At 41.4% G+C, this 72,089-nt stretch overlaps 4 protein-coding genes across 4 annotated transcripts; all 4 read left to right on the top strand.

The window, feature by feature from the left end:
• Positions 1-16,059: 16,059 nt before the first annotated feature.
• LOC137040005 (CD48 antigen-like) lies at positions 16,060-18,032 on the top strand. The gene is made up of 4 exons (XM_067415409.1): positions 16,060-16,155; positions 16,499-16,831; positions 16,938-17,216; positions 17,310-18,032. Exons 1-4 carry the CDS (start codon positions 16,107-16,109, stop codon positions 17,459-17,461), a joined length of 813 nt encoding a protein of 270 aa, XP_067271510.1. The 5' UTR covers positions 16,060-16,106; the 3' UTR covers positions 17,462-18,032.
• Positions 18,033-25,571: 7,539 nt separating this feature from the next.
• On the top strand, positions 25,572-29,446 carry LOC137040006 (CD48 antigen-like). Its single transcript, XM_067415410.1, has 4 exons — positions 25,572-25,680; positions 25,849-26,181; positions 26,268-26,546; positions 28,913-29,446. The coding sequence occupies exons 1-4, from the start codon at positions 25,632-25,634 to the stop codon at positions 29,056-29,058; spliced, it is 807 nt and encodes a 268-aa protein (XP_067271511.1). The 5' UTR covers positions 25,572-25,631; the 3' UTR covers positions 29,059-29,446.
• Positions 29,447-30,766: 1,320 nt separating this feature from the next.
• On the top strand, positions 30,767-51,750 carry LOC137040000 (uncharacterized). Its single transcript, XM_067415399.1, has 6 exons — positions 30,767-30,866; positions 36,621-36,923; positions 37,007-37,348; positions 42,820-43,131; positions 43,677-43,775; positions 49,232-51,750. The coding sequence occupies exons 1-6, from the start codon at positions 30,779-30,781 to the stop codon at positions 49,246-49,248; spliced, it is 1,161 nt and encodes a 386-aa protein (XP_067271500.1). The 5' UTR covers positions 30,767-30,778; the 3' UTR covers positions 49,249-51,750.
• LOC137039999 (uncharacterized) lies at positions 49,244-66,132 on the top strand. The gene is made up of 7 exons (XM_067415398.1): positions 49,244-49,320; positions 50,245-50,299; positions 61,620-61,937; positions 62,021-62,356; positions 63,749-64,060; positions 65,368-65,487; positions 65,826-66,132. The coding sequence occupies exons 1-7, from the start codon at positions 49,315-49,317 to the stop codon at positions 65,840-65,842; spliced, it is 1,164 nt and encodes a 387-aa protein (XP_067271499.1). The 5' UTR covers positions 49,244-49,314; the 3' UTR covers positions 65,843-66,132.
• The last annotated feature ends 5,957 nt before the right edge of the window (positions 66,133-72,089 follow it).

The raw sequence follows: 72,089 nt of genomic DNA, 5'->3' as shown, positions 1-72,089 counted from the left end.
GTAGGCCAAAACGCGGACGTGAGTTAGCATTTTAGCACTTCCGGTTCCCTCGCTCTAAAGTCTAAGGGTTTTTTGAATGGGTTTTTGCTAAATCGCCTGAAATAAGGTCTGTGGTAAACAAAGCCTCTAAATATTTTCACGTTTTGATCCATGACATAAAACACACTAGTTATAACCTGCTTGTGATTTTTTTAAACTTTATTGTGTCTTAAAAGCGGCGGTTACTAACAAGTTGCCAAAAGGGACTACATCCTTTGGCCGGGACTTTAGACGTCATCGTGAGAAACGGGAAATCTCACCAGCCCGCGTTTCATTCACTTTTGAGTTCTGTAAGTAAATGTTTAATAAAAATATAAAAAACTAGCCCGCGTTTCAGCCTCACGTTCTTAGAAGTTTACCTTTCAGTTAATATACATAAAGTTATATATTTAGTCCTTTCAAATAGTAGTGTTTCCAAATATTGTTGTACACAGAAATCTGTTATAACAAGGTAACCGATTACCAGTTCTTCATTTCTGTGGAGTGACTGTAGTGTTTTGTTTTGTCCCGAGATGGAACCACAAGTCGTCGAATGAAAGCTGTGCTGTTCTACATGTCCAGATTTATAGTGGTTCTCTCCTCGATTATGATCAATCGTCGAAGGATAAGGACATACGACTGTAAATTGATACGGCTATAGCTTACGTAGGTGGTAAAAGCATGTTTTTTTTCTGGCGAATTAGCAAATGGTATGCAAACATACAATCAAACACAATACAGTGAAATATAATCTTTAAAGTATATTTGGGGCACGATGATCAGGCATAATAGCCTAATCTTAATCACAAAGAAAATAATATTAAGGTTTATATAAACTAACAAAATAATAAAAGAATAAATAAAACATTAAGGAACAAGAAAACAAATCTCAGAGAGGCACGCATAAACCCAATTAGTTTCTAACATTTTTGGAAAAAACGAATGGGCAATATTTCTCATGAAAAAGTGATACGTGTTCATACACAGCGCAGATCATAATGAGCGAACGTGTTTTTTAAATAAAGTTTGATGAAGCTTGATGATGACGTAGATCCGCGACTGTGCTGTAGTCCGTTTATAGCCTACCGTTAGCATTTTATATCTGACGGCTTTATTTAGGCTTCAAACGGTAAACATTTTGGATTCACTTGTAAAGATTATCTTGATAGACAAAACATGTAAGGGTCATAACTCTTTGTTGAACACAGATCTTATTTTTTGTGATTGTCCAAAAGTCTTTGGGGAAAATGCATAGACTTTTGATCGAGGGAACCCATGCGCCGCTAACTTCCGGGTTGGCCTACAAAGTGACGTCATGACTTCGGCACTCTATTGTGACAAGATTAGAGTCATAGCGATCACAAAAACACACACAAACCATTCTCATCAGAGGTGTCAAGTAACGAAGTACAAATACTTTGTTACCTTACTTAAGTAGAAATTTTGGGTATCTATACTTTACTGGAGTAATTTTTTTTCTGCCTACTTTTTACTTCTACTCCTTACATTTTCACACAATTATATGTACTCCTTACTTTTTGAAAATAGCCTCGTTACTCCTCTTTCATTTCATCTTGTTTAAAAAAAAACTATGCCGATAAATCGCGTCATCCGGATAGTGTGAATTTGATTGTGGTTGGATGAGAAGTGTAAACATATACCATTCCAACACCCTATTGGTTACTACGCGATCCATCGCGCCTGCACATGACTCAAAGCTCAAATTAGACACACGATGTTCCCAGATTGGGCGGGTTCCAGCGGACGAGCACACACTTTCAGTCAATGAGCGATCAGCAGCAGACGCGCTCATTCATGACAGCCAGGTTTTTAGCGCGATAACTCATCGTAGATGTATATCCAAGTGATCACTATGCTAAAGTGGCATACATACAGTATATACAAGCCGTTTCTACAGTAAGAAGTGGGAGAGAGAACCAACTCTCAAACGTGAATTACACCTGTGACTCGAAGACTCTTTATAAATATAATCATGATTCCTGTCCATCATAATTTACACACTCAGGACATCTGCAACTAGCAACCCCAACAGCTGCTGAAAGAGGTTTGAATCAATGATGAATCAGTTTTGACTGGACTAAGTGCATGTTCTATGAACTTCACAAGGGTAGGGTACTGTAGTTTTGTCAAAGCTAAGCGCATTGTTGTTATTTTTTTGTCTGCGGATTATTGTACAGTATCAATGAATTGCGCATTTTGGCAGTGGTGTGCTATTAAGGTGTAAAATGCCTGTTAATTATGTGCTTTTTCTGATCTCTTATATTGGGCACTGTATGCACTTAAAGTGGCTTATTCAATAAAATATCATCCTATTATTTTGGCAGTTAAAGTTTTGGTTGGCGAGCTTTGAGCCCTGCATAGGCCTCAATTCTAGGCTCGCCTGGCCCGAGCCACTTGAGTAATGAATGCGAGTACTTTTGACACCTCTGGTTCTCATGAACAACTCGATAGTACACGAGCACACAGTTCAGCTAACGACATATTACAATTATGACCAGATTAGAGTCATAGTGATCACAAACTCAAACTGTTCTCATGAAACACTCAATAGTACACAAGCCGACAGTCCTGCAAACGACATATTACAATTATGACCAGATTAGAGTCATAGCGATCACAAAATCACAAACTGTTCTCATGAACAACTCTATAGCATGAGCCAACAGTCCAGCTAACGACATATTACAATTATGACTGGATAAGGGTTATATAGATCATGAAAAGAGTAAGCAAACATATATTAGGAGTATAGTATCTTACTTGTCGGAGACATTGTGTGAGCTGTGAGGAGATTTAGATGCTCCATATGGTGTGGAAATGACCGGGTCTTTATCATCGCTGAAGTGAGACACAATACGATCGCAAATGGACTAACAAGCGAACATGACCCACGAGCATAGTCAAGCAGCATATATTAGGCTAGTTCTCGACTAATGTCTGTCATGTGCGACTCGTTTTTTTTGAATAATGACGTGCACAGAGCGAGAGCGAGCACTCTTCTCATCATCAATAGTTTGATAGCCATTTGCAATGGTCATGCCAGCCGCTGGGGCCCTTTCCAGGGTCTTTTCCAGTGTGTGGCATATCAATTGCCTCGAGTTGCTGGCCGTACGTCTTGCCCTGCACAGCTTCTGAGCTCAAGGACAGGCACATACTGGTCCGGTCAGACAATATTGTGACAGTAGCGTACATCAACAGCCAAGGTGGTCTACGCTCCCGCTGGATGTTGCAACTCGCCTGCCACCTCTTGTTATGGTGTCAGAAGTATCTGAGGTTGCTTCGTGTCATTTCTGTCCCCAGGGAGCTGAACCGTACAGCCGACGAGCTGTCGCGGTTTCGGCCTTTGCCGGGGGGAATGGTGGCTCCATCCCCAAGCGGTTCAGCTCATATGGGACCAGTTCGGTGACGCACAGCTAGATCTGTTTGCCTCCCACGACTCTTCCCATTGCCGCTGGTACTATTGCCTGACTGAGGAGACCCTCAGCACGATCAGGGAGGACATGGAGCAGGTCCTCATGGTCGCCCCATACTGGCCCATGCCAGACTTGGTTATCCGAACTCATACTCCTTGCGACAGCACCTCCCTGGCCTTTTCCTCTGAGGAAGGACCTTCTTTCTCAGAGAGTGGGCACTGTATGGCACCCACATCCCGACCTGTGGAACCTCCACGTGTGGCTCCTGGACGGGACGCGGCAGGTTTGAGTAGCCTACCACCACCGGTGGTCGCTACCATCACTTTAGCGAGAGCCTCGTCCACGAGACAGGCCTACGCTTTGAAGTGGAACCTCTTCGTCACCTGGCGTGCTTCTTGAGGAGAAGATCCCACCAAATGCCTAATCGGGTCCGTGCTCTCCTTCCTCCAGGAAGGGTTGGAGAGAAGGTTGTCTCCCTCCACCCTCAAGGTCTACGTGGTGGCAATAGATTTATTTTAATTTATTTTAAAGGAAAATACAACGCACTTGCAGTTTTAAACAAACTAAAATGATAACAGTAGTTATTTTATGCATTCAGCATACATTTTTGTTTTACACTGTGAAAGACTTGGATTCCAATGCTAAACATGGACAAATTTTCTAAAAATTTGTTGGACGTTTGATGGAGGATTTCTGGTTTGTCACGAGTTTCGGAAAGTTTTTTTGAGTATGGGTCTGTGTTACGTCAACAAGGGTGGAATTTCCTTGTGCGGGCACTTCTCCAGTAAGGGTACGAGTGCATGCACACACACACACGTCGACCAGAGCAAAAGCAGCACATCCATAAACACGCTTTGCTCAGCTTTAGGAAGTTGTTGGCTGCTCTGCACAAGTCACAGGATTTCACAAAATCAACAATGTCACCAAATAAGTGTGTTTAGACAACCCTGTTCAGTTTGTTCCCTACATTTCAGCGATGAAATGTAGTCAGAAATGATTTTGACCACTTAATTAAAATCTGTTTAGTTTAACCTGCAATTTTAGAATTCCTGAGTATTTAAGGGTGCTTTCACACTTGCCTCATTTAGTTCTGTTGAATCATGCTAGAGTTCGTTTTCCTCTTTGGTGCGGTTCGTTTGGTCAGGTCTGAAAGTAGCAATCGCACTCGGGTGCGCACCAAAAGCGGACCAAACAAGCGTACCAAGACCTCCTTGAAGAGGTGGTCTCGGTACGCTTTCAAACGAACTCTGGAGCAGTTCGTTTGTGGTAAGAACGTGATCCGACCTCGAACAGAACCAACTGCAAAAGTACTGATCATTTTTGGACTAAACCAGCTGCTGTAGTTAGCTGCACTGACATTGTGTGCATGACATTATTACCTGATAGATCTTTGGAAATATTTTTCGGAAGATCACGATTTTCCGCACTTCATTATAGAAATGTTTTGTTTGCATACTGTGGTAAATAAACACAGTGCAGTAGATTATGGCCAGGGACAAAACTGGCCCGCGCAGTCGTCTCTCTCTCTCTATAGTGTTATTATAGTTTGCTGGCTTTGCCTCTTCTGTTGGAATTTTCCCACACGTAAATTCTGACCAATCGAAAAGCAGTTTAGGAAATACACCACCGAGTGATGTGGATGTTGTCACGTGCCTGCGTTTTGTTTCGTTTCAACTAGTTCGGACCAAAGTCAAATGATTCTGACAGTTTTTGCCATTGAAACGACAGGAAAAATGTGCCTCAATCAACCTGAATTCACCCTATTCTCTTTGAAATCATATTACATTGCACTATGTTGCTTTAAAACCCCAAATGATTAATTATTTAGTTATTTGTAGAAAAAAATAAAAAATAAATAAAAAAAATAGCTAGCTACTACCTGAGAGCTTATTTCCACTGAGTTCTTGGCTAATTCTCAATGGTGACAGGTGTAAGAGGCAGAGGCTTGCCACCATTGCAAAGATTGTCCTAGTGCTAGCCATTCAAATGCTTATGCGGAGAGTGTTTTCTGTGGTGAACCACTGAAGTGTGTGTGTGTGTGTGTGTGTGTGTATGTGTGTGTGTGTGTGTGTGTGTGTGTGTGTGTGTGTGTGTGTGGTAATTATGCTGAATGAGCCAAAAATACATTTGCTTTCAAGGTTTTTTGAAATGTTGGCAGCCCTGTGACTGACAGCAAAGCCGCACATACTCCTCAAAACATTAGATTCATCTGAGCTGATGCACAACCCACAAAAAGATGATAATTCTGCAAATAACTGCTTTTGCTAGTTTCAAACAGAGATGGTGACAAAAAGGCAAAATTTACAGACTTTTAAGAAATGAAAAAAAAAAAAAAAAAAAAAATTCCTGCACTGTTCCTGTCTGGATCTAGCCTAGAAATCTAGACACACCCTAGCGGCAGCAAATCTAATCTGACGTCTAGCAACTCTCAATACATTTCTGAGATGTAAACGGCAAACTCTGGTCGGGCCAATCACATCGTGCATAGAGTTGGTGGGCGGGGCCATAATGACGACGGCCGAGTTGCGTTTGCGTGCTTCTAGTAAACACAGAAACTGGCGAACGGCGGTCTTTCGAATCAGCTTTGACCGCGACTCTGGAAGACTTTGAGTTAAGCTTTTCTCTGAGAAAAGAACAAAGAACGGCACTGAAGTCATTCTTAAGAAGGGGAGATGTGTTCAGAGTTTTGCCGACCGGATACGGTGAATGTTTAATCTTTCAACTAGCTCTGGTTGGTTGTAGCGCTATCCAATTGTGTGCACGCCGTGCAGAGGGAGTTTGAAAGACAACCGTTTATCCCGCCCCTCGGATTGAGCTGTCAATGGTGAGTTTCCAGACCAAACATCTTGATGTGGGTCTGTCTTGTCAGGCTAGGCTGGATCCTTTAAAAGCTTTAATAATCCATCCACCGTTACATTCTGGTAATCCTCAAGCACTGCTAATGTCATGTAGTTTCTCATTAGCGACACCCATTTTAGGAGGTTCCGTCAGATTACTGGGCGAAAACAAATACATACTTTAACATATTTATAAAGATACTTTTTGCACAATAAATCTCATATTTACATTTTCTATAATCTGCAGCATGTACTTTTTACCTTTTTAACCTGCTTCCCTTTTCCTGGATGTACAGTGGCGACTGTAAATCAGAGCAGCAGAAATGAGCAGCAGAACAACAGCAGAACAACAGCATCAGCCCTTACTCCTGCTGCAGCAGCTGAAGCATGTGGAACAGATGAAGACAGACAGTCATTATTATACTAGAGACCAATTGATCATTGACTTTACCAGTACTGTTGACTGATACATCTTTCTGTTTTCAGGAGAAAGCTGCATGCTATTGATTTGACTTGTAAATTGTGCCTTCAGGTGTGTTTTTGAGTAACAGCATCAATCACTGTGAGATCAACAGAAAACTACCGATATTGTGCACTTTTCTTGTTATTAATAAAGGAGGGAGACCGTTTTCACATTTGGCTCCTAGACTCTGGAATAGCCTTCCGGATAATGTTCAGTAGCACATCGTTTTAGCCAAGCAATCTCATAATAATACATCTCATAACCTTGTATATCATCTCAAATGTACGATTGTCTTCGCTTAATTTTATGAACAGAAGCTACGCTAATTATTTCCTTTTTGCTTTTCTATTTTATCTCGGGATGCCCATCCATTCCCGAGGGAGTGGTCTGGATCCAGCCTCTTATGAAGACTTCAGACGCCTCGACACACGTGAAGAGTTGACTTCAACTCCTGCAAGGACTTCAGATGACAGCTCTGGAACAACATGCACCAATTATATCCTATATATCCTAATGGTTTGTTAGTATGTTATTATTACTTCAATGAGCTCATTGTTTCTAGCTAAATGTAATACGTTGATTAAATAATACTTTGTTAGCTGACTGCATACATTTCTGAAGACATCATTTGCACAGTCCCCTCTGATAACAGATCTCTCTAAATTGTAATGTGGGTCACATACATGTCCTGTGAAGCTGCTTTGAAAGGTTATGTTTTGGGGAAAGGGCTAAACAAATAAATGTGAATTAAACTGAATTGAATTTAAATGTACAAGACTTTCTTTTAAACAGGGTGCGAACTAGGGAGCTAGGGGGAGCTCGGCTCTTCTTACTTGGGCTCACCTGAAAACGTGTGAGATTTTGAGAGGTCTCAAAAAATATTGACGATGTGTTACTTTGACGTACAATTTCAGTTTTGTGATCATCGTGGATTATTATGTGTAATATTGTAAAAATATTTATTCATGCATGACGGCGATTTAAACCTAATTCACTTCAATAAAGATAACTATACATGCTATTCTTTTCATGAGCGTCAAGTTGTGGTGGTGCTGCGGTGTAAATTCCACTCATGTTAAGTCAAAGATTCATAGTCTTAATTGAACGGAGGAATTATGGTATTCTTCTGTAACCTTAAAAGTACCTTTTACCGTTGTTCATGTTAACGCAAAGACAGCCGGAAGCTTTGTTTATAGACTATTTGTGGGTGTCTGTTTGCTATTATAGTATAATACTGGTAGTATAGTGTATAGTGATTTATCCTATATGTATATTGCTTGCATAAAGCAAGTAGTGCACACACTTGTAGCTGAAAAAAGGGCTCCCCAAAGGCCACGGTATAGTTTGGATGCTTTTAAACATAATGACTCACCATGAACGGAAACAATGAAGATCTTTTCAATGCTACTTCTGGTGATGATCTTTAGCTTATATTCTCCAGAGTCTGTGGTGTTTGTGATGGTCAGAGATCCAGTCTGAGGATCCAGCTTCAGTCTGTCTCTGAATCTCTCAGTACCTTCATTACACTGAACATCTGTGCAGACTTTACTCTGATCTCTGTTGATTTGAGCTATTCGAATGTCCTTATAATACCATTTAATTCTGTCTTGTTGGTTTGTTTCAACACCAGTGTGTAGAGTGACTGAATCTCCCTTCGTCACTGAGACTGACACTCTATCTTCACCAACACCAGAACCTGGTGAAAAATAAAGAGTTCATTATAACCTAAACAACTTCATACAGCAGGAAATTGATGTGAAAATGATCTACAGATCATAAAGATTGTGTATAGAAACAGCACACAGAGTTCAGCTCCAACCCTGCTCAAACACACATGCCTGTAAGATCGTAATGAGCTGCTTCAGTTTGGTTTGATCAGAGGTGGAGCAGAACTTACAACAGGCTCTACATCACAAGATCCAGCAGTGTTGTGACAATCTGAAGGGTTTCAAAAGCACATTTGGCGAATTTGAACAAAGCCTTGAATATAGTTGGTGCTGCAGACAGTAATGCCATAGCAAAAGCAGCAAAGTGGCAACGGTATGCGTCTGTTCACTTCATCTTGTCAAAGTTACCTGGTGTTACCGCGTCCGCTAACAAACCAATCAATGTTAAGATGCAGCCAACATGACTGATAACGACTGGACACACACAAGTACATCATGTAAGGTTCTTTAGCTCGCATAATGGTAGTGTGAAACTAAACCAAAACGAACCGAATGTATAAAATGTATCAAAACATGAAGTTTGGTTCGGACCTTGGTTCGGACTTTCAGGTGTGAAAACGCCCTTAGACACACAGAGACATCCCAAATCAATGATCAACGTATGATTTCAACAATGACAGTCAACACAATATTCACAAAACAAGCTACTAAAGTCACAAGAAAACAACAGCACAAAAAATAAAAAATAAAATAGTAAGACAAATCAGATAAATGTTTACACTTTTGCAACTTATTTCAATATCGTGATAATACGGTGTAGCCTACTGTGATAAAAGTTTCAACAATTAATGGCAACATGAAAATATGATACCGGCATGTGCCTAATTACTTAATTTGGAAGAAAAAAATCCCAAAATCTGATTAAAACATAGCAACATAGCTCATATGTTGGACCTTTTATTGTCTGTTGTCTTTTAGGCCCAATCCTAATTCTATTTTATACCCCTTTGCCTACCCCTACCATCGATCAGCTCGTGGCTCGACTCGTCGAGACTGTTTTCCAAGATGGCTGCTGTCTGTAAGCGCGTAATGTACTGTCTTTATAAAGTATCTTCTTATTAATCTGTTTGTACACTTATAAAAAGTTTGCAATGCTTCGGTTTGCATGTAGGGACCCTCATTATGCTACCGTGTTTGTGTGAGGCTATTTTGATTCTTGTAAGTGGTATTAACTAGCGATTTAATTTTACTAACCATAGGCGCCGATTTATGTTTTCCTCCGTGGGTGCTCATTGGCGCACACGGCCTTTAAAGAAAGACCTAAAAAAATTGGTCAAACATTTTTTGCATTTCAGAACCTTAGGAAATGGACAGCGGCCGACACGAACACACACACCTATTTAATTGATAATAAAGCCGTAAAGTAGCATCTCTTTCAAATCAGGACAGCGCCAATTCTCACAAATACAGACAAATATATCATGTAATCATGCACAAAACTTGACCATCTCTGAGGAAAGCTAGGTGAGATTTTGATACAGCTAGAGAGAAGACATTGATGACATGCCTTTATTTGTCAAAAAAAGAGAATATGTATCTCTACAGGAACTTATTGCCCTTTTTAGCACACAAACATTGAACTGAAGAATTAACTTGCATCAGTGTAGGTTTGCCTTGTTATACTCGCGTCCTGTTATACGCGTCCGCACGAGCGCGAGGGTGCGCGCTGCAAAAACCTGGAGTGCGCGAGACCCCGTTTCGCTTGGCGGTGTGCCCGTCAAATCTTTTAACTTTGCCTGCGGCTCCGCAACCGAAGAAGCACGAGATCCAGACGAATCTGGCCGAGCCTGACGTCTCATCACGGCGCGTCGAGTTTAAAGTTCTCCCCAAACGGACGAGGCGCGCGCTCCGTCAGCGAGAGAAACATCGAAAACAAACAAGCATGCAAATGGAAATTATCGCGGCCGGAAAAATGATCGAGCTCATTATTTTATTATCATTGAGTATCGCGACAGTTATTATACTTTTTGGGTTTTTTTGGCCGATGGCCCTCGGTTGGACGGCCGTTCTGGACTTTTCCAGAACGCACAGATTGCCAATCCGTCCCTGACTGGCAGTCTGGCACACGTGGGTGCTCGATATTTTCCGTGGGTGCTCGAGCCCCGGAGCACCCACAGTATCGGCGCCTATGTTACTAACCCTGTGCCCCATAGACAAGTGTTATAAGCTAATCTGTTTAGAGATGAGACTCTTTACATTCGATTGTTTTCAACCCTCATCTCTTATCAGCAGGGCCATTTGGAATTCATAAAGACAAAGAGATGCTGAAGGCCTGTAGGCCAAATGTGTGCCACACCTGTAGTACAGTGGGGGAGTTTTTGAAGAGTCTCTCTCTCTCTCTCTCTCTCTCTCTGGTAACATTCTATACATGCTGGGTACGATTAATGGTATGTGCCACACCTGTAGTACAGTGGGGGAGTTTTTGAAGAGTCTCTCTCTCTCTCTCTCTCTCTCTCTGGTAACATTCTATACATGCTGGGTACGATTAATGGTATAAGTTATCATCATCTCATACATCTATTTTGTAACTACTTTAAGTGTAACCATAATCGTTAAATGTTGTTAAATTATTTCTTTTATAAATTATTTGCTAACTTGTTTTGATTTGGTATTGATTTTGAAGTGCTACCTTGCAATACAATATAGTCACATTAAAGCAACATATTTTGCTATTGTAACTGCGCTCATTTTCGTCATTGGTATAAGTAGCAGTGGGGGATAAAGACGAGAAATGTACAATTTTCTACAATCTTGTTTCTTTATTCGTTCGGCAACGCTGCAGCCTGAACCACAGTAGGCGACCCACCCTTACACTCATTTATTATTGCATCCTGTTATAGTATGCATCTGTCAAAATAAAGTATAAATTGCATGTAATTACTAGCTATTTACACATATTGCAAAGAAACGCTACTTTTATATGATGTAATTAGAATATATCACCATTTTCACTTAGTAAATATCATCTATCTCTAAGAAAATATGTTATTTTCACTTAGTGTAAATAGAATATAGTTGCTATTAACACATATTATATGTTATTATATTATTATTAACACAAATAACAATGCAAATAGAACAGAAGTGAAGTGCGTAGGCTATATCTAACAGAAATCAGGCAAGAGCAATATTTTTTATTAATATTAGAATAGTTCTATTGCATGACAAAATAAATCACATTTAAAATAATTATTAAAGAATTGTTAAACATTAGAAAATTGCATTATTTCAAATAAATAATGTATTTCCCTGGATCTGACAGGATGGGCAAGCTGTCAAGGCCCATCTGTAGGGACATAAGGGCGGATCCCATTTAGATGCTTGAGTGATAAATCATTTTCCAATATACAAATAAGTTCTGGGAATCCCGTCTTCATTTTTTTTCTTTCATCCGTCTCTCGTATCATACGAGGAAAGGAAGCTGCTGTTATCTAGCAAACACTGCAGCATGAAGCTTTTAATTTAATCATCGCTGAGATTCATGCCCTGATTATTGATGTCTGTGTGTCTGAATGATGCTACACCCTTGAAATGAGTTACAATGTCTCCAAGCCTAAATGTCTGACAATAGTCCAGTAAAAACACACACTGCATGTGAAAACGATAAAAAATGATTTCGAATGTAGACTAAAGGGATTTGATAAGAGACAATAAGCCCGTCTTACCGTGATTGACTGACAGCAACAACAACAATGACAAACTGAACAGCTTCATTTCCCTAACTTTTCCTTAAAAAAACATTGCAGCCAAATTAGCGTGGTCCTCCTCCAACACCCAAAGATAAGTAAAAAACAATGCTTGTCCAAATGATTTCATCACAAACACATTCCACGTCCATTCATCAGCAATAATAGCAATCCTAAATGAAGTCGTTGATCGAAAGAGAGTAAACAGGTCTGAAGTTGTGTAAAACTACATCACTAGCTGCAGAGAAGCTTTAAAAAAGAACGACACGTTTATGCATCTTCTGCTTCACTGGAGACGCAGTTCGTTCACTAGTCGAAGAAATAAACTGGTCTCCCGGGACCTTCCAGGATGGACGGTCGTAGTGGGCAGACGGTGAAGAGCATTATCCTTGATTCTGATTAGTCAATAGCTGTGTTTTATTGATGATAAATACATACATCACAATCCAATAAAAAAAATTCACGGACTCAAACATGAATTCACATTTATTAGTATATTATGACAGTAACGCCATATGTGAAAGACTATTATTTACATTGATTAAATGTTAGTTTTCCCTTACGAAACAAAAATATATTGCAGTTTATTGGAAAATATCATGCAATACATTAGGCAATATATTCACATATATGGGATTTAATATTTATATTTTCCAATATATTACAATATATTGAAAGCGGCAATCATTTGTATATTTTGTAATATATTACGTGACTACATGAATATAATTTATAATACCATCAATATATTATTCCATATATTTACAATATATTAAAATATATTTCAAGTAATATATTGGTAAATATATTTTCCTTTCGTAAGGGTTGCCTTTGCTAAATTATGTTTTCGTATTACAAACATTATTATTTGGAAAAAAATAATCGAAACTGGGTGTGTCATCTGGGAAGTAAAATGCAGATTTTCCACCTTTTGTCCACAAGATGTCGTTATGTGTCCACAGTGTTGAAAAGCTTCTGAGCAATAAACCAATTTCCAATACAGTTGAGGGAGAAAGCCTCAGTGCTTGTAACCCTGTTAAAAAAACAGCAAATGCTGGTTAGGTATGTTCTGAAGCACAGCAGCTGGCCATGAGCTGGTTTAAGCTGGTCAAGTGCTGGTCCATAAGAAACTAGATCCAGATCAGACTTGACCTTATGGCAGCTTAAAATGTTATCTGATAGGCTATAATAAAACATTAAAAAAAACACGACGAACTAAAATCGTCAATAAAAAACATAATTAACTTAAAAATAAAAATGCCATAAAAATAATGCCATTTTTTAATCATTAAAAATAAACCAATGTTTGAGTTTGACAACAAACGCACCTCAAAACGCAGCTATCTGAAAACACCTCTGGAAACATTAACGTAATTACGTTGCTAGGTTGCTGCTCCTCCATCTGGTGTCTTCAGCGTAGGATTTCAGTGTGCAATTAATGTAATAAAGATGGACAAAAGCCAGCTAATACAGTTATGTTTTAGCACTGTGATGGTACTCGAAGACCTTGATGAACTCACCCACCAAAGCACAGGCACCCTGTGAAGGAGGAGAAGTTTCAGAAAGGAAGCTACTTCAATAGAAACACAGAAATATGTCTTCATTGCCGGTAATAATAATAAAATCTGAAATATTACAATGATGAAATATAAAAAATAGCCAAATAGCTACTCATTGTTGTATGTTCATTCATTTCAACATCTTGGCTATTAGAGAAATGACACGGTAACCAGTTTAAAAAAAAAAAAAAATTCTAAAATTTTAAAATATTTTATTTATACATAATATTGGTAACAAAGGAGGAGTTTTAATGGACACTTAAAGGGTAAGTTCACCCCAAAATGAAATTTAAGTCATTAATGAATCACCCTAATGTCGTTCCACACCCGTAAGACCTCCGCTCATCTTCTTCAGAACACAGTTTTAGATATTTTAGATTTTAGTCCCAGAGCATATGCAGTCTATGCACACTATACTGTCCATGTCCAGAAAGGGAATAAAAACATCATCAGAGTAGTCCATATGAGACATCAGTGGGTTAATTAGAGTCTCTTGACGCATCGAAAATACATTTTGGTCTAAAAATCACAAAAACTACGACTTTATTCAGCATTGTCTTCTCTTCCGGTTTTGTTTTCAATCTTAAAATAAAGATTCAAACGGTTATGAATCAGTGGATTAATTCATGATTCGGATCGCCAATGTCACGTGAATTCAGCAGTTTGACACGCGATCTGAATTATAAATCAATACACTGACTCATGACCGTTCAAATCTTTATTTGAGGACATCTGAAGATGAACGGAGGTCTTACGGATGTGGAACGACATTAGGGTGAGGAGTTGACATAAATTTCATTTTTGGGTCAATTAACCCTTTCATCACTATTAGCAGCAGAGCTCTTTCCAGTTTATTCCGTCTGCAACCTAACATTCCCACTCCTGCACAAACATTTTTAAAAGGGGGTGACACGCGGCCTGATTTCTTCCGGAGTCGTGCGTCCATTACAGCCATTCTCCAGCTCCTGGACCAGACTGGCCAGTGGAAGCTCCTACCGTTTGACATGCCCAAATCAACAGTTCACCGTCTCACCCATCGAGTGGCTATGAGCTTTCTTGTTCCAAACATCATTCAATGCACTGTTAACACACATCAATGTAGAATAAAGCTTATAGTTTGAATAAAGTTACAGGTGCTGGTCATATAATTAGAATATCATCATCATCATCATCATCATCATCATCATCATCATCATCATCATCATCATCATCAAAAAAAATTGTTTTTCACTAATTCCATGCAAAAACTGAAACTTGTATGATATACTCATTCATTACACACAGACTGATATATTTCAAATGTTTATTTCTTTCAATGTTGATGATTATAGCTGACAACTAAGGAAATCCCAAATCAGAATATTGTGAAAAGGTTCAATATTGAAGACACCTGGTGCCACACTCTAATCAGCTAATTAACTCAAAACACCTGCAAAGGCCTTTAAATGTTCTCTCAGTGTAGTTCTGTGGGATACACAATCATGGGGAAGACTGCTGACTTGACAGTAGTCCAAAAGACGACCATAGACACCTTGCACAAGGAGGGCAAGACACAAAAGGTCATTGCAAAAGAGGATGACTGTTCACAAATGACAATCAAACCTAAGATCAACCTGTCTGTCTCATAGCAACCACCCTGAGTACCCTAGCAACAACCGATTACCCTAGCAACCGAGTAACCGCATAGCAACACCCTAGCAACCACCCTGTGTAACTATCTACCTGTCTATCTATGTACTTTCAACTGAAAACCTTCAAACTTCAGGCTTTTATTTCTTCAAACTTTCTGGTCCAGCTTTCTCAAGTCTCGACAAACGTTTCTATCTAGTTGAGTTCTGAGTCCAAAGCAGGTTATACAGAAGCAAGACAGGAAGACACTCTTCATCTACAAACTAACATACACACACATTCAATGTATAGCCACCCTCACATATGACATGTCTGTCTAAAAAAAACTGCAGGTTTCAGTTTGCCTCAGAAGATGGACTTCTGTAAAACTGGTACTGGGAGTTCAGACATGATTTTAACTTTAACTTACATGTAACTTTAATTTTTAACATTAACTTACTCCCATACATTATAATTGAGAGCTGAATAAAAATACAAACAGTTTTAAATCACAAAAGTTTCTCTATATTTTACCATGTAATGTAGTTTTATATTACATATCTATAACGTGTGTGTGTGTGTGTGTGTGTGTGTGTGTGTGTGTGTGTGTGTGTGTGTGTGTGTGTGTGTGTGTGTGTGCGTGTGTGCGTGTGTGTGTGTGTGTGTGTGCATTAGGGGGCTCAGACTCTGTCGGGGAGGATTCAGATGCCACAGCACTTCCGTTGTGTTTGTAGATCAGTTGTGCTTTCATTGACAGCCATATTAGATCAGAAAATGGTCTGTGTGTTTGTTTTGTTCTGTTTGAGCTTCTGGTGTCTGATCGGTAAGTTATAAACATTTTTGTGTCGATTAAATCCATCTTGTTTTAGAAAACTTAATTGCAAATGCATATTCTCCTTTACTTCTGCAGTAATCACAATAGTCTACATACATAATGGGAATTCAATAATAATGTAATACTTACGTTCAAGCTGTATTTTTTATTCTGCTTTACAGAGAATCATTTAAAAACACATTAAAGATCACATTATTGATTCACTCACACCTGCCTGTTCATGTGTGACTTTTCATTTAGTTCGCTATCTCTGCTGCTCTTAAAGTTTACAAACTGATCTCTTCTTAAACCATCATGAGCATTAATCTGAAAACCTCTTCATGTTCTCCAGATGTGTCTGGTGCCGAAACAAATAATTCAGTATCAGTGATGGAGGGAGATTCTGTCACTTTACACACTAATGTGAGTAAAATACAGGAAGACGACGACATACTGTGGAAATACGGAGCTGAAAACTCTCTGATAGCTAAAATCAGCATTGAGAACCGAATCTTCTCCTCATTTGATGATGTTCCTGACGGGAGATTCAGAGACAGACTGAAGCTGGACGATCAAACTGGATCTCTGACCATCACAAACATCTCAACTGAACATGCTGGAGTTTATCAACTTGAGTTAAATGGGGCGAGACTGACATCAAACACATTCAGAGTTTCTGTCTATGGTGAGATCATTTGTCCTGTCCTTCGTTGAGTCTTATTGAATTAAATTCTACAGTACCAAATGTTTAAACATGTCCATATTTCACTTTGTTCTATGATGTTTTTCAGCTCCTCTGCCTGTTCCTGTCATCAGCAGTAACTCTTCAAACTGTTCATCCTCATGTTCACTGGTGTGTTCGGTGTTGACTGTGAGTCATGTGACTCTCTCCTGGTTCAAAGGAAACAGTTTATTGTCCAGCATCAGTGTGTCTGATCTCAGCATCAGTCTCTCTCTACCTCTGGAGGTGGAATATCAGGATAAAAACACCTACAGCTGTGTGCTGAACAATCCCATCAGCAACCAGACCAGACATCCCAACATCACTCAACTCTGCCACACATGTGCAGGTACGGCAGCACGGCTGATATTAGTTGATGTCAAGGCTGATATTAGCGTTTATTGACTGACCTGATCTCAGTTTTAACATTTTTATCCCTCAGACTCTGTCCACTGTTGTGGTCCCACTGAAGCTCTGTTCCGATTGGTCGTCTCTGCTCTGGTGGGCGTGGCTACTGTTTTTGTTCTGATCCATGACATCAGATCCAGAAGAGCTGAACAAGATCAAGCACATATTAACACATTGGGACTGTAGCACTCCCGCTGCTCGCGAGGCGTGTGTTTGTGTAACAATCGCTCCAGCGGCCGCGCTCAGCTCCTCAACACTCGGTCCCACTCTGCTTCACACTAAAGTATCGTTAATAATCGCATCCATGAACATGATTTCTGACCGAGTCCTATCCCAATTCTTTTCCACCGTCTGTGAGGTGACAACTACATGTCCCAAGATTCTGAGCTCAAACTTGGCGTCATCAAACTGCGCCTTTGTTTTAAATAGGTGACCGCTAGCAGACGGAAACATTACATACTGTAGCTTTAATCTCCTAGTATCAATGTTTGTTTATTGGCATCTTTATCAATACATTTTTCCCACTCTGAAGTTCAAGAGTCTCAACTTCTTTTCGTCACATTTCACAAGTTCATCTAGTCTTGATTAATAATTGTCAACATATATGGACCGTTGGTGTTTGAAGGAGAGCTACAATCCCGAGTCTGGGCTAACAAGCTCAAACTCATTAATCAAAAGTAACAAGACTCAAAAGAGAAGAAGTCGCACTGCTGCGACAGAAAGAAGATGAGAGAAGAGAAGGAAGAGAAAGTATGAAGGTATTAATGGAGCAAAACAACTGAGAAACAGTTTGATAGAAAATCGATCTTTACAGCCGGAAGATTCTCAGACCGCATTTCAAAGAGAATCAATGAGTAGTGTTGATAGGATTAATACATGATTAATTACATAAATTCTCTCCAATATGATTGGTTCTTAACATGTATAATCATCTGTCATTAGGTAAACTTCATACTTCTGCTTGTTGTCGGGTCAAGAAGTTAGATATAACAAAACTAGACAGGTGTCTAGTTCTGTTTCCACTTCTCTTTGCTCATCGAGCACTCTTTGGCCCAAGTGTTGAGGACTTAGCATTCAAAAGCATGTTAATCATGCAAGAAAGATAAATGTTAGTTATGATGATTAACTAAAAAAAAGTCCTTAATAACTACAACAGGAAACAGGAACCCATCTGTGATGGCGGTGACATAAGCACCTTCACTCACAAACCCATGTGTTTCATGTCTAACTTTAATGCACACCATACAACCCACATCCTTTTTTATATATAGTCTGCTCACCATATGCTCATTGCTTATATGACCAAGCAATGAGCATAGTCTTCTGGATCCCTGATCACTATAACTATTTTCCATCATAGAGGAACAAACAAAAGAAATTCATGTTTTATTAAAATTATTGCTTTTGCTGTCAAAAATAAAGTGTGACTCCCAAGGTTATGTGAACGATATCAATGTTTTTGGCTTTGCATGCATTTAACTGATACACTCATGTTAATAATATGATTATACAATATTTTGCATGGATCATGTCATTTAGCAGCAGACAAACCCACAATGTACAGAGGCACACCAGAAAAACAACACCAGAAATGAAATTATGAAATAATTTGACCACTAGAGAGAGACAGAGTCATGTGGCATTTGCTTAGTCAAGCTCAAGTTACATTCATATATTTTTACTGCTCATAATTATTGCATTCATCTCCCAAAGAAAGATTTAAATTTTTTTCCACTAAAACATTATTTCTTTAAAAAGGGTACTGTAGTAGTTTGTGTAAAGGAAGGAAGAGGACACAGGGGTCGGCTGGACTGCTGACGGATTTATTTATACTCAAAACTCAAAACTGTCCACACAGCAACGTGGGACTCTTATTATGAACAACTCATCGTAAACACTTCCGGGTTACGGGCTTCCGGTTTCCTCACGCGCTTCTCTCTTGTCAGCCGTCCGTTTCTCTCGTCAGCAGTCCGTCTCTCTCTCACTCGCTTCCGTCTCTCCTGGCGTTTTATACTCTCTCCGTGCCAATTTTCTGAAACGAGAAACAGGTGTTGGTAGTTTGTGTCCAACCCACTCACTTACCGTTCGTCTCCCGACTCTCTCTCCCGCTGCAGACCTCGCTAAACCACGCCCCCCCTGCCACATACCCCCACCGCCCATCTCAGGCCCCACCATTTTTCTGGAGAGGAAGTTGGCCACAGCCATCTGAACACCCAGCGTGTGGATCACCCCAACTTAAAAGGCTGAAGAGCTAGATACCAAGGAATGAGCCGCCCGTTGGTATCCTTCATGCGGTGGAGCCACTGCAGTGGAGCGTGGTCCAAAGAGAGGGTGAACTCCCGCCCCAGGAGATAATAGCGGAGGGTGAGGACGGCCCATCTGATGGCAAGGCACTCCTTCTCAATGGTGCTGTACTTAGCCTCTCTCTTCGAGAGCTTTCGGCTAATGTACAGCACCGGCCATTTCCCCCCTCCATCTCCTGGGACAGGACTGCTCCCAGCCCTCTGTCCGACGCGTCTGTCTGCAACAGAAAAGGGAGAGAAAAGTCAGGGGAGTGTGACAACGGCCCGCCACACAGAGCAGCCTTAACCTGGGTAAAGGCCAGCTGACACGGCTCTGTCGACTGGACCGTATCTGGCACCTCCTTTTTAGTAAGGTCAGTCAAAGGGCATGTGAGGTCCAAATAATTAGGAATAAACCGTCTTTAATATTCTGCCAGCCCCAAGAACTGTCTTACCTTCTTTTTGGTCTTGGGACGCGAGCAGGTCGCAATAGCGGCGGCCTTATAAATTTGGGGACGCACCTGTCCATGCCCCAAGTGGAAGTCCAGATACCTTACTTCCACACGCCCAATCGCACACTTCTTTGGGTTGGCCATCAGTCCCGGTCCCCACAATGACCTCAGGACGGCCCTCAGATGCTGCATATGCCGCTGCCAATCATTATCATTATCCTGGGCTTGTAACAAACTCTCCCTTGATAGCCGCCCCAACGTGTGGAGTTTTGTTCTCAAGTCCAGCACATATTGAATTTCGTTTTTGCGCTGAGATGGTCCCTCCTCCCAAGTTTCTTGCAGGACATCCAGCACCCCTCGGGCTGGTGTCCGTAGAGAAGCTCGAAGGGGGAAAACCCCATGGAGGCTTGCGGAACCTCTCGCACCGCCAATTACAAGGGCTCTAGTCACCTATCCCAATTTTTGCCGTCTTCCTGAACAAACTTACGGATCATGGATTTAAGGGTTCGATTAAACCGTTCGACTGGGCCGTCCATTTGTGGGTGATAGACGGTAGTTCAAATCGATTTAATGACCAATAACCCGTATAGTTCGTGTAGCGTACGTGACATAAACGGCGTGCCCTGATCAGTGAGGATTTCTTTTGGAACCCCCACCCGGGAGATAAGACGAAACAAGGCATCCACACTTTTCGCGGAAATGTTGCAGAGGGCCACTGCTTCAGGATATTGTGTTGTGTAATCAACTATAACTAACGCAAAGCATTGCCCTCGGGCCGATCGCTCTAATGGCCCGATGAGGTCCATGCCAATTCTTTCGAAGGGGACCTGCATTAATGGAAGAGGGCGCAACGGCGCTTTTAGGGCGGCCGGTGGGTTCACCAACTGACATTCCGGACACACCGCGCACCACCTGTGCACGTTGTCATGAATGCCCGGCCAAAACAAACGGGTCATGATACGATTCAGTGTGGCCGCCTGTCCCAAATGGCTCGCCATAGGATTGGAATGAGCCGCATGGAAAAGCAGTTCCCTGCGGCTCTTTGGAATTAACAGTTGGGTTGTATTCACTTTTGTCCGAGCGTCTTGGGTCACTCGATACAACCGATCTTTTAAAATGGCAAAATACGGATAGGTGAGTGGGAGGGCAGGTTGGAGAGACTGGCCATCGATGGAGCGGACCTGTCGAAACGCATGTTTTAATGTCTCATCCTGGGACTGCTCCAGAGGAAAGTCATCATGCTCCGAGAGAATTAGTCTCCCGATCACGTTCGGTTCCTCTGAAGCCGAACCCCGCGGTCCGGGTTCAGGTTCTCCCACCTGTACCCGTGCTGTCTCCTTCCGGGCCCTATTTTCCCAAGAGGCATCCACACATAACGACCCCAATAAAACTGCAAACGTGGGCCAATTCGTTCCTAAAATTACCGGATGCCGGAGGTGGGGACTGACTGCCACCTCTACACTATGCTTTTTCACCCCGAAATTGAATAATAATTGGGACAACCGGATATTCCACCACATCCTCGTGCACGCACCGCACCTTAACCACGCGGCTTGTATCCAATGCCCCCGACTGAATCAGGGCCACCAAGGCCGGATACGTACCCCCCTTGATACTCACAGGTATTTGGTACTCGCCAGCCTGACCGGGGGTGACCTGGGGGACGTCCGGGACCCGGATCATCGTCCCTACCTCCATCACGGGACACCTGTCCACTAAATGCTCCAGGTCCTCGCAACGCCAACAGGCCAGCCCAGACCTACCCGCCGCTCCAGTGGCAGGGAGTGGGTTGGAGAATTGGCGCGGAGAGAGTGGAGAAACGGAAGCACTATCTCCCCCAGCAGCCACAAGTCCCGCCCCCCTGGGCGGAGCCCTCGGATTCCCGAAATGTCCTGGGCTCATCACGAGGAGGGCCCGGTGGACGTGGCTAGGAAGAGGGAGAGGGCGAGAGAGAGAAGGGGGAGAGAGAGTTAGAAGGCAGGGGTTTGCCGACCCCTGGGCACTCCACCATGTGGTCCTCCGCCAGATCGATGACGGAGTCCAGCGACGTGGGGAGGTGGCACTGGACCCACTCGGCCGGTGGCACCCCCCACCCCATCCCACCCCACCCCCCGCCACAGGTACTTTTTTGAATAATCACATCTCTCCATTGGCATCAATTGTAGCTATTCTGATAAAAAGATTTTTTGCTAAACAACATATAAATCACAAAAAAGCATTATATTACAGTAAATGTTTCACCAGTGACACATATATAATATTTATTATTTAAACACATCAATGTTCAGTGTTCTCTAAAACACATGAGAACTAAACAGTGAGTTCTGCATGATACTGTAAGGGTGGATCGCCTACAGTGGTTCTGACTGCAGGGTTGCCGAACGACTAAAGAAACGTTATCAGCGTGATGGTAAAAAACTGTACATTTCTTATCTATAACCACCCACTGCAACTTATACCAACGACGGAAATAAGCGCAGTTACAATAGCAAAATATGTGGGAGAGCGTTGCTTTAATGTGACTATATTGTATTGCAATAGGGAGCACTTCAAAGTCAATACCAAACCAAAACTAGTTAGCAAATCATTTATAATTGAAAGAATTTAATGACAAAATCCGGTTATGGTTACACTTAAAATAGTTACAAAATAGATGAATGAGATGATAAAACGTATACCATTAATCTTACCCAGCATGTGTAGAATGTTACCTGAGAGATAGGGAGAGATAGAGAGAGATAGAAAGACAGAAAGAGAGAGAAAAAGAGAGAGCAAAGAGAAGAGCCAAAGAAGGCCCCTAGAAGCGACAGCCAGAGCAAAAGACAGCGTCAGAGGAAAGAGACCTCCAGAGAAAAAGACCTCGAGCAACAGTTGCAATCTTCTTTTATCCATCCCGAGACCATGTGACTGAAACCCTGAGACATTCAAACTGACCAATCAGACCAGACTTCCCCCACTGTACTACAGGTGTGGCACCATTTGGCCTACAGGCCCTCAACATCTCTTTGTCTTTAGGAATCCCAAACAGCCCCACTGATAAGAGAGAGGGGGGTGAAAAACAGTAAAACAAATGTCTTTGTTCAAAGAAAAATATCAAATATCTTTGATTATTTTGGATTCTTTCAATACCATCAATTTTGCTAATTGCGTCGACTGTTTTCTGTCCAGGCACTCACACGCAGAAAAACAAAATGTCATGCACCATAAGATCCTCTTCAGGATGTGGGATCTAGGTGTGATAGCAACGCTTATTTTCTGAGAAACTTGTAGTTCTACTGAAATATCACACTGCAAGATAAAGGTCATGGACAACCAGGTCAATCTTAACCCAAAGTATATGGCATTTTAATCTGTCACAAACAGTAAGGAGAATGCTTTGTATGGTAAACGTCAGCATTCATTGGATTCATAGTATTATATTTAATAGCAAAACTGTTTTGTGAGCTTCGTATCAACAGGAATGGGAAACAAAAGGGCCAGAGAAACACAATCTTCACACCTACACTCAAAAACACACACAGGCTGTCCAATAATGTTCAAACCACATTTTCTTTTCAGATCAGAAATCGGCAGGTTTCATTTTGACTCCCAGACTGAGTTAGATTGTTGAACGCATTTAGACAATCATAGTCATGCCAATGCCAAAACACATTTGGACATTTGAAAAAATTCAGAGCCCGGAGCTCCGGAGCTCTCCCCTGAACAGCACGCCAAATACACATAATCTTTACTCTATTTAATTTGATGTAAGTGTGAACTCGTAAAAAAGGGCCGTTAACACAACACCATTTTCACCCCCCCCCCCCCCACCCCCCCAAAAAAAAGCAGAATACAGTGTTTTTAATTATTTCCGGAGATCCGTGAGAACGGAATCGTTTTGACAATGCTATCATCTATACACGAAAAACAAAGGAAAAACTTTCCATTTTTAGTACATCGTTGTCGTGTAAATGTACTCTAAAAGTTATCAACCCATAAATGCATACCTCGGGTCTTTATTGACCCAGGACATCATTCATTACCCTCCTTCTCATTCAGTTATAAAGTTAGACATCAACCTGTTAAAGGTGCACTATGTAGTATTTTTGCAGTAAAATATCCAAAAAACCACTAGGCCGGTGTTATATATTTTGTTCAGTTGAATACCTACAAATTCCAAATGTTTCCAACTATTTCTAAATTGTGAGAAAATTGCTATTTTAACTAAGGACCGGGAAGTTTCAGCATAGCGTTTGAGGAAGTCGCCTGGCAATGGCGTTATTTGGCAGGAGCGCTTTACTCTAAGCAGTGTGAACAAGTGAACGCACAGAGTAACGTCATAACATCATTTTCAACACTTAAATGTATCTAATATGATAAACAGAGCTGCTTTACCTAATAATAATAACCGGAAGAGCAGAAATACTGCAGGCCCCGGCGACTGTGTCCCGTCCCGTCATAATAAAAGTCCCGGTGCTCGCAATCTCCGGCGGCCGTGCTCAGCTCCACAACACTCGGTCCTGCTCTGCTTCACACTACAGTAACGTTAATAACCGCATCCATGAACGTGATTTCTGCCCGAGTCCTATTTTCCACCGGCTGTGAGTTGAAGACCACATGTCCAAAGATGCTGCGTTCAAACTTTGCGTCATTAAACTGCGCATTTGTTTTGAATAGGCGCCCTCCAGTAGACGGAAAGTTACATAGAGCACCTTTAACACGGCACCATTTTCAAATAAATACGTAAAACTTTGAATGCGTTTTGGCCCTTCATTTACACTACAATTATGATTTGGGTGACTCAAAACGCCAACTTTTAAAAACTTGTTCCAGAGTTTTAAAAGTAAATGCAAGTGATCGCGCCGGCGCCTGTGCCTTTAAGCGGGGCGTCAGAGTCAACGCATCTCATTGACTTTCAATGGGTGACATCATGCTTTGCCGAACTGAATTGTGGGTTCCACTGCGTTTCCAAAGGTTTCAAATTTCCAAGAGAGCCAATCATCTCATGCTCTCCACACAAACACAGATATACGGCTATATAATGCTGCACATTCATCAAGGTTAGAGTGAGCTACTTGCATGTTTCAAGTGATAAGACAAATAACGTGCGAATGTTTGGATTTCCTGCTGTTAATGATCTGTCCGTCACAGGCTGCGTGACTTTGCCACTTCCTGTGGAGTTTTTTTTTTTCTGCAACTAAACGACTAATAACATTTTGGTCAACCAAGCCTCTTTCTATTTAGGGGTTTAAACATTTGTATTAGTTTTCCTACATTTAGCTTTAATAAACTGCAGCTTTTATTGTAAAAGCAACAAGAATGAATCTTTAGTTCAGTGTAAATATTATCATGTTATCACGACAATCAGCAGCCGTCCTGTGTTCTGTAGGATCACATGTCCACTTGTGGGTTTGGATGTAATTTGCTTCATTGCATTCACAGTGATTTGTAATTGAGATCATTTCAGCCTAGGTGTTTTTGACAGGAAACTCTCTCACGTCAGTCACTGTCGTATCTGTGGAGGGAGGCGAGAGAAGGCGTGAAGCGGAGGAGATCATATTCGTTATTATTGAGTGCAGACCACAGCACTTTCAGCTGGAGCACTATTTCAGATCCCCGAACAGCTCGACATTGTTGAAGAAAATGTTCGTCAGATTGGTTTTGTTTGGTTTGTGCTGTTGCCGTCTGGTTGGTGAGTAACAAACATATGAAGCGGTGTCTCTGAGATCTATAGTGCTGCTAAAAATGGACTTTCCAGAGTTTGTAATTATTTCCAAACTACTGCAAATTGCAATTGAAGCTTAACTTAGATACCCTCAAGAACCTTAATCTGACTCGTTTTTTTCCCTCTGTTCTTCAGGTGTGTTTGGTGACTCAAGTGCTGTGAAGTCCGTGCCAGTGACGGAGGGAGATTCAGTCACTCTACGAGCTGATACTGAACTACTGGCAGATGATCTGATCATGTGGAACTTTAAAACGAACGGGCCTCTTTTAGCCAAATTCAACCGCGCGACCAACAACATCTCAATATATAATGATGTTCTTAATGGGAGATTCAGAAACAGACTGAAGGTGGACGTTCAGACGGGATCTCTGACCATCACAAACACCAGAAACACAGACTCTGAAGTTTATCAAATCACCATCAGCAGCAAAACAAGATCCACACATATATTCAATGTCTCTGTCTATGGTGAGTGGAGATTTACAGGTTGCCCCGATTTATGCATGTTATGCTACATACAAAGCTACATTTCTCTTTCTTCTCGTGTTTTCCAGCTCGTTTGCCCGTTCCTGTCATTATCAGCGAATCCCCACAAAATTCATCAGTGTCCAAATGTTCACTGGTGTGTTCATCAGTGGTGAATGTGAGTCCTGTGACTCTCTCCTGGTTCAAAGGAAACAGTTTATTGTCCAGCATCAGTGTGTCTGATCTCAACAGAAACCTCTCTTTAAATCTGGAGTGTCTGGATGATTCGTACAGCTGTGTGCTGAACAATTCCATCAGCAACCAGACTCAATATGTGAACAACACTGAGCTCTGTCAGCCATGTTCAGGTAGGTTAGTTATTACAAGAGCATGATGCATGATATTGTTTGGTACTGTATGCAGTGTTTGAACTATACCGTGGCCTTTGGGGAGCCCCCTTTGGTGGGATTTTTTGTTTTTAGTGGGTGCAAAAGATGAAGTGTATAGCAGGGCCGTAACCATCATAGACACTGATAAGAAATGGCCAAATTCCCCCCCCCCCCCCCCCCAATATTTGATATTCTACTCTGCTGCACTTCATTACTCAGCGCTCTGCATGTTACTCTGTAAAAAAAAAAAAGGCTTCAATTGAATTTTTTCTAGTGACTGACCACATCTAAATTTTTCAGTTGGCCGAACTGAAATTCTGTGAATTGATGCAATTTAATTCACAGAAATTAAATTCAGCCAGCTGAAATTTTTTTATGTGATCAGTCACTTGACATTTTTCGATTGGAGACCTGATTTTTTTTTTTTTACATTGTAGGATGCCTAAAAGATTTAAAAGTTACATTTTCGTCTGGTTTGCCTCAGTTCTGGTGACGCTTGTCAATGTCAAAATGATTGAGATGGCCAATCAAATCGAAGTAGGCGGGGTTTACTCTTTTGGCTCGTGCACACAGCCTTCACAAACAGACAAACGCCATTGCGGAGAGAGACTATTATTTCCGGTAAAATCACAAAACAAAATGCACACATGCACACACGTGTCCCTGCTCTTAATATACAACACTGTAAAATAATATTTAGAAAAAAAGTTACCTGGTTTCCTTTAAAATGTTGAGTTCATTGACATTAAAATTTTGAGTTAATACAATGAAATTTTTTTGAGATTCGACAACCTTTATTAAAACATTATTAAAATATTTTGTAAGCATATTGGGTAATTGTGTGTGTTTTATTTCTAATGACGCAGGGAAACATGACAAATAGTTCTATTTTCATGATTCATCAATTTTTTTATGTGGTTCAGATACAAAAATATTTTGAGTTTCTATTGATTAAACAAATTTCCTTCATTGTATCAACTCAAATTTTTAAGTTCAATAAACACAAAATTAAGGCAACCAGGTTACTTACTTTTTTAAGTTAAACCGTTTAACCCTTAGTCTGACAAGCCAGACCCACATCAAGATGTTTGGTCTGGAAACTCACCATTGACAGCTCAATCCGAGGGGCGGGATAAACGGTTGTCTTTCAAACTCCCTCTGCACGCGATAGGATAGCGCTACAACCAACCAGAGCAACGAAGGTGAAGCAGAGCTCGCTGATAGATTAAACATTCGCCGTATCCGGTCAGCAAAACTCTGAACACATCTTCCCTTTTTAAGAATGACTTCAGTGCCGTTCTTTGTTCTTTTCTCAGAGAAAAGCTTAACTCCAAGTCTTCCAGAGTCGCGGTCAAAGCTGATTCGAAAGACCGCCGCCGTTCGCCAGTTTCTGTGTTTACTAGAAGCACGCAAACGCAACTCGGCCGTCATTATGGCCCCGCCCACCGACTCTACACACGATGTGATTGGCCTGACCAGAGTTTGGTTTTTACAACTCAGAAGTGTATTGAGAGTTGCTGGTCGACACTCGCGGCAAAATAGGTTTGCTGCCGCTAGGGTGCGTCTAGATTTCTAGTCTAGTTTCTTAATGCATCATAAAAATAAAAATAAATGAGTCCCCCCTTTGTTCAAGACATGGTTACGGCTTTGCTATATAGGATAAATCACAATACAGGATTTACCCTATTATACTTTATCTGCACAAATTGATAGGTCAAAAAGCCACCCACAAATAGTTTATAAACAAAGAATCAGGCTGTCTTTGAGTTCACATGAACAACTGTTAAAGTTACTCGTCAGGCTACAGAAGAATACCATAATTCCTCCGTTCAACTAGGCTTAAGACATCAATAGTCACGCAGACTTTTATCAACCCAGCCACGACACATAATTTGGAATAGAATGCCTTACCTTAACACAGAACTCCAGAAAACCAATAAGTGGACATTCGTTTATATTTTTTCTACAAATCTTTGCATTCACATGTACTAAACATGAGTGGAATTTGCACCGCAGCGCCACCACACATTGATGGTCATGACTAGTATAGCATTTATAGTTAGCTTTATTGAAGTGAATTAGATTTTAGTCGCCATCATGTATAAACTAATTATATTTTTGCACTTTTACACATAATAATCCACGATGATCACACTACACAAAAATGAAATTGCATTTCAAAATAACACTTTGAATATTTTTTGAGACCCTCCAAAATGTCACAAATCACGTTTTCAGGGGAGCCCATGTCCTATTAAGGGGAGCCGAGCTCCCCCTAGCTCACAACCTGACTGTGTGTTGTTGGTCTTCATGGAGCGTCTCATGTTGTTTTTTTACTTCCTCAGATTGTGCTTTCTGTTGTCATGCTTCTGAAGCCATCGCCCGATTGGTCGCCTCTGTTCTGGTGGGCGTGGCTATTGTTTTTGTTGTGGTTTATGACATCACCACATCCAGGAAAGATAAATTAGACAGACATCTTCAAGTTCACTGATGAATTGTTCATGACATGTGCTTGACTGTATGGCAAACGTTACAAACCAAAGTGACTATAGCTCAGTAAAATGTTTTGGTCATACTTTAGTTTAGGGTCCAATTTTCACTATTAACTAAACACAAAGAGTGTATAATACTTGTTTTGTCTGCATGCTGGGATGTTAACAGTTTATTGTTTTCTTAATTAATTTTAATTTGTGTTTTGTTTCTTTATGTGGCATTTGATGAAAACCGGTTCGCCTTTTTAAAGGGATAGTTCACCCAAAAATTAAAATTACCCCATGATTTACTCTCCTTCAAGCCATCCTAGGTGTATATGTCATTCTTCTTTCAGACGAATACAATTAGAGTTATATTTTAAAAATGTCCCAGCTCTTCCAAGCTTTATAACAGCGGTGAATGGCTGTTTTGTAATGTCCTTAAAAGTGCATCTATCCGTCATATTCTTGCTCCTAATAAAGTTGTAATTAATAAAGTCCTTCTGATGTGAAGCATTTCATTTCCTCAATCAACATCTGAACTATTCTCAACCTCTGGCTCATGTAAGTTTATGTTCTCGTTTTTAGGAAGTAAGAACTAAATCGTGTGTGTGTGTGTGTGTGTGTGTGTGTGTGTGTGTGTGTGCGTGTGCGTGTGTTGTAGACTTGTAGTAGGCTAGTAGTAAAGAGAGAGAATGGGAGGGGGAAGTTTGTGTGAGGTGGGCCTGGTCACCACAGATGCAAATCTTCTCAGCTGTTGCTACGGTCACATCCTGCACTGTCTACTCATGTGGCACATTATGTTTGACATATTATATGGGTCACTATATCATAACAAGGTCATACAATGTTATATAAATACAAAATTATAATATCAAGTGATGACATTAACAGTAGGCTAATGTAAATGCTGTGAATACATGTTGATACTACAACAATGCGCAAAGTATGCTCTTTAGCTTGCAGTTTTTCACATTTCATGTAAGACTCAGTAAATAAATAAAAAAATAACTCATTAAATTGCACTTTCTGGAGAGTTTTGTGCAAAGAATTTAAGTCTTGCATGATATGTTAAAAACTGCAAAGTAGGCTATTAATACTTTGCATTGTTATAGTAGGCCTATCAACAGAGGCTATTAGGCATTTACATTACTGTTAATCAGTCATCATTTGATTATATAATTTGAACAATAGCTGATGTATCAGCCACTTCTAAAAGCGTTATGCTTTTAAGAATCATTGAAGTCAAAAGTAAAAACTATAATTTTGATAACACCTGTTGGTTCATAACATTTAAAATAATAATAAAACCTGGAAACAATGCATAGCCTGGCTATATAATATATGCATAAAGCCTCTATTATCAACAACAACAACAAAAAAATCCCAAACGGAGGACGTCGACGTCAATTCTTGCATAAAAGCGTTTGCTTCATCCCCCCTTTAAACAGCAAACCACAAACCAAAAAGTCTCCAGAATTCAGAATTCATAAACCGTAGACACCAAAGCCCTAAATGTATTGATAAACTGATGAATGAAACAACCGGTGGCGTAGAAAATGTTCGACGTGAACTAACTAGGCTACATTGGACTGTGTCCGTTTTCTCTGGTTGGAGGTTTGAGGTTTTGACACGCGCAAGAATACGAAGCGGGAGATTCCATGGGAGATTCTGCTTTTACACACGTCACGTGATTGTTGAAACACGAGCCTTCCTGTTGTATATTGCGCTGCTGGATGCATGCTGGAGCCTCAGTGTCATCAGACTCGACTTGGCATCAGTATGAAGAGCCTTATGTTCATCTTTCTGTTCTCGTTACTCGTGTACGGTAGGTGTTTTGTTTTTGTTTGTTTTTATACGCTTTATATACACCGGGGCTAACAGTACACCCTATGTAACATGTACTTGCCACGTGTATGATTGCAGAAAAAATATGTTTTTATTGAACACTGATGGAGCAGCAGATGTTGTGTGAAAATGAATAATATTCTAAAAGCAGGGCGTAACTAGCCATTTTGGGCCCTATAAAAGAATGAGCTTGGGCCCCCTGTCGTACCAAACATACAGGCCAACCTATAGCGATCCAAAAATCGTTGTCAGCCATTATAAACAAAAGTGTGAGAACGGTATGATTTTTAAAAATGTTTTTAAAGAAGTCTCTTCTGCTCACCAATGCTGCATTTATGTTATTAAAATACAAAAAAGCTGTAATATTGTGAAATATTATTCAAATGTAAAATTTCTTCTCTATGTGAACATATAGTAAAGTGTAATGTATTCCTGTGATCAAAGGATTCACTGATCAAGAAGCATTAATGATTATTATCAATAATGAAAGCAGTTGTGTAAAATAGGTTTTAGGATTATGTGATGAATTGAAAGGTTTTTTTTTTAATTATTTTTTAAATTATATTTTATTTTTTAAATTATAATTTATTCAGCAATGATCCATTAAATTGATCAAGTGACAGTATAGACATTTATAATGTTGCAAAAGCTTTATATTTCAGATAAAAGCTGTTCTTTTAAACTTTCTATTCATTAAATTTTCATGAGAAAACTGTTTCCAAACCTGATAATAATTTACATTTAATTTTATGAATTAAAATCACCTTTTTTTTGTTTTGTTTAAATGTTCAAATTCCAATGTTGTGCATTATTGAGTCCTTTTTTTTAGAATACAACAAAGCTGTGAAATTTTAACATGTCTGTTTTTAAATGTTAAAAGTAATTTTAATTTATACAAATTATATGTTTGAACTGCATGGTGGAATTGGCCAACACATTCTCACACCCAGCTCGTCACATATGGACGCTTGACCCCTTGTCGTCACTTTTCAACGAACTGGACGTACCTTTATCGTCAATTTTTGATATGCAGGGTAGTCCGATAGACTTCTATAGAACTCTGAAGTCACAATTAAGACGCAAAAGGTACCCCAAGGCGTCATGTTTCGACGCGCTGGGTGTTCCATTAATTTCAGTGAGAAACCTTTGGCGTCATACACAGACGCACTGGGTATTGGGAATGTTATCGTCATGGTGAAATTTTATTAGTTTATGATTTTGCCATTATGACATGTTGGAGTGTGTTTTTCAATTTAATCAGCAAGCATCATTTTATTTACCTTTATTTTATTTACGCTATTTAGACATGCTTAACATGTAACCCAACCCCATCCCATCCCTAAACCTACCCATTTGTGTGAACTTGATATAAAACACAGGATATAACAAACGTCTGCATCCACGAGTTATTCAAAAAGTTAAATAATCCAAGTTTTCCGAGGCCAAACGATTGATTTGCATGAAGAAAATCCCCAAAAGCGATCAGCATCTCAATCCGCCGAAGATCATGAACAAACACATCAAATTTCAAATATTGCCGCCCGTTATGTCAGATTTCATAGTGAAATTGCATTGGCTCTCGTATGTCTTGTGACCAATTGCGTCATTACGTCAGCATTGATTGTAAAATGTAATTGGCTCTCGTGTGTCTTGTGACCGATTGCGTCATGCTCAGAGGTCTTTTGAATTATTTGAATGAGTTATGAATGAGTTCGTTCACGGGGCAGCGGGATCATTTCAGCAATTAAAACATCAAGATCAACTCTGTTCTTCACATGAAGACATCGGAGGACTTCAGAAGACTTGGAATGCAACATGAGTTTATACTTTTATTCTGTTTTGGTCCGTTTTTGCAATAAATACTTGTGACTTTACATTTATTTGCCTGTTTTATATTGTTTAGATATGGGTAGGTTTAGGGTAGGAGTTGGGTTAGTTGCTCCAAATTATAAAAGTAGCCTTTAAATATTAATAAAATCATGTCTGCTTTTATAAACGCAAATAATTAAATGCGTCTGTTTATGACGCCAAATGTTTATCATTGTAATGAATGGAGCACCCAGCGCGTCGAAAATTGACGATAAAGGTTCGCCCAGTTCGTTGAAAAGTGACGACAAGGGGTCCGGGTCAAGCGTCCATATGTGACGAGTTGGGTGTGAGTGTGTTGAATTGGCAGACGTTCCCTTGGGCATCAAGCGCCGTGACAGCATGTAAAAGTATTTTCGAGTATAAATATGCAGCTATAATGCATGTAGGTGATTTTGATTTGATATTTCATGTCGATATACGAAGTTATCTAAAATGTTTGGGGTTTCATAGTGGGAGGGAAAGTCATATTTTCAGGTGATTCTTATACCATAAGAAACATATGTTTTAGTAAGATCCAAAATTGTTTATAGAAATTTGGTGGTAAGGCCCTCATACTCTGGAAATCTGTCAATTTGGACAAACTACCTACTGCTTTATCTGACTGGTCAGAAGTAATATCAGCATCACACAACGCTACAAAATCATTATCTATTCTACAGTGAGGAAATTAAGTATTTGAACACCCTGATATTTTGCAAGTTCTCCCACTTAGAAATCATGGAGGGGTCTGAAATTGTCATCGTAGGTGCATGTCCACTGTGAGAGACATAATCTAAAAAAAAAAATCCAGAAATCACAATGTATGATTTTTTTTCATACCTAAAAAAAAAAGTTTTTATTGTATTTATTTGTATGATACAGCTGCAAATAAGTATTTGAACATCTGTCTTTAAAATGTCCTCCTCCGCTCCATTTATTATCCTAAATTAAATGCACCAGTTTGAGGTCGTTAGCTGCGTAAAGACACCTGTCCTCCCCATACAATCAGTTAGAATCCAACCACTAACATGGCCAAGACCAAAGAGCTGTCCAAAGACACTAGAGACAAAATTGTACACCTCCAAAAGGCTGGAAAGGGCTACGGGGAAATTGCCAAGCAGCTTGGTGAAAAAAGGTCCACCGTTGGAGCAATCATTAGAAAATGGAAGAAGCTAAACGTGAGTGTCAATCTCCCTCGGACTGGGGCTCCATGCAAGATCTCACTTCGTGGAGTCTCAATGATCCTAAGAAAGGTGAGAAATCAGCCCAGAACTATATGGGAGGAACTGGTCAATGACGTGAAAAAAGAGCTGGGACCACCGTTTGCAAAGTTACTGTTGGTAAAACACTAAGACATCATGGTTTGAAATAATGCATGGCACGGAAGTTTCCCCTGCTTAAACAACCAGCACATGTCCAGGCCAGTCTTAAGTTTGCCAATGACCATTTAGATGATCCAGAGGAGTCATGGGAGAAAGTCATGTAGTCAGATGAGACCAAAATATAACTTTTTGGGTCATAATTCCACTAAATGTGTTTGAAGGAAGAAGAATGATGAGTATCATCCCAAGAACACCATCCCTACTGTGAAGCATGGGTGTGGTATCATCATGCTTTGGAGGTGTTTTTCTGCACATGAGACAGGGACAGGGCGACTGCACTGTATTAAGGAGAGGATGACCGGGGCCATGTATTGCGAGATTTTGGGGAACAACCTCCTTCCCTCAGTTAGAGCATTGAAGATGGGTCGAGGCTGGGTCTTCCAACAATGACCCGAAGCACAGCCAGGATAACCAAGGAGTGGCTCTGTAAGAAGCATATCAAGGTTCTGGCGTGGCCTAGTCAGTCTCCAGACCTAAATCCAATAGAAAATCTTTGGAGGGAGCTTAAACGCTGTGTTTCTCAGCGACAGGCCAGAAACCTGACTGATCTAGAGGAGATCTGTGTGGAGGAGTGGGCCAAATCCCTCCTGCAGTGTGTGCAAACCTGTCGATAAACTACAGGAAATGTTTGACCTCTGTAATTGCAAACAAAGGCTACTGTACCAAATATTAACATTGATTTTCTCAAAATCAAACACTATTTGCAGCTGTATCATACAAATAAATACTAAAAAAATCATACATTGTGATTTCCTGGATTTTTTTCAATTTAGATTATGTCTCTCACAGTGGACATGCACCTACGATGACAATTTCAGACCCCTCCAAGATTTCTAAGTGGGAGAACTTGCAAAAAAGCAGGGTGTTCAAATACTTATTTTCCTCACTGTATATGGGGAATGTGATATTTAGAAGAAGGATGTTGCATTGTCCAAGGAAAAAGTTGAGAAATATAAGTTATTGAAAGAGACAACTGAAACTGGAAGTCTCCCTTGCCTTCTTTTTGTCTAACTGACATAAGTATGAGGTAGATTTTTCCCCTTTCTCAATCCATTTTGTCCTGGACCGGATAAAAGGCCTTCCAGCTTTACGAAGACAGATTTCATCAATTTTGTTAATAAGATTTTGTAATTTCTGTTTATCACTATAAGAACGACACATTGATGCTTAAGAAGGGTTGGGTATTGTTTGATTTTTTTTTTTTTTTACAATACTGGTTCCAAACCGGTACTTTTAAAACGGTACCGGTGCTTAAACTGTGCCTAAACCGATACTTTAAAAAAAAAAGAAAAAAAAAAGAGCCACAAAACGACCTTGGACGACATTAAAGAATGGCTTTTTATTGATTTTTTAAAATTTATTATTATTCTTTAAATTGAACAATTTATTAAAAGTTACTTAAATATTTTAGAATGCATCACTTTTTTGTTTCCATGGCAACGCGTCGCGCTTCTCACATGACACACAGCAGCTACAATAGCTGTATGACAGCTATTGATGTTATGTTCGTTTTTTTCTTTTTAATTCAAAATATTCACAAACTTGTTACCTATGTCATGAACTATTTGATATTCTGATTTTCAAATATGTGTAAGTAAATGTGTTTTGACATCTGAACCCCTTATAAAGATCATCATGTTAGTTGATCTATAATGCGTGATGGGCGCTGCATAGTTTGCGTTTCAGAGAATCGGATCTGTCGGATTTAACTTACATCACAAAAATTCATCCACGTCTCATGAAATACATGAAAGTAAGGGATCCAACTGGGAGAAGAATAGAGTAAACTATAGTAACTTATAACTGATATGAATAAAACGGTATATGATATGAATAATAACTCTCTGAAAGGATTGTCATTGCCGCTATAGACATCAGCATGTTTTTTTAGAGGTACTTATGTGCATTTAAATGTCTGAAACCTAAAATAAGCATGATGTGGTTGAAAACACTGAATAGTTGTGATATGTGACGAGCGCTGAGTGTGTGTGTCTCTGGCTTAGAGCCAGCGAAAGCACGTTTAAACTTAAGTGGGTGGCACCGAAATGAGTATATATACTTTTAGACTACCTAGCTTAATGAGTGCTATTAGGATGTGAAGAGACTTTCAACCAGCATAGCAAAAAAATATTCTGGTACAAATTGCCTACCGTGCCCAAGTTTTCAGACCCCTTAATTTTTGGGACATTTTGATTAGTTGATTTATTAAATTGTTTGCATCCACATTAGTGTACACTTTAAACCCCATGATGACAATGCTAAAACTGATATGTGATAGCTTTGCAAGCTTATTTGAAAGAAAAGGGGGAAAAAAAATGAAATCTCGCATCCAGACGGCTGTGTTACAATTAAAATTGAGCTCGGGTGCATCTCATTTCTCTGAATCCGTCTTTGAGACATTTCTAAATCTCGCATCAACATTGTTCAGGCGATGGGTTACTTTTTTCTGCTTTCATATTTAATGTGAATTATAACGTAAGTAACTGTCTCTGTGTGTTCTGCAGGTGCGTCTGGTGTTGTGGAGTCCGTATCAGTGATGGTGGGAGATTCTTTCACTCTTCATGCCGATGTTACTCAGATACAGTTTGACGATGTGATTGAGTGGAGGTTTGGAAAAGATCTCATTGGTAGAATCGACGAGAACTTAGCATTTGTTAATGATAATGAGAAATTCAGAGACAGAGTGCATCTGGACTATCAGACTGGAGATCTCAAGATCAGGAATGTCAGAATCACAGACTTTGGACTTTATAAACTAGAGATCAATGGTGACAGGGGGATATCAACAAGGACATTTAATGTCAGTGGTGAGTATGTCAGGTATTTCGGTGAGGTTTGAGACTCAAGGCCAAAGTGTTTGCTGACTAACAGGACTGTTTCTGTTCATTAGGTGTGAATAATCCGGTATCAGATGGAGTGAAGCTCATGCCGGTGGTTGAGAGAGACTCTGTCATTCTGCCCTCTGGTCTTACTGAGATACAGAGAAATGATCAGATAACCTGGAAGTTTGAAGGCACACTCGTAGCTCAAATAAATCAAACAGCTGGATTATTTTCTACCTATGATGACGTTCTTGATGGGAGATTCGTAGACCGACTGCAGCTGAACCAACAGACTGGATCGCTCGTCATTACTAACATCAGACCAAACACCTCTGGACTTTATAAAGTAGATATCTTCAAGAGTGGCAGCAGCTACACCACACACAAGACATTCAGTGTGACTTCCATTGGTGAGAAACTTTACATTTTAAACATTTAATTTAAATGCTTTAAGGATTTTAGGGTCAGTAACAAATAAATATCTACAGTCCCTGACAAAAGTCTTGTCGCTTGTGTACAAATTGACCTAAACTGCCGCTGAAATATATTTCTAATCAAGATATTTTTACAAGAAATGGCTCATTTTAATCCCACCAGCTTTTGTGATAATGTTTCAGTGAAAAACTAAACTTTCAAAAAGTATTCTAATATTCACAGCTTGGTAAAGCCCATTGAGTCAATTTTTGCAAAGACATAAGTGTTGTCACCTTGTTATATGAGCTTCACCTGTGACTAATAATGGATCAATTAGGTCTCAAGTGTGTATAAAAAGAACCCCAGTACACTAGACCTTCACATCAACTGCAACTAGACCTCTGCAAACATGCCTAAGATTCACCCTGAGACTAAAGTTTTGATTATCAAGAGGCTGAAGACCAGATCCACTGCTGATGTGGCAGACACCTTCTATGTGTCTCAGCGTCAAGTACAGAGGATAAAAAAAAAGATTTGAAGAGACTGGAGACTAGTGCTGCAACGACGCGTCGACGTCATCGATGACGTCGACTACGGAAATACGTCGACGTTCGTGAAATGCGTCGACGCGTCGTATCAGACGTTCATCTCGCGTACTGTTGGCTTCTGCTCCTGGTTCTATCACAAAAACCTAGACCGCGAATATCAAAAGTATGGGAATACTTTAAGCAGAGGCCAAACAGTGTTTCCCACACATAGACTAATTTGTGGCGGACTGCTACATAATCAATAACGGCCGCCACATTCGTCATTCATTCATTTTTACGCTATTTAAAAGACGCACGCATATTCGTTTAGCTGCATTTCCTTAAGTTCTCTCTCCCCCCTTTTGCGCGTCTCTTACTCACTCACACACACACACGCGTTGCATTCGACCGTAAAACAAGTTTTATTGCATTTTGGCGCATTTAGTATGACATAGCTTTTAAAACCAGAGCAGTTGAATAACAGAGTTGCGACAGGCCTTCATCACGCGGCAGCGCGCGGTCACGGCGCTCATATAATTCTAAACAAACCAACGCGGTGTGAATCAATACAGACCAGTGTTTCCCAACCGGGATCCCGAGCAAAAGATGCGGGGACGCACTTACACTTCGGTTCATCTCGCATCTGATGACGCATCTTTAATATGGGTTGTAACTTGAAAATAATGCTGTATGTATGTTTCTGTCGATGGATACACGTGCTGATTCCTCAGGTATGCACTACAACAACAGCGATAATAAAAGAAAAATGTGGGCAAAACGGTCTCTCTTTGTAAACTTTTTAAAACGCATGCGAGTGCTGCTGTACGTCCGAATATGAGCAGTCATTTTCACAGTCATCACCCCCGTGTAGCCAGGAGATTCGAATGAGAAGATCTGTCTTTGTGCACTCGTCCCAAAGCGTGCAAATATTGAGTTATCTTTCAAATCCTGTGCTTAAACGGACAAACTCACAAAAAGTATGTCAAAATGTCATAGCCTACTCTATGCCTTAAGTGAACTTTATACAGAAAATACGACGACTATCCGTGGGTCTTAAAGGGGCAGTAGCCTTCACTGCTGTCTGTTTAATGTCAAACAAAAGATAAAGACATCACTCTGCTCCTGACTGAATAGCTTTTGTAAGTTTAATAAGGATTATTATTATTTTTAATTTTAAACAGTTAAATGTGTGGTTATTTTACTTTTGATTACTTAATTCCATTTCTCTACCTAAAAACTAATGTTGGACCTACCTGAAAAGCATTGTTTATTTTATTCTCATCTTTGCTCAATAGTATTTATTTGTGCTGCTGCTTCTATTTAAGTTATCTGTTCTTATTTTCTTTATTTTCTTTTGACAGTAGTCCTTTTTCCTCTGAACATAGCAAATACCGAACTGTACTGAAACGTGAACCTAAAACCGTGATACAAAGCGAACTGTGAGCAGTCTGTACTGTTACACCTCTAGCGTAACTTATGTGAGGGGGTGCCACAGAATTGTGAAAAATTTCAAAGGGTAAAAAAATAAATCGTTAGATTAGTCGACTAATCGAAAAAATAATCGTTAGATTAGTCGACAGAAAAAATAATCGTTAGTTGCAGCTCTACTGGAGACGTTTTTGACAAGCCCAGGTCAGGCAGACCCTGCAAGACAACTGCTCGAGAGGACCGTTTGTTGGCTCGAAAATCCAAGGCCAGCCCATTTTCCACTGCAGCAGAGCTCCACAAGACCTGGTCACCTGAAGTCCCTGTGTCAACCAGAACAGTTTGTCGGATTCTGTCTCGAAATGGCCTCCATGGTCGAATTAGTGCCCAGAAGCCAGCACTAAACAAAAGACAATTGAAAAACCGTGTGGCATTTGCCAAGGCCCACAGCCTGCTAAAAGGATGGACGCTGGAAAAGTGGCAGAAGGTGGATTTTTCAGATGAATCTTCTGTTGAATTACACCACAGTTGCCGCAAATATTGCAGGAGACCTACTGGAGCCCGAATGGATCCGAGATTCACCCAGAAAACAGTGAAGTTTGGTGGCGGAAAAATCATGGTCTGGGGTTACATCCAGTATGGGGGTGTGCGAGAGATCTGCAGGGTGGAAGGCAACATCAATAGTCTAAAATACCAAGAAATCTTAGCTACCTCTTATTCCCAACCATAAAAGAGGCCAAATTCTGCAGCAGGACGGTGCTCCATCGCATACTTCCATCTCCACATCAAAGTTCCTCAAGGCGAAGAAGATCAAGATACTCCAGGATTGGCCAGCCCAGTCACCAGACATGAACATCATTGAGCATATGTGGGGTAGGATGAAAGAGGACGCATGGAAGACGAAACCAAAGAATATTGATGAACTCTGGGAGGCATGCAAGACTGCTTTCTTAGCTATTCCTGATGACTTCATCAATAAATTGTATGAATCCTTGCCAAACCGCATGGATGCAGTCCTTCAAGCTCATGGAAGTCATACAAGATATTCAATTTGGATCTCACAGCACCACAACTTAATTTGATGACATATTTTTGTATTTGCTGTAAATTTGTTCCATTTCTGTATAGGCGACAAAACATTTGTCTTGCCAAAATTTAACCTTTCTGTCTTGATTAAATGATAAATATTTTTTCTGTGAAAATTATTTATTTCAGTGCATTAAACATCATTTGGGAGGGTTTTAGCTTTTCATATGAGCTATTTCTAACACCAATTAATTAATTAAAAGTCAGGTTAATATCAGGTATTTCTAGAAAATAGATAAGCGACAAGACTTTTGTCAGGGACTGTAGTGAAACCATTAAACTATTTAGTTTTACACACATGTGCCAAGTTCTCTTGCATGTGACTTCCATTTCCATTTCTTTATTTAATGACCACACCAGCTAAACTGGTGGAATTAAACTTTTTTTAAACTGGTCACTTTTACTTTCACTTTCACTTTCGAATAAATATAAAGTAAATATTTTGACATTTTTCAAAATACACACTTCATGACTAATAAGATATGTGTCATGTTCGAGTTCGGTTTATTTATAGAGCACATTTAAAAATGGCCGAGGCCAACCAAAGTGCTGTACAACAAATTGAGGAAAATTGTACATAAAGTATAAAAGATAAAATAAATAAAATAAAATAAAACTGAGAAATAGATGCAAAGAGATATAGCCACCATATATACATCTACATATCCACATATATACATATACATGCATAAATAACACTACATACATAAATACCTCAAATAACTACATATTATGCACCAAATGCGAGAGAGAAAAAAATAGTTTTAAGACATGATTTAAACTTAGATAAACTGGAAGCCATTCTAACAGGGTCTGGAAGATTGTTCCAAAGCAAGGGGCCAGCCACTTCAAAAGCTCGATTTCCCCTTATCTTTAGGCGGGTTCTAGGGATCTTTAAGAGGAATTTTCCCTCTGATCTCAGGCCTCTCACAGGAATGTAAGGGTGAAGAAGATCGGTGAGATAGGAGGGAGCCAGATTATTTAGAGATTTATAAACAAGTAGTAGAATTTTGTATTCAATTCTAAACTGGGTAGGCAACCAGTGAAGAGATCTCAGCAGGGGCGTAATGTGATCGAATTTATTACGCCTCTTAAAAAATCTAGCTGCAGCATTTTGAACTACTTGTAGCCTGGAAATTTGTGCCTTAGAGATCCCGTAATAAAGGGAATTGCAATAGTCCAGTCGCGATGTTATGAAGGCATGGATTGCAGTCTCTAGAGAACCCTCGGAAAGGAAAGATTTAATTTTAGAGAGAGAGCGAAGATAGAAAAAACTAGAACCGACAACAGAGCTTATTTGCTTATCAAATTTCAAGCAATTGTCAAAAACCACTCCCAGATTCCTCACTTTGGGAGAGATAAATGAACTTAATGTCTCAAGATCAAATTGATGATGTGTTATCGAGTCAGAAGGGTTGAAGATAATGACTTCCGTTTTATCTGAGTTTAGGGAAAGAAAGTTATTGGAAAGCCATGATTTAACATCGTCCAGGCATGCTAAAAAAAAAGTACGGAGAGCAGATTTGTACGGAGACAAGTACGGAGACAAGTCATGGTGTATACTTGTTTGTTAACAGTTTGAAAGTTTATTGAACTTTATTCCTGAGGTAAATTATCCATTGTCATTTATATTACCAATATGAAAGCCAAGCAGAAATGTCAGCTGCAGTTTTGCAGATATAGAAACCATCCTATATATAGAACTTCCCTGTCTTGCTGTTTATCGCCATGGGTTAGGACAAAAATTAGTAATTGGAAGGAATTGCAACATTTCGAATTGCTACATTCATTGCACAGTGTCTGGTTAGGACACAGCCACTTGCAACAGCAAGGCAGAGCAGTTCAGAGGGTCGTTTCAAAGAAACAGTGGGTGGGCACGGAATCACTAAGAGGAAAAAAATAAAGACCAAACAGTGTCTCTTCAACCAGAACTATTTTCACAACCAAGACCCTCAGCTAAATTGAAATGATTGCTAAAACCATAAGTAGGAGGAACCAAATCATTGTCGTAACATGTTAGTCATTGAATTATTCAATGAAAAGATTTGTTGAAAATGGCTAATTTATTCAGGCAGAAGTGACTGAATGTGTCAGTTTAGTCATCATTAGAATGATTTGTTCAAAAACGCGAATTAATTACAAAACTGTTTGTTTCCTATTGTTATGGGTCTATTTTCATTTACAAAATAGATGAAAAACTGAAAATCTGTCTAAAATATGAGTCATCTAATAGCCTATTAACCGCAGTGTGATCGAAAAGGGCACTTTTCACTTTTTAACCCACCCAGCACCCAATTAGGGGGGAAAAACAGCTACCAAATGTGTACAATTTACTGTATGCGTAATCTCTGTCTGTGAATGTTCTCCTGTGTTTTACTGTATGCGTAATCTCTGTCTGTGAATGTTCTCCTGTGTTTTACTGTTGACAGATGGAGGGAATAAGTTGTTGGTGAAGGAGGGAACTTCTGTCACTCTTGAATCTGGTGTTTCTCAAATACACAGAGATGATGTGATCATGTGGAGATTTGAACATGAAGACACTGTCATAGCAAAAATCAGCAATGGGAACTCCACTACATTTGATGGCACTGATGGGAGATTCAGAGACACTCTGGAGCTGGACAGCATGACCGGATCTCTGACATTTAGGAACATCAGAACTACACACGCTGGACTTTATCACCTCGATATCATCGGCAACCGGCGCACCATATTCAAGAGAATCAATCTCTCTGTCTGTCGTGAGTATTTTACGTCTTAATGTAATAATAACATAATAAGATATTAAGATCAGCACATTGAGAACAAGTTACATGCTCTGAAATGAATTGGGGAAAAAAACGATTTAAGGTGCACTGTGTAAATTTTAACAGCATCTAATGGTGAAGTTAAGAAATTGAAAACACCCACCACTCAATCATAGCACATAGAGACGGTACGGTGGCTGACACAGGACAAAGATGTCATCGTCTGAGACAGCAGAAAGTGACTAGTGCTCTGTAGAGAAGTTTAGGTCTACTGTAGAAACATGGCTACTGGTGAACATTTTAACTTCACTGTAAGGGGAGATAGAAACGGCTCATTCTAAGGTAAAAAAAAACATAACAGTTCATTATGTAAACTAGTTGTATACATTATATTGCATTTATTGTCAATAGATCCTCATAAATACTACACACTGCACCTTTCATAATATAGTGTAACTGACAACCAAAGCAAAAAGGTGCAAACATCAGTCAGAAATGATGGTAAAGTTGCTGATTGATTGATCTCTTGATCTCTACAGCACGGTGTTGGTCTCTGTGGGTTTTACTAGCAATTTGTTTGGCTGTTGTGGTTGGAGCTGTCTTTCTGATTCACTTGATCCATCATCTGATAAAAAAAGGCAAGTATTACAAATAGCTGATATAACAAGCATTTGATATTTACTCAGTAAAGAGACTTTAAAGGCATAAAAAGTTGTTTTCATCATTAGAACATTTTGAATGTTTATTAATTTTAAAACAGACATCCATAAGCACCCCAAACATTAGCAAAGATACATTAGAAACTTTAGAAAACACATACTGTGTAGTAAACAGTGTTGGGTGTAACGCATTACAACTTAAGTTGCGTAATTTACTTTTTCAAGTTAAGTAACGCATTACTTTCAAATAATGTCCATTGATCACGCCTCTTGTGCAGTAGAAAATACAGAGCAGACTCCCCTGACCAATGTTCAGTTTTATATTGAGCATGGTCTGGTGATAGCCAGACAAGCAACACCCAACACTGATAAAAAAAAAAAAATTTGCTAACAAATATAATGTGTTCGTGCTGGCTTTGTTTTTGAGGTATTTGAGCAAAATTAAAGGCTCAGGGAAGAAGAAGGTGGGAACTGACAAACATAATTTTAATTATAAAGTAAACAACAAAAAGAAAGTCATCCCTCACGGACAACTGCTGCACAAACATAAACAAAACAGACATGGTCCTCTCTCTCATCTTACATTGTCATCACTCCTCCTTTTAACCTTCCGGAGCTCCACCGAGAGATTTAAGACCGCTGTGGAACATCATTAACACCCGCGACTACGGCCTCACTCTGTTCCCATGGCTCTCGGCCACAACCTGCTTCCCACAAAACCCCATTGCCCCTCACAGGCCGTGGGTACCCTCAAGTAGGGCTCGCTGCATCCTGCGGTGGACATCTAATCCTGAGATTGAACATGACCAATAAACTAACGGTTTATGAATTCACCTTCGCATTCTCTAGGTCCAGATCCACTTGTCCGTGCAACAGTTCTGTCGTGCCGCGCTCCACTTTATCCCTATGGGTGACATCAAACGACTTCAACGCGCCTGCACAGCATTCCGGGAAGGAATTGCTGTGCATCAAAAAAGCTGAACGATTCCCATCTTTATGCAAAGGAATCTGTTTAAAGCGACACGACTATCCAATAGAAGGAGAGCACATAGAGACTGGGGGAAGTCTCTCGTGGGTCGTTTTTCATTCACCACTGGCTCAAAAGCACGCCCATTGCGGTAAACTTGAGGAACGCCCATCAGCTGCACGTGCTGATTACTACCGCTCATTATCACCTCCAGCTGCACCTCATTTCACCTGCCTATATATTGTCTACCCACACATTCCTGTTTGTCAGATCGTCACAGTTTGTTCAGTGTTCCAGGGGGTGAAGTGGATTCGGGCCACTCTTGAGTTTCTTCCTCATTCCTGTCTCTGGATTCCTCTGTGTTGGAGTTTGCCCATTGCGTCCCTGCTTCACCCGGGTTCCTCCGTGTCTGCCTGCCTTCCTGGATTCAGGAAGTCTGCCTGGACCGCTGTCTTTGTTTCACCCTGCAGTTGTCTGTGCTTGATTCTCTTGTGTTTACTGAGAGTAATAAATCTCTTATTTGACTCGCTATTGGATCTTTTGCAATTATTTCCTCACAGCAGCGTGACATAAACTCTTAAGAATCAGCTTCAAGAAATAAAAAAGTGATGTATTTGGACATTTGGCATGGCTTCTGACGTCACACTTGGATGTAGGCTGAGATGGATGTCCCCTCCCCCCCAGATGCCTGGTGGACAATGAAGGCTCCTTCGGTCTTGGGCAGCCAGTGAGAGAGTCCTCCATTCTTGTCCTCCTCATAATGGCTGACGGCTGCAGGATCCGGCCTACGTTGAACAAATGCGACTCCTTTTCTCCATCTCGAATGACAGCCGCCCCTCAGAACCCAAGCGAGTAATTCCAGCACACCATATCGAGAGCCCATTGTGGTAGAGTCTGTGGTGCTCCATGACTGCGGATTCCCCACAGTGGCGAGGGCTCTATGTCAGCACATTCCTCCTTCTTCCCATTTTTTTTTACTAGTCTACACCCTTAAAAATAAAGGTGCCAGCAAGAACCAAAAATGGGTTTTCACAGTGATGCCATAGAAGAACCATTTTTGGTTCCACAAAGAACCATTGTGTGAAAGGTTCTTTAAAGAACCATTTTTTTTCTTACCATTTTGTAGTCTAAAGAACCTTTTTGCACTACATAGAACATTTTGTGCAATGGAAAGTTTCTTTGGATATTAAAGGTTTTTCATAGAAACATACAACCTGCCAAAGAACCATTTAAGAACCTTTATTTTTAAGAGTGTAGCAAAGTTAAAGGCTATGGGGAAAAGGGTAAATGTTAAAACATAGTTGTAATCATAAAATAAACAAACAACAAAACAAAAGTAAAGCAGCAGCTCCTCATGGATGACTGCCACTTAAAGGATTAGTTCACTTCAAAATGAAAATTGTCCTGATAATTTACTCACCCCAATCTCATCCGAGATATTCATGTCTTTCTTTCTTCAGTCGAAAAGAAATTCAGTTTTTTGAGGAAAACATTCCAGGATTTTTCTCCACATAATGGATTCAAGGGCAAGTTTGGTTGAAGGTCCAAATCAATGCAGTTTCAGAGGGCTTCGAATGGCTCTGCACAATCCCAGCCGAGGAATAGGGTCTATCTAGCGAAACGATCAGCCATTTTCTAAAAAAACAACAACATTTATGTAGTTTTTAACCTCAAATGCCGATACGTTGTGCTTCTTCACGACGTATGATGCCATCTAGGGCTGCACGATTCTTGCTAAAATGTGAATCAGGATTTTTCTCCATGGGAATTGAGATCACGATTCTCTGACACGATTCTCATTTTTTTCAGTCAAAATGTATTGCACTCAAGTACAAAAAAACAAAACACGACATTCAGTATAATAAAGTGCAGGAGTAACACAAAAAATTCTACCTCTTTTCTTTAGTTTAGACCCCTTATAATAATAATTTTAAAGATTTATGTTGTTGAACATAAGAGAACATTAAAATATACAAAAATAAATTAAAATAACTAAATAGAACCTGTGAACACTAACCTATCAACATTTTGAGGTGTCAGGGAGGAACGCTGGCATGTTATAATGTTCCCCTGTGCTAAAAACCCTTTCTGATGGGGAACTTTTAGCAGTGATACAGAGGTATTTCCTTGCCAGCACAGACAGTATTGGATATTGTCCCTTGTGTTTTTTTCACTAGACTATGGGGTCATCTTCGCTGGCAGTAGGTGCGTTTACATTGCACATTTAAGCCGATTATGCCTAATGAGCCGACAATGAACATGGTCATGTAAACACGGTAACCCGTTTTCTTTTATCGGAGTAAGGTCATAAACGGCGTAAGCAACCGATCGACACAGGGAGTTTTTGCCTCTTACCCCGATTTCGTGCTGCATGTAAACGCATTAACCTGCTTTCTTGTCGGCTTATTCAAGTGCGCATGTGTTATCGGTGACAAAAACGGAAACTTCGAGCAGATTTAAATGCATCCAGACGGAGCGAGCTAGCGGTTTGCATGAAATAAGGACATATATCACAAACGCAGACTCTTTTAAGACTCTTTGAAATTGTAAAGATGTGTTTAAGCAGCAGCAGAAGAGGTTCAGTCAGAACGCTGTAACTGCATATAAGGAATAATATGAGCCGTAAATCTCCCGCTGACACAGTGCACGCTTTATTTATCATCACAACTGACGTAACATTTGAAAAACTCTCAGTCAGATAGGGACATTATTATTTTTGACGTCACTACAAGGAAATAAATTAATAAAGTCATGTAAACGCGGTTTCGTTTTGGTCATAAGTTGTCTTGAAAAACCAAGATATTTGACTGTTGTCGTAGGAGAAGTCACACTGCAGGATTGTGCGCCAAATCTTCTGACACTGCCAGAATTTCGTATGAGGTAAAATGTGATTGCAGTGGTCATTAATCGGCTGCCGGTGAACATGTCAAACTAACGTTAAAGACGGCTAACTCGTAATGTATTTTGTGTTGACGTTTGAGGTGATTGTATAGATTAGTGGTGTGACCTTGCGGTGTTGCGACGATGCAAAAGCAGTGTTTGCAAAATATAACTCTGCGCATCGTCTTCAGATTTAAACCCGAAAAAGCCGCTACCTGACTCCATTTAGGTCTGCCGCTTTGTTACACGTCAGTAACAGCGGAACGTGGCCAATGAGGGACAGGAGAGAAGTGGAGATTTATGATTGATTGGTTAGTGTTTTGTTATTGGGTGAGCGTGACAAGCTCTGGTGTGACAAATAACGCATAAACGCAGGGAAATAAAAGAACGATCTGAGGGAAATATACGTAAGTGAATCGCCAACATTAAGAAATTAGATCGTATTTATGTTTGAATCGAGATCGTGATTTTTTTTCGATTAATCGTGCAGCCCTAATGCCATCACGTTGGAAAGGTCACGCGAGGTACCGACCCAGTGTTAAAACGAACGTGCAACGACTAAATCAATTGCCCTTTACAAAAATAAAGGTAAAACAATGATGTCTGACAATTTTAGAGTTGGAGGAGAACATGAGATGGAGTTGGTTGTCTTTCAAACTCCCTCTGCACGCGATAGGATAGCGCTACAACCAACCAGAGCAACGAAGGTGAAACAGAGCTTGTTGATAGATTAAACATTCTCTGTATCCAGTCGGCAAAACCCCGAACATATCTTCCCTTTTTAAGAATGACATCAGTGCCGTTCTTTGTTCTTTTCTCAGAGAAAAGCTTAACTCCAAGTCTTCCAGAGTCGCGGTCAAACCTGATTTGAAAGACCGCCGCCGTTCGCCAGTTTCTGTGTTTACTAGAAGCACGCAAACGCAACTCGGCCGTCGTCATTATGGCCCCGCCCACCGACTCTATACACGATGTGATTGGCCCGGCAAGAGTTAGGCGAATACAGCTCAGAAGGGTGTTGAGAGTTGCGAGACGACACTCGCGGCAGATTAGATTTGCTGCTGCTAGGGTGCGTCTAGATTTCTAGGCTAATTGAAAACCCTTATGTGGAGAAAAATCCACAAAAAGCGTAAATTCTTTTCTTTTCGAAAGACATAAACATCTTGGAGAGGGGTGAGTAAATTATCAGGAATTTTTCATTTTGAATGGAACTAATCCTTTAAACTAAAACAAAAACACAGCATAAAGTCCAGGCCTGGTCCTCTCTCATCTTGCACTTTCATCAGTGCTGCATTTAACCTTCTGGAGCTCCTTTGTGAGACTCGAGACCAGTGTGGTGCACTGCTCCATTCCCATGGACTCGGCCCACCCTGCTTGCCACAGTTTAACTTTGTTTCTTGTGCTTTGCATCATTTCTGTATTGTCCAAACTTGGCAAACAGCTTGTCAATTTCAACCTTTGAAACTAAAACTTCCTTAAACTTAGCAGGGGACTTTTGGGAGAAGTAAAACTACCCTTGTCATCGAAAAAAATGCAATTACTGAGACTTTCTAATTATGTTCCATACGTTTCTCTTGTATTTGTGTTTCAGATAATGGCGTATTATGAGAGCAGTGTTCTGCAATATTGTGAGACGTGATCTGATTTGTTTGGCCACACTGCTGGTGTAATGGAATGAAGGTGGAAATGAAAATATTCAGACAGCTTCATCTGAAGGATTTTTATACTATGAGCATTTAACAGGAATCATTTCATGAATTAATGTCTGTATTGATCGATGTTAATGCACTGATGCTTTGCAGTTTTATTAGTTTGTCAGTGTACGCAATATCGATCACCGAACAGGCATAACATTATGACTAATATTGTGTTGGTGAGGCAACTGGGTATCCATTTGATGTAAAAGGAAACCAGACCAGGCTGATGCTCACATGCCCACTATTGATGCTTTTGGCGGTGTTCAGGGATCAGCGTGGGCGCCCTGACTGGTTTGCGGCTATGAAGCCGCATACGCAACAAACTGAGATGCTCTGTGTATTCTGACACCTTTCTATCAGAACCAGCATTAACTTCTTGAGCAGTTTGAGCTCCAGTAGCTCGTCTGTTTGATCGGACCACACGGGCCAGCCTTCGCTCCCCACGTCCATCAATGAGCCTTGGCCGCCCATGACCCTGTGGCCGGTTCTCCACTGTCCCTTCCTTGGAGCACTTTTGATAGATGCTGACCACTGCAGACCCGGAATACCCCACAAGAGCTGCAGTTTTGGAGATGCTCTGACCCAGTCTTCTAGACATCACAATTTGGCCCTTGTCAAACTCACTCGAGTCCTTACGTTTGCCCATTTTTCCTGCTTCTAACACATCAACTTTGAGGACAAAATATTCACTTGCTGCCTAATATATCACATATATAACAAGTGCCATGAGAAAGAGATAATCAGTGTTATTCACTCCACCTGGTCATAATGTTATGCCTGATCAATGTATACATCGATTCCATCTTTGAACTTTACTAAATCTGTTCAACTAAATTCTTAGCGATTTGAACACATTGTCTAATCAACTGTACTTTTCATTTTTTATGTAATGTATTTATATGGTCAGTGGAGGTTTTCACCTTCTCACTTTCACCACTGCAAAATGGCTGCCTCTGATCCAGGTGTGTGTCAGTGGTTTGATCTGTGTGTGTGTTCACAGCTCACTATTTCTAATGTGTGTGCTGTAACTTAGATGGGTTAAATGAAGAGGACATATTCTGAGTATGGGTTACCATACACGGGGGTTTCCAACCCTGGTCCTGGAGGGCTACCACCCTGCAGATTTGAGCTCAAACTTGAATTAAACACACCGTAACCAGCTAATCATGTTGTTCAGGGCTGCTCGATAATTACAGGCAGGTGTGTAGGAGCAGGGTTGGATCTGAAATCTGCAGGATGGTAGCCCTCCGGGTCGGGACCAGGGTAGGACCCCTCTGCAATACCACATGTCACTTTCACTTTCACTTTCTCGAAAAGTTCCTGGTTAGGACTCTAGATGGCACTATTGGGATACATTAAATGCACTTTCAAATAAATATCAGGCAATTTATTGGGCAAAATATGATGCTGATTTTAAAAAAAGCTAGTTGAGTAGCTAATAAATAGTATATACTGTAGTACATTTAGTTTACTATAAAATAAATTCACTTGATTAGGATTTATTTTATATTAATTTTGTCTATTTTTAACAAAACATTGATTTTCCATTTAGTTTCCATAATGATAATTTTAGGAAAAAAACTCTTAATATTTATATTTACAATATTTACAGTTGTTTAAATCAAATGGCAAATTAAATCAATGGAATCCCGCCGCCATTTAGAAGTGCGTACCACTTCGTCCCTCGATTTTGAGTCTAGGCCTACTTGTTGTCTGTTCGCCGCTTCTCCACCCAGAAATCATGTTACTGTACTGTTAGATTTAGATTTTATTTTATTTTATTGTATTATGACCGTGACTAGTCAAACGGGGACTGTTGCTGATTGCTGGCAGCTACTGAGAGGACGTTGTTCGCTGTTTTCCGTTTTTCACCGCTTCTCTGCTGTTTTTGTTTGAATTGTTGCGGTTGGTTCTGGTTTGAAGGACATTTAATGTTGCTCGCTGCAGCTGCTCACTGGCGCTCTCCCTCGGGCTTGAGCTGCATGGTGGCTGAAGTTTGCACCGGGCCAGCGTCATCAGCGTCCGGCATGATGTTGGGATGTTGCGCTTCTCGGCTGCGTCGCTGTTCCGTCTTGCATCGCGGCTGTGGAACGGCTTGGACTTCTGCGCCGACCCCGGTGTGTCCACAGAAGTGCCCGGAAAACTTTGTTTGCCTCCTGCATGGTGCTGCGACGATCCCCATCATCTGGTCTTCAGCTGTCATGCCTCAGCGACGTCAGGACACTGCCAAATTGGGAATATGTGGCAATAGAGCCTCTAGCACAGGGAGAAATGTAAAACATGGAGTGGATCACAGTGGAGCTTACAGAGACTTCCACCATCAGCTGTTTTCTTTTCAGAAAAGCTTTTATGTGTTGATTGATTGTATTATTCTATATTTTTTACTTTTTATTCATTTTTTTGTTTTGTTATTTTTCCCTTTTCCATTGTTGCATTTTGAAATTCTTCGGAACGAAAAGTGCGTTATAAATAAAATCTAATTATTATTATTATTATTATTATTATTATTATTATTATTATTATGGTAACACTTTAGTATGGGGAACACATATTCACTATTATAATTTTTAATATATATATAATTTATAATATATATAATATATAATTTACTGCTTATTAATAGTTAGTAAGGTAGTTTTTGTAGCATTTAAGTTTAGGTATTGGGTTGGATTAAGGGATGTAGAATAAGGTCATGCAGAATAATGCATTAATATATGCTTTATTAGTACTAATAAACAGCCACTATTCTAGTAATATGCATGCTAATAAGCAAAGTTAATAGTTAATAACTGAACCATAAAGTGTTACAATTATTATTACTTCATATGTACACTTCAGACAGCTTCATCTACCACAATGCAACACGATTGTGATGTCACCGCATATTGTGTTTAGTTTACCCCACCACAAACAACTCAACTATTGTTTTTAAAAACAACCCAAACACACCTATACATATAGATGCATTAAACTATTTTGTAAGGGAAAATGTTTGGCTCGAGTGTTACTCCCGGAAAAATGAAAATGGGCAAAGAGGCGGGACATGGAGCTGAGGTGGCATGATGACGTGTGACTAACAGACAGCAGACAAACGGCAATCCACCTGTTACTCAAAGTGGCCACGCCCTTAATTATGCAAAACGTTAAGGCTTTATATAATGTAAACGAATGAGTTATAAAAAAATTCCACTCCCCTCACAGTTGTCATGAAGGGCAAAATTAAATTTATAGACCAAATTCTTTATAAACCAACTTCTGCTGTGAAGTTGGGAATTTTAACATAGGGCTCAATGAGATTCTGCTCCCTTCTGGAGCCTGTCCCTAGTGGCCAGTAGATAAATTGCAGTTTAATAAATCGCTCAAACAAACCTTTCAGCTGTGTTGCCATTCTGGATAACAGAAGTATGGAGCCCCTTACATGACATGCAAGAAAAAAAAGGTAAATAGTGCGCACAATTTACTATTTTGTTCCTTTGATTTATAAATCGTGCGCAAGTTATACTAATTAGTTTCCTCGATTTATAAAATGTGTGCACGATTTAGTAAATCGAGGGAACGAATTAGTAAAACGTGCGCACTATTTATAAATCAATAGAATGAAATAGTAAAATGTGCGCATGATTTATAAATCGAGGCAACAAAAAAGTAAATTGTGCGCATTTAGCCTACTAGTTTTTTACTGCATGTCATGTGTGGGGCTTCGTACGGAAGAATAGGATGCAGGAGAAAAAAAACTTAAACCATTCACCTTTTACTCAGGGTTTAACTGAATCATCGAAGGTTAGCAGCAAGATCAATAAAGGTAGATTAAATGCATAAAAATATTAGTTTTATTTAATAATGAATCTTAGGTTTGCATAGTATTCTGATTGTGCATTTGACTGATTTTATTCATTTTGAGAAGTACTGAATCGTTATTGTAGCCTGACAAGCCAGACCCACATCAAGATGTTTGCTCTGGAAACTCACCATTGACAGCTCAATCCGAGGGGCGGGATAAACGGTTGTCTTTCAAACTCCCTCTGCACGCGATAGGATAGCGCTACAACCAACCAGAGCAACGAAGGTGAAGCAGAGCTTGTTGATAGATTAAACATTCACCGTATCTGGTCAGCTAAACTCCGAACACATCTTCCCTTTTTAAGAATGACTTCAGTGCCGTTCTTTGTTCTTTTCTCAGAGAAAAGCTTAACTCCAAGTCTTCCAGAGTCGCGGTCAAAGCTGATTTGAAAGACCGCCGTTCGCCAGTTTCTGTGTTTACTAGAAGCATGCAAACGCAACTCGGCCGTCGTCATTATGGCCCCACCCACCGACTCTATACACGATGTGATTGGCCCGGCAAGAGTTAGGTGAATACAGCTCAGAAGGGTATTGGGAGTTGCTAGACGACACTCGCGGGCAGATTAAATTTGCTGCTGCTAGGGTGCGTCTAGATTTCTAGGCTATCGTTATTGTGCAAGTGTGACAAATAAATGCTCACATTTAGTCTAGACCTAAAATAATAGTTTACACTCAACGTCTCTGCACTTACTATCGAATTTTCTCAACGTGGGGGAGAGAGAGCTGTCAGATAATAAATCAGATATTTTGATGTACATTTTAAAAGTAATGCATTACTTTACTTTTTACTTGAAAAAGTTATTTATTTGACTAACTTTAGGTTTTTGACGGATAGATGCATCTTTTTATCGACTTCAAAAACAGCAATAGTCAATGCCATTATAAAACTTGGAAGAACCGGGTGTCTGTCAGGCCAGCCTCTTTTTTAATATAACTCAATGCTTATTCGTCTGAATGAAGAATGACTTGAGGGTGAGTAAATCATGGGCTAATTTTCATTTTCTGGGTGAACTATTCCTTTAATGAAACAAAACCACATAATTGTACTAGACGTGTGGGGTAAAAAATGAATACTCTAAAACCCAAGTGAATTCACTGACAAAAAGTGTTATGTAGGACAGGAAAAAAATAGCAAATGCCAGGCTGTCAAAGAAGGAATGATAACTTCCTGAGATTAACATCTAAACTGTTAAAGGGTTACTTCATCCAAAAATGAAAATGTGATGTTTATCTACTTACCCCCAGGGCATCCAAGATGCAGGTGTGTTTGTTTTTTCAGTCGAACACAAATGAAGATTTTTAACTCCAACCGTTGAGTCTCAAGACACAAGTCTTCAGTATCAACCTAAACGATATCTTTCATTGACCCCCTCTCCCCCCACTCCTACTCTTTCTCATGCTGAGATCACCCGAAATTCACCCAAAATCTATATGAGTTAATATGAACAAGTATTGGGCCAGATAAAATACTATTTAGATAATATGGCATTATTTTATGGTACGGGCATAACCTCTGGTTACTGTTTAGTTGATTATAGAGGTACTTTTTAACAATAGTAAGCATGGGCAACATTGTTCAATCGCTTTAGCCATAACCTCTGGGTGATGATTGGACTGGCAAGTTTGTGAATGCGGGCGCACATAACGGCTGGTGCGAGGACTCTGAGAACCGAATGAACCATTAGGCTAGAATAAGGAAGCGTTAAACAGATGAATTAAATGTGTAGTTAAACTGTTATACAAATGACCGAATAATCAATCGGCATTCTAACCTAAATTCGAGGTCATGATAAAATGGAGTCAGTTAAAGGTAAATTGGAATAAATCTCTTTGCCCAGTAAACGGAGTCAGATAAAGGTAAATTGGAATAAATCTTTTTTCCCCCACTGATAAGACCAAACACGCAAGAAACCTTTACCCGCCATTCGTAAGCCTTCATTGGGACAATTGGGCAGACCTTAGTTAGTTTGTGCACTGCTCTTCCCTATTTTCAACTGAAAATGTTTCTAAACTGTCTGTGGACTCCATTATCAATTTTACCAACTTTTCACCCTAAGCAATGATTAATCGCTTTTTATATCAGGGGACATTTTTTATTAATTTAATACAAAAATGTAACAGATACCTATCTTTTATCTTGCAAAAATGTCATATTCTATACTGGATTTTCCTGTTTTTTTTGCTGTCCGATTTGGTAAATGTGAGGTTCTGATCTTCAGATTGGCACTAAAATGCATGTATAATGCATGTATAATGCATTATAAATCTCTTATATTTGTTATATTAATATTTGTCCAAAATAATCATTAAATAATGAGAAAGGTGTTTTTAAAAATATTTTGCTCATGCATCTACTTTATATCATCCATTTTGTGTGTGTCCGAGAAATAAGTTTTAACTGTGTTACTCCCTATAAAACCCCCTATAAATCAGCCATGGTTTGTTGCAAAGTCACATGTGCGACATCAAATGATGTCATTACTTTTTGGAGGTAAATTTGAAGACATTGTGGTAAAGTCTAACTTCTCTTCAATATATGATCTATATTATTGTCTGCACATAGAGTAGATTAACTGACCGTCAGCTGTGTTATCAACATATTCTGGTAAACTTCCGTCACATATTATATTTATAAATGTGTAGAGAAAGAATATAAAAACATAAGTTAATCTAGGACAACTACCAACTAATCCAAGGCCAGCAGTCCCTAAAATTACCCTAACATGGCCGAAATGTCAACTGCATTACCTGTCAACTGTGTTACCCATCAACTGTAACAGTTGACAATGATTCACATGGTTTACGATTCAATGTAAATCTAATTAATTGCTTGTACTTATTTTTGTTGAATTAAAAGAAATGTATCATTTTAAAGTTTTCTAATTTCCTTTCCAACGTGTCCTGTCATTGGTGTTACTCCTGTCAACTGTGCTATGTGGGGTTCCCTTTCAGTCGGTCACGTTCGACATATGTCGGAACTGACTGACGAATTGGGATCTGACTTCAGAGAGTGTGTTAAATGTTCATTGCCTCACGTGTTTGGCCGTTCAGCACGCTGAGGCAGCATTCATGAATGAGTCATGTTCCCACTGCGGGAATATGACCATCGCAGTGCTTTAGTCCAGACTCCAATACCACAAGAGAGGTGGGGCACCATTGCGCATCCCCCGATCTAGCGGTCCTCCAGCTTCAAGGCAGAGGGGTGCTACTTTGGCTGATGACCTTGGTGGGGACCTGAGGGTGGCGGTCAGGGCAAACCCGACGGGTTAGACGGCTCCTCGGGCCCCACCACTGCCCCGGTGGAGCTTCCGAAATGGCGCACTGACCTCACATGTGGAGCGCCATTCGTCACTTTTGGGGCTCCGGCGGACGATATGATGTCGGTCGCAGCATCGGGGGAGGAGCTAATGGGCTCTGAGGATGAAGATTCGGCTGTGTTGACCCCTTTGGGTGTGGCAGCGTTGCCCGAGTCCGACCCAGAGCTTACGGCTATGCTTTCTCTGGCCACCGCAAGTGTCGGGCTCGAGTGGAACCCTCCACCGTGCTGGTTCTCAGCGCCCCGCGGTGCCTTTCTTCCCGGAAGTGCATCTGGAGATCACAAAGTCGTGGGCGGCGCCCTTCAGCGCTCGCCTGCGATCGACGGACTCCCCCGTCCTCACTACCCTTGATGGTGGTGCGGCAAAGGGTTACGTGGGAATCCCCCCAGTCGAGTGGTTGGTGAGGATGCACCTGTGTCCCAAGACCACTGCGGACTGGTGGGGTGCCCCGCGTCTCCCCTCCCAGGCGTGTAAGTTCTCATCCGGTCTAACGGGCAAGGCTTACACAGCCTGTGGGGAAGTCGCATCATCATTGCATGCCATGGCGCTCCTGCAGGTCTACCAGGCCAAAGCACTCATGGAACTGCACGAGGGTAGTTCCAACCAGGGCGTTGTGCAGGAACTGCGCGTGGCGACAGACCTCGCTCTCTGGGTGTCGAAAGTCACTGCACGCTCCCTGAGTCGGGCGATCGCCACATTAGTGGTCCAGGAATGCCACCTGTGGCTGAACCTGACAGACATGCGGGATGCTGACAAGGTTTGGTTTCTTAACGCCCCTGTCTGTCAGGCCAGCCTCTTCAGCGACACCATCAAGGACTTCGCCCAGTAGTTTTCGGTGGCCCAGTAGCAGACGGAGGCCATTAAGAATATCCTGCCCCGGTGACCCGCTGCTGCCTCCACCCAGTCACCAGCCGTAGCACCCTGCGTCAGCCTCCGCCCCTACCAAGCCCAAGCAGCAGCCTCCACCAGCGAAGCAGGGTGCCGGACATAAGGAAGACGCCCAACCCGCTCAGATCCCCGCTAAGCCGGTCGGCAAGCGCAAGGGGAAGCGGCCCTGAGACGGGCAGCCAGGGGAGAACAAGAGCTGCTCTGAGGGAGATGATGTCCGCATCCCTCCCCCACCCCCCCTGGAGGAGGACCGGGGGGTCCCGACTGGTATATTAACATCTCTGCCGCTGCCACATATTGACAAAAGAGCAGTTTCCTCTCTCTGGGCCCCAAGAGGGCCAGGTTGGCATGCGACGCCTCTGGGCCTTGTCTCTCCCCTTCGGCTGCCCAAGTACAAGGGCATTCTCTTCACCTCCATGCAAAGCAGCGATGCTCAGGTCTTGCGGTCAGAGATCGAGGTCCTGCTGGCGAAAGACGCGATCAAGCCGGATCCTCCAGCCGATATGAAGGTGGGGTTCTACAGCCCCTACTTCATTGTACCCAAAAAGGGGGGTGGGTTGCGACTGCCCTGCACAAGACTGGCCTGTACAAGCTCCTGTTTCGGATGTTAACGCAGAAACGCATTTTCTAATGCATCCGTCCCCAAGATTGGTTTGCAGCGATCGACCTGAAGGGCCTTCCAAGTCTCTATCCTTCCTCGACACAGACCGTTCCTACGCTTTGTGTTCGAGTGGAGGGCATACCAGTACAAAGTCCTGCCCTTCGGGCTGTCCCTGTCACCTCTACATCCCTCGTGTAGGCTCATACTTGCCCAGTCTCAGGGAACAGTTGTGCGAACACAGGGACATGGTGCTCAGTCACCTCAGCCTGTTGGGCCTTCGGGTCAACCGAGAGAAGAGCAAACTCTGTCCCAAGCAGAGAATCTCGTACCTCGGTGTGGAGTTGGATTCGGTCAGCCGGACTGCGCGCCTCACAGAGGAGCAAGTCCAGTCGGTGTTGAACTGTTTGAATTTGTTCAAAGGCAGGACAGTGGTCCCACTGAAACTTTTTCAGAGGCTCCTGAGGCATATGGCATCTGCAGCCGCGGTAATGCTGCACGGATTGCTTCATATGAGACCGCTTCAACACTGGCTCCATGGCCGGGTCCCGAGGTGGGCGTGGCAGAGTGGTCAGTATCGGGTCCCAGTGACTGGTACTGCCACCAACCTTCAGCCCGTGGACTAACGCTTTGTTTCTCCGGTGCCCTTGGAACAAGTGTCCAGCCATGCTGTGCTATTCACAGATTCCTCTGCCACGGGCTGGGGGGGGCACATACAACAGGCATGCAGTTGCAGGTCTGTGGATGGGGCCTCAATTGCATTGGCATATCAATTGCCTCAAGTTGCTGGCAGTACATTTGGCACTACCCCGCCTCAATGGGCCGCTATGTGACAAACATGTACTGGTCCGTACGGACAGCACTGCAGCCGTTGTGTACATCAACCGCCAGGGCGGTCTACGCTCCTGTCACATGTTCCATCTCGCCCACCACCTCCTCCTCTGGAGTCAGAAGCAGCTGAGGTCTCTTTGGGCCATTCATCTCCCAGGTGCGCTCAGCCGGACAGCCGACGAGATCTCATGGCAGCTGACACCTCTGGGAGAGTGGCGACTCCATCCCCAGGTGGTCCAGCTGATATGGGACCTCTTTGGAGCCGGGAAGACCCCCGAAGGTGTTCGTTTGGTGTTGTGCTTGCCTTCCTGCAAGGCGGGTTGGAGAGAAGGCTGTCTCCCTCCACCCTCAAAGTGTACGTCACAGCAATAGCGGCGTATCACGATGCAGGTGAAGGTAAGTCCGTGGGAAAGCACAACCTAGTCGTCAGGTTCCTCAGAGGTGCGAGGAGACTGAATCCTCCGCGTCCAAACTCGGTACTCTCTCGGGACTTGGCTCTAGTGCTCAGAGCACTTCAGAGCCCTCCCTTTGAGCCTTTTCAGTCTATAGAGCTGAAGATTCTGTCAGTGGTGCTCCTGATGGCATTGGCCTCCATCAAGTTCGTAGTGGACCTGCATGCACTTTCAGTCAACGTATCGTGCCTAGAATTCAGGCCTGGTAACTCTCAAGTTATCCTGAGACCCCAGCCTGGATACGTGCTCAAGGTTCCCACCACTCCCTTCTGGGATCAGGTAGTGAGCCTGCAGGCGCTGCCTTCGGAGGAGGCAGACCGAGCCCTGGCTTTGTTATGTCCGGTCCGCGGTCATGTTGATCGGACTCAAAGCTTTCGGACATCAGAGCAACTCTTCGTCTGTTACGGAGGCCAGAGGAAGGGAAATGCTGTCTCCAGGCAGAAGTTAGCCCACTGGATAGTGGAGGCGTTTTGGTAGGGATCCCAATTTGTCGGTCAGTTCCGATGTACGTCAGACGTGACCGACTGAAAGGGAACATCTCGGTTATGTATGTAACCCTCTTTCCCTGAAGGAGGGAACGGAGATGTACGTCCCGTCGCCAGGTGCTGTGCTTCTGCGAGGAGGCGAGTCACAAGCACTGATCTACTATTCCACTTCCTTATTTATACCCGCAGCGGAACGTGGAATGCGTGGATCGCATGCCAATCACCAATTGGCTCATTTTTACACACTCAAAGTAGATTGGTCTCTGAAGTCAGATCCCAATTTGTCGGTCAGTTCCGACGTACGTCTCCGTTCCCTACTTCAGGGAACAAGGGTTACATATGTAACCTAGACGTTTTTATATCATAAATCTTTTAAATGTGAACTAAACCATCAGAAAAATAGATAGAGATATCTCTTGAGATGAATCTTGGTAAGGATGGTGAATAATACTAAATTTAGCATACTGGGGATATATGACACAGCATTTGTCTGTAACACAGTTGACAAAATAATGAATGAAATGTTCATTTTCATTAGAGCTTCATTCATTAGAGCTTAAGCTTGCCAAATAATTCATTTAGCACATTAAGGGCATATATTATTCAACCATCTAGTTTATTGTTCAAAAAAAGAATACTGATTTCCTAACTTTTTGGCTGACATGAAATGTACCCCTAAATATAGAATGACTCTTTTGCTTTATCATCACCCCATCACTGAACATAATCAGTGAGGGGGTGACACCCCACCCCCCACACACACACACAAAAAAGCCAAAAAGTAGGAATAACCGGATAAACTACATGCTGCTTAGAAGGCATTCAAAGGAAACTACACTTGACCGTACCGTTTGATTGTTTTTTGCAAGTTTCGACACGCGATACACCCATCACGTGACTTTCTAAATACAACTGGAGCCTAAACGTGCCGCTTCGTTGGCGGATGCAGTGCTACATCCATACTGTTATCAGATTTAACAGGGCATCAGTATGAAGAGCCTTAAAAACGTCTTCTTTATTTTCGCATTAGTCGTGAACGGTAAGTGTTGGGTTTTTGTTGCAACATTTTAATGCTTTACTTGTGGAAACTTTTTTTCGGCAGCGTAGAGGCTTCCAAGTCTTAATCCCTTAGGTCTGGTTTCACAGACAGGAGTAGGCCTGGGTTAAATCAAGACATTTAAGTAGTTTTTTAGAAACAATGGAAACAACATATTTTATGATGCATCAGTGCAAGTAATTTTCAGTTAAAACAGCTCAAACATGCATTTTAGTCTCTGACTATTAACTTAAGCCTTGTCTGTGAATCCAGGGGCTAATGTGTTTTTTCCCTTTCTTAATTTACAAATGCACAACCAATCAGAGTTTTAGATCAGTACATGTTTTTAAAAGAAGTCTCTTCTGCTCACTAAGGCTGCATTTATTTGTACCGAAAACAGTAATATTGCTTGTGATTTATTTTTGCAATTTAAAAGAGCTGTACATTTTTTTTTTTATGTAATATATTTCTGAATTTTCAGGATAATTTCTTCAGTCTTAAGTGTCACATGATCCATTATTCGAATGTGCTGATTTTCTGCTTGTTTAAGGATTCTTTGATGAATATAACGTTTGAAAGAACAGCAGTTATCTAAAATAGAAAGCTTTTGCAGCATAAATGTCTTTATTTTCAATATGAAATGCTAAATACAAGTGCTAATTTCTTCTTTTTTTAAACTTCACCCGTTTTGAACGGTAGTTTATACAAAAGCTTTAAATTTTATGTATTTTCTCTGAATTATCTTCAGGACATTGATTGATAGTAAATATTGTTAGACAATGGGTGATTTTATTTCTGCTTTTATATTTAATGTGAGTTTCTGTGTGTTCTGCAGGTGTGTCTAGTGTTGAGACGCATGAAAATGTTGAGTCTGTATCAGTGATTGTGGGAGATTCTTACACTCTCCATACAGATGTTACTGAAATACAAAGAGATGATGTGATTGAGTGGAGGTTTGGAAAAGATCTCATTGGTAGAATCGACGAGAACTTAGCATTTGTTAATGATAATGAGAAATTCAGAGACAGAGTGCATCTGGACAATCAGACTGGAGATCTCAAGATCAGGAATGTCAGAATCACAGACTTTGGACTTTATAAACTAGAGATCAATGGTTACAGGGGGATATCAACAAGGACATTTAATGTCAGTGGTGAGTATGTCAGGTATTTCGGTGAGGTTTGAAACTCAAGGTCAAAGTGTTTGCTGACTAACAGGACTGTTTCTATTCATTAGGTGTGAATAATCTGGTATCAGATGGAGTGAAGCTCATGCCGGTGGTTGAGAGAGACTCTGTCATTCTGCCCTCTGGTCTTACTGAGATACAGAGAGATGATCAGATAACCTGGAAATTTAAAGGCACACTTTTAGGTCAACTAATAAATCAAACAGCCGAAATCTTTGCCGATGTTCTTAATAGGAGATTTGTAGACCGACTGCAGCTGAACCAACAGACTGGATCGCTCGTCATTACTAACATCAGACCAAACACCTCTGGACTTTATAAAGTAAATATCACCAAGAGCGGCAGCAGCTACACCACACACAAGACATTCAGAGTTGCTACCATTGGTGAGTCACTTCAATATTAACATTTAAATTAAAATCGTAGGCTCAATAACAAATAAATGAACAAATGGAAAAATCTAGATTTAAACACACATCCCAAGTTTTCAGAAATGTTATATTTGTATTCTTCTTGGTTTTAAAAATGTTTATACAAAAGTTTAGATTTTTCTTTGCATTGAATGGTAAACTACTTGAAGGTAGTTTATTAAAAAATTTTTTTGGATCATTACGGGATGTGGTGAGATTTCAGCACCAAGCATATTTTTTATGTTTATGCACAACAAAATCAGTCACTAATCACAAATCAGGCTAATATGGTCATAGTTCTTGCGATTTGGACCAGCTGGAGTCTATTTATTTATACGTTTGCAGGGCAACCACCCAATAGAGCATTACAATAATTTAGCTTTTAGAGCATGAATGCATTAACTAAAAGCATGCGCTTTAATTAAGATATATTTGACAGCCTATATAATACATTTAACATCAAATGATATACAGATAAAAGTAAGCCCTTAAAGTTTTCTATTGATAGATATATTTCAGTAGCCTGACAAGCCAGAACAACATCAAGATGTTTGGTCTGGAAACTCACCATTGACAGCTCAATCCGAGGGGCGGGATAAACGGTTGTCTTTCAAACTCCCTCTGCACGCGATAGGATAATGCTACAACCAACCAGAGCAACGAAGGTGAAACAGAGCTTGTTGATAGATTAAACATTCGCCGTATCCGGTCGGCAAAACTCTGAACACATCTTCCCTTTTTAAGAATGACTTCAGTGCCGTTCTTTTCCCAGAGAAAAGCTTAACTCCAAATCTTCCAGAGTAGCGGGCAAAGCTGATTCTGTGTTTACTAGAAGCACACAAAACGCAACTTGGCCGTCGTCATTATGGCCCCGCCCACCGACTCTATACACGATGTGATTGGCCCGGCAAGAGTTAGGCGAATACAGCTCAGAAGGGTATTGAGAGTTGCTAGATGACACTCGCGGGCAGATTAAATTTGCTGCTGCTAGGGTGCGTCTAGGCTAATATTTCAGTCTTTTTTCAGTCAGTATTTTCAGTCTCATGTCAGTCTGTGTGTCACATATTCATAGTGTTTTGGTTCATAAAGATGTTTAAGGAGACAGAGACCGAAAACCACATCCTTTTGTTTTCTTTAGTTTTCAAAGTCATTACATTTTGTAGTCATATACACAAATAAAAAATAGACACTGCCGTTTTGAAATATGTACTCTTCTGTATGAATGAGTACAGAGTAAAGAGTATTAAGTTGTTTCCACTGCTGAGGGAAAATCTAAGTGATCGCGCTGGCATAGTTCTCCTGTGTTTTACTGTATGCGTAATCTCTGTCTGTGAATGTTCTCCTGTGTTTTACTGTATGTTGAGACAGATGGAGGGAATAAGTTGTCGGCGATGGAGGGAACTTCTGTCACTCTTGAATCTGGTGTTTCTAATATACACAGAGATGATGTGATCATGTGGAGGTGTGAACATGAAGACACTGTCATAGCAAAAATCAGCAATGGGAACTCCACTACATTTGATGGCACAGATGGGAGATTTAGAGACACTCTGGAGCTGGACTACAAGACCGGATCTCTGACCATCAGAAATATCAGAATTAAACACGCTGGACTTTATCACCTCGATATCGTCGGCAACCGGCGCACCATATTCAAGAGAATCAATCTCTCTGTCTGTCGTGAGTATTTCAGTGTCTTTTACAACAACCGTATTAAGATAAGCATGTTGTGTAATTAACTGAGGTTAATTGAAAAAACTATTAAAGGTGCACTGTGTAACATTTTTTCAGTAAAATATCAAAAAAACACTAGGCCAGTGTTATATATTTTGTTCAATTAAGTTCTTACAATATCCCAAATGTTTCCAACTATTTGTTAATCATGAGAAAGGAGCTGCAAAGTCTGAGGGAGTCGCCTGTCAATTGTGTCATATCTGCGTTACCCTCGGTTTCCGGTTTTATTCTGCAGAAACGCTTTACTCTTAGCAGTGTGAACAAGAGTCACAGCAGCCGCTGAGCGAACGCACAGAGTAACGTCATAACATCATTTTAAACACACTTAAATGTATCTAATTTGATAAACAGAGCTGCGTTATCTCTTATTCAGGGTGACTTGAATGTGTGTTGCGTAACAATCGCTGCAGCATCCTTGCTCAGCTCCTCAACACTCAGCCCTTCTTTGCTTCACACAGTGACGTTAATAACCGCATTAATGAACTTCATTTTGCCCGAGTCCTAGCCCGATTCTTTCCCACCAGTTGTGAGGTGAAAGAAGACTACATGTCCCAATAAAAACCCTCAAACTTGCCGTCTTCAAACTACGCCTTTGTTTTGAATAGATGACCTCTAGCAGACGGAAAGGTTACATAGTGTAGCTTTAATATAACCGACAACAAAAACAGAAAGGTTAAATTGTCAGTTAGAAATGGTTCACTTATAGCCTAGAAATCTAGACGCAACCTAGCGGCAGCAAATCTAATCTGCCGCGAGTGTCGTCTAGCAACTCTCAATACACTTCTGAGCTGTAAACGCCAAACTCTTGTCGGGCCAATCACATCGTGTATAGAGTCAGTGGGCGTGGCCATAATGACGACGGCCGAGTTGCGTTTGCGTGCTTCTAGTAAACACAGAAGCTGGCGAATGGCGGTCTTTCAAATCAGCTTTGACCGCGACTTGGAGTTAAGCTTTTTTCTGAGAAAAGAACAAAGAACGGCACTGAAGTCATTCTTTAAAAGGGAAGATGTGTTCAGAGTTTAGCCGACCGGATACGGCGAATGTTTAATCTATCAACAAGCTCCGCTTCACCTTCGTTGCTCTGGTTGGTGTAGCACTATCCTATCGCGTGCAGAGGGAGTTTGAAAGACAACCGTTTATCCGCCCCTCTGATTGAGCTGTCAATGGTGAGTTTCCAGACCAAACATCTTGATGTGGGTCTGGCTTGTCAGGCTAGTTAAATTGCTGATTTGTTGATCTCTTTATCATTACAGCACAGGATTGGTCTCTGTGTGTTATAGCAGTAATTGGTGTTGCTGTTCTGCTGCTGGTCATGGGTGTAGCTACTGTTGTGATTTGCTGCCAATTCAGGGTCTCGCGTCAAGTAAACATTGGTAGGTATCAATAAATAGGTAATATAACAAGTTAGGCATTTGAGATTTACATACTTTAAAGACGTTAAAAGGATGTTTTCATTGTCATTTTGAATCAGATTTTACCTTAGTTTACTGTTTTTAAAACAGGGAAATATGCCAATTGCCGAACATCAGTTAAGATATTGTTTGCACTATTATTTGCAACAAATATTATAAAAATGATAACAAATATGCTGGGTTTGTGACATGATGACTGTTGCCGTCTTTTCATCCAATCTTATCATCCGTCTTATTTTTTTTTCATCTCAACAGAAGCATTGCTGATCGTATCTTTGTTTCTCATTTTTGTGTTTCAGTTAATGAATGTCTATGAACTGTGCAAAGTAATATGAGGGCAGTGAAAAAAGACGTTTGCACTGGAAAAAGTGTGGAGATAAAATACATCTGAAAATAAAAAATTCAGCATGCCTCGGGAAGATTCATCAGATTACCAGATGATTTTTTTTTTATTTTTTACTATGGGCATTTTAACATGATTAATTTCATTAATTAAAATAGTGTTATTTTGAAATCCATGTTGAGCAATGTGCAAGCATTGATGCTTTTTTAGTTTGTTTGTCAATAGAATGTTACTGTATGATTTCTATACATATTTCTACATTATTAAAACATAGTGCCATAATGCAATCCAAGTAATTCTGTTTCTTATCTAAAATACGCTGTTAAAAAGTAAAAAAAATAAAAATAAATCAGTGTCATAAAATCAAACTGTATTTAATCACAACAGCTGTGTGTTTGTAAAATGATGTGTGAGTTTATCATTGGAAGTACTGAACTATAGGTGCTGGTCATATAATTAGAATATCATCAAACAGTTGATTTATTTCACTAATTTAATTCAGAAAGTGAAACTTGTATATTATATTTATTCACTACCCACAGACTGATATATTTCAAATGTTTATTTTGATGATTATAACTGACAACTAAGGAAAATCGGAAATTCAGTATCTCAGAAAATTTTAATATTATTTAAGACCAATACAAAGAAAGGATTTTTAGAAATCTTGGCTAACTAAAAAGCATGAACATGAGAAGTATGATCCTCTACAGCACTCAATGCTTAGTTGGGGCTCCTTTTGCCTGAATTACTGCAGCGTGGCATGGAATCGATCAGTCTGTGGCTCTGCTCAGGTGTTATGAGAGCCCAGGTTGCTCTGATAGGGGCCTTCCGCTCTTCTGCATTGTTGGGTCTGACATATCGCATCTTCCTCTTCACAGTGCCCCAGAGATTTTCTATATAGTTAAGGTCAGGCAAGTTTGGTGCCGTGGATTGTGTGCCTCTCCTCTCTTCCTCCAGACTCTGAGACTCTGTTTTCCAAAGTAAATGCTAAGTTTACTTTCATCAGAGAGCATAACCTTGGATCACTCAGCAGTCCTTTTTGTCCTTTTAGCCCAGGCGAGACACTTCTGGCACTGTGAGTGACTTGACACAAGAAATGCGACAGCTGAAACCCATGTCTTACATACGTCTGTGCATTGTGGTTCTTGAAGCACTGACTCCAGCTGCAGTCCACTCTTTGTGAATATCCCCCACATAATGGTTTTTTTTTCACAATGTGTTTTGTTTCACAATCCTCTCCACGTTGCGGTTTTCCCTATGCTGCCCTACAAAGGCAAAAAAAAAACTTAACTCACTGGAGTGTGGAACTGAGAAAATTACTTGAAAGATTTTTTGTTGTCCAGCCAAATTAATTATAGGTAGGACACTGGAAATCTGGCATTTAGATGTTTTGATTTGTTTTTGTTTTTTTACCCCTATTTTGAAGTTACTGCACTCTGCCTTTGTTTTGGCTTCAAAAATTGAGGAGTCATGCCAAGGCAAAAAGCAGTAACATTTCTATATTATTAATATTTGGTTGCTGATCACTATTTACAAAATCTGTTTTGTTAACCTGTATAAAATCGAATGATCATGCCATTTATTTTTGGACGATTTGCAATTACTTATAACCATCTTCTTATTAATATAATGTGCTTTGGTTGCATTCTGATGCCATTATTAAGACATTAGACATGACGCAATGCCTCTAAAGAGTATCTTCATTGGTGTGCAGCAAAACTTACAGGTTGATAGGTGACACTGATTTATATGAACAAGATTAAACATTTGTATATATATTGCAAAGATATAACAAAAAGAACAAAGAACGCCTCGGTTATGTATGTAACCCTGTTCCCTGAGGAGGGAACGGAGACATAACGTCAGTGACTGACGAATGGGGGTTTCGCTTAGAAGCCTATCCTCTCCGAGATCTAGAAAACGCCCAATGACAGTGCCAATGCCATGGGCATGCAAGATTTGCATGCGTAACTCCGCCTACCCACGTGGGTATATAAGGAAGTAGCTGGCATGATCGGATGTGGCAGAGGGATGTTACGTCTCCGTTCCCTCCTCAGGGAACGAGGGTTACATACGTATCCGAGACGTTCCCTTTCGTTCAGTTACTCCGAGTAACGTCAGTGACTGACGAAGGGGGGTCCCAATGTAATCACGTCAGGAGGGCACGTACTGGACATAGCAGTGCCAAGGCTAGGTCTGCCTCCTCCAAGGGCAGCGCTTGCAGGTTTACCACCTGGTCTCTCAATGGAGTGGTGGGAACCTTGGGCACATATCCAGGTCTCAGGATCACGTGAGAATCACCCGGCCCGAATTCCAGGCACGCTTCGTCAACTGAAAATGCCTGCAGGTCCCCTACCCTCTTGATGGAGGCCAGTGTGGTCAGGAGCGCCGTCTTCATAGACAAGAACTTAACATCTACTGACCGCAACTGCTAAAATGAGGCCCTCTGCAGCGCACTTAGAACTACTGAGAGGTCCCAAGAGGGTACGAGAGGAGCACGAGGATGATATGTAGTCTCCTCGCACCCCTCAGGAACCTCATGACCAGGTCGTGCTTACTTACCGATTTACCGTCCAAGAGGTCATGGTAGGCAGCAATCGCAGCCACATAAACCTTCAGGGTAGAAGGAGACAGCCTTCGATCCAACCCTTCTTCGAGAAATGACAGCACCGACCTGATCGGCCATTTCGAGGGGTCTTCTTGGCGAGAAGAGCACCAACTGACGAAGAGGTTCCACTTCAATGCATAGGCCTGTCTCGTGGACTCTGCCCTAGCAGAGGTGATGGTAGCCACCACCGGAGGTGGTAGGGTACTCAAACCTGCCGCGTCCCATCCAGGAGCCACACTTGGAGGTTCCAGAGATCGGGACGTGGGTGCCACAGGGTGCCCGTCTCTGAGAGAGGAGATCCTGTCTCAGAGGAATCGGCCAGGGAGGGGCTGTCGCAAGGAGTACCAGTTCTGGGAACCAGGTCTGGCCGTGCCAATACGGGTCGACCAACATGACCTGCTCCTTGTCCTCCCTGACCTTGCACAGAACCTGTGCAAGAATGCTCACTGGGGGAACGCATACTTGCGTAGGCTCTGCGGCCAGCTGTGCGCCAGTGCATCTGTGCCGAGCGTGCCCTTGGTCAGGCAATAGTGCAGGCTGCAATGGGACGAGTCGTGGGACTCCAGTGTACCCTCTATCCACCGCCCCATCAAGGCGGAGAAGGCGGAAGAAGTTGGGGGGCCCTCCACGAGTGCGCAATCTCTTCATGCACCTCCGGGAAGAAAGGACGGCTGTCCTGACGTGGCGCACCCAAAAACCAAACGTTCGGCCGCGAACGCTCTGACCGGGGCGGAAGGTTCCACTCCAGACCAAGCACCGCGGCTGCCCGGGCAAAAATGGCTGTCAACTCCGGGGCCGACTCGGGCAATGCTGGCACAGCCGAGGGCGGCAACACAGCCAAATCCTCATCCTCGGAGGACTCTAGCCCACCTTGCGATGCGGTCACGACATCTCATCGACCTCTGGAGCGCCAAACGAAACCTGTGGACCCTTCAAAACCGAGGCCACTGGCTCCATACCAACGCTCGCGGGTACCGGTGCAACATAGGGGGGTGTGGGCCGAGACATGAATGTCGGAGCTGAATTCCACACCATAACCCTCAGGTCACCCTGGCCACCAGCCGAAGTGACGCCTCGTGTAGAGACGTCAGATCGCGGTGTGGCAGAGGGGACTCTCACTCCGGCGGCTGCACGGAGCTCATTGAGTCTCGACCACAACACGGAAATGGCCATATTCCCACAGTGGGAACATGACTCATCCACAAGTGCTGCCTGAGCGTGTTGAAAGCTCAAACACGTCAGACAGTGCGAGTGCCCATCAGAAGACGCCAAAGACCAGCCACATGCAGAAGCACATGGGCGAGACGTCCTAAAAAAGGACGTGCCACGTGTGAGCTCTTTTTTTGAGAGGATAACCTTGCAGTCGATGCCGAAGCGCCCAGGGACCACACACCAACTGGATACCAATCCGCTGACCAGCAGGCAGGAAGTATGCGATCGCTGGAACGCGCTGTTGACACCAACACCGACTGGAAGATCTTGTCGTCTCGAAGAACTGACAGTAAGGCTTTAGGAGTGAAAGGTATGTAACCCTTGGCTCTGAAGCTTAAAAACATAATGCGATCATGCCAGCTACTTCGTTATATACCCACGTGGGTAGGTGGAGTTAGGCATGCAAATCTCGTATGCCCATGGCATTGGCACTGCCATTGGGCGTTTTCTAGATCTCGGAGATGATAGGCTTCTAAGCGAAACCCCCCTTCGTCAGTCACTGACGTTACTCGGAGTGACTGAACAAAAGGGAACAAATCATGTAAACATTTTAAATGCATGGGATTGGAATAAGATAAATAGCAAATAGTGTTGATGGTTAATCAAGGGTTAAGTTTGGCTATCATGCTCTAATGACAGCACTGACTGGATCGGATTGGCCAACCATAGGCTAAACAGAGTAATTATTTATTGCAGTAGGTTTTTAATGTGTTATCTTGTAAAAAGGATACAATAGGTCAAAAAGTGAATTCTGTTAAATAAAATACCTCCCTTTGGAATAGACTTTGAGCTTTGTAAACTTGCAGAATCTTTTTTTATGCTCAAACAGCAATATCACACACTAACTACATTTGAAAAAAAGGGATAAAGCATAAAAGGAGCTCTTTAAGAATCGGCTACAGACATATTTGGACATGGGCGTGGCTTCTGACGTCACACCTGGATGTAGGCCCGGTTGGACGTCCACCACTGGCTGTAGCAAGACACTTCTCACCTATACATTGAGGCTTTTTTATAGCTCTGAGGTGTGAAGTTGAACAACCAGGCTAAAACAGGAGTTTCATGCTGCCTTGTTTTACCTTGGGGTTTTATCAGTTGCTCCTTACCGAGATCTATTTATATTATATTTAGCATTTAATAGAACTGCCAAACCAATCATATAGCAAAGTTTTCAACAGGGCTATTACTGCCATAAAATGAATTATTAAAAATATAATTTGAAATACAGTTGTAACAATGTTCGATATAAGGAGGAAGGAAGAGGACACGGGGTCGGCTGGACGGTTGATGCTTGTCTCTTTATTTTCTCTATAACTCATAAACACACACTCATGTGTGAAATCTCATAAACACGATCTCTCGATCACTTCCGGGTCGGCACTTCCGGCTTCCGGTTACTCAGTCTCTGTGAAGGGGGTTTGGCATCAACCGTCCGGGCTCTCTCTCTCCTCGATCTCCGGTTCCACTGATGTTTTATCCCCTCTCCGCGCTCATTACTAGAACAAGAGACAGGTGTTATTAATCTGCTTCCAACCCACTCACGTACCGCTTGTCCCGCGGCTCTCTCTCCCGCTGCAGACCTCGCTGAACCACGCCCCCCTTGCCACATACCCCCACCGCCCGACTCAGGCCGGGGAGCCGTCCGGCCTGCAGCCCCCCCCCCCCCCCCCATTTCTGGAGAGGAAGTTGGCCACCGCCATCTGAGCACCCGGCCTGTGGACCACCTGGAACTTAAAAGGCTGAAGAGCTAGATACCAACGGGTGATCCGCGCGTTGGTATCCTTCATGCCGTGGAGCCATTGGAGAGGAGCGTGGTCCGAACAGAGGGTGAACTCCCGCCCCAGAAGGTAATAGCGGAGGGTGAGAACGGCCCACCTGATGGCAAGGCACTCTTTTTCGATGGTGCTGTACTTAGCCTCTCTCTTCGAGAGCTTACGGCTAATGTACAGCACCGGCCGCTCTCCCCCCTCCACCTCCTGGGCCAGGACTGCGCCCAGTCCCCTGTCCGACGCGTCAGTCTGCAACAGAAAAGGGAGAGAAAAGTCAGGGGAGTGTAAAAGCGGCCCGCCACATAGAGCAGCCTTAACTCGGGTGAAGGCCTGCTGGCACGGCTCCGTCCATTGGACCGTATCTGGTAGCCCCTTTTTAGTAAGGTCAGTTAAAGGGCTGGTGAGGTCCGAATAATTTGGTATAAACCGTCTATAATATCCCGCCAGCCCCAAGAACTGCCTTACCTCCTTTTTGGTCTTGGGCCTCGGACAGGTTGCAATTGCGGCGGTCTTATCAATTTGGGGACGCACCTGCCCATGACCCAAGTGGAAGCCCAGATACCTTACCTCCACCCGCCCAATTGCACACTTCTTCGGGTTGGCCGTGAGCCCCGCTCCCCTCAACGAC

This window comes from Pseudorasbora parva, chromosome 14 (assembly GCF_024679245.1).
Source record: "Pseudorasbora parva isolate DD20220531a chromosome 14, ASM2467924v1, whole genome shotgun sequence".
NCBI lineage: Eukaryota > Metazoa > Chordata > Actinopteri > Cypriniformes > Gobionidae > Pseudorasbora > Pseudorasbora parva.
This window is presented reverse-complemented; position numbering and strand designations above follow the sequence as displayed.

Coding starts and splice junctions, on each gene's coding strand:
- LOC137040005 (XM_067415409.1), top strand. CDS start 16,107: ATGGTCTGTGTGTTTGTTTTGTTCTGTTTGAGCTTCTGGTGTCTGATC. Junction 16,156..16,498: donor GAGCTTCTGGTGTCTGATCG/GTAAGTTATAAA, acceptor CATGTTCTCCAG/ATGTGTCTGGTGCCGAAACA. Junction 16,832..16,937: donor ATTCAGAGTTTCTGTCTATG/GTGAGATCATTT, acceptor GATGTTTTTCAG/CTCCTCTGCCTGTTCCTGTC.
- LOC137040006 (XM_067415410.1), top strand. CDS start 25,632: ATGTTCGTCAGATTGGTTTTGTTTGGTTTGTGCTGTTGCCGTCTGGTT. Junction 25,681..25,848: donor GTGCTGTTGCCGTCTGGTTG/GTGAGTAACAAA, acceptor TCTGTTCTTCAG/GTGTGTTTGGTGACTCAAGT. Junction 26,182..26,267: donor ATTCAATGTCTCTGTCTATG/GTGAGTGGAGAT, acceptor CGTGTTTTCCAG/CTCGTTTGCCCGTTCCTGTC.
- LOC137040000 (XM_067415399.1), top strand. CDS start 30,779: ATGCTGGAGCCTCAGTGTCATCAGACTCGACTTGGCATCAGTATGAAG. Junction 37,349..42,819: donor ATTCAGTGTGACTTCCATTG/GTGAGAAACTTT, acceptor TACTGTTGACAG/ATGGAGGGAATAAGTTGTTG. Junction 43,132..43,676: donor AATCAATCTCTCTGTCTGTC/GTGAGTATTTTA, acceptor TGATCTCTACAG/CACGGTGTTGGTCTCTGTGG.
- LOC137039999 (XM_067415398.1), top strand. Junction 61,938..62,020: donor AAGGACATTTAATGTCAGTG/GTGAGTATGTCA, acceptor TCTATTCATTAG/GTGTGAATAATCTGGTATCA. Junction 62,357..63,748: donor ATTCAGAGTTGCTACCATTG/GTGAGTCACTTC, acceptor ATGTTGAGACAG/ATGGAGGGAATAAGTTGTCG.